General features: G+C 38.1%; 3 protein-coding genes and 1 long non-coding RNA gene across 9 annotated transcripts in view; all 4 read right to left on the bottom strand.

The window, feature by feature from the left end:
• Nucleotides 1–10,053, bottom strand: part of LOC111573158 (solute carrier family 45 member 4-like) — a 19,876-nt gene extending 9,823 nt beyond the window's left edge. For both annotated transcript variants that reach the window (XM_023277175.3, XM_035951399.2), the window contains exons 1-5: nucleotides 9,910–10,053; nucleotides 7,673–8,184; nucleotides 7,310–7,594; nucleotides 948–1,136; nucleotides 688–867 (exon numbers count right to left, since the gene is read on the bottom strand). In XM_023277175.3, coding sequence (XP_023132943.1) covers nucleotides 688–867; nucleotides 948–1,136; nucleotides 7,310–7,532 — 592 coding nt within the window. In that variant the 5' untranslated portion in view covers nucleotides 7,533–7,594; nucleotides 7,673–8,184; nucleotides 9,910–10,053. The remainder of the gene's footprint in view (nucleotides 1–687; nucleotides 868–947; nucleotides 1,137–7,309; nucleotides 7,595–7,672; nucleotides 8,185–9,909) is intronic.
• Nucleotides 10,054–11,741: 1,688 nt separating this feature from the next.
• gpr20 (G protein-coupled receptor 20) lies at nucleotides 11,742–24,812 on the bottom strand. Of its 5 annotated transcripts, none has more exons than XM_023277159.3 (8): nucleotides 22,739–24,812; nucleotides 22,139–22,210; nucleotides 15,863–16,097; nucleotides 15,483–15,749; nucleotides 15,138–15,382; nucleotides 14,910–14,994; nucleotides 13,358–13,483; nucleotides 11,742–13,190 (listed from the first exon to the last, which is right to left on the bottom strand). In XM_023277159.3, the coding sequence occupies exons 1-8, from the start codon at nucleotides 22,753–22,755 to the stop codon at nucleotides 13,029–13,031; spliced, it is 1,209 nt and encodes a 402-aa protein (XP_023132927.2). In that variant the 5' UTR covers nucleotides 22,756–24,812; the 3' UTR covers nucleotides 11,742–13,028. The 5 variants fall into 5 exon arrangements, with proteins under 5 accessions (XP_023132927.2, XP_035807288.2, XP_035807289.2 ...); XM_035951395.2 differs by having other exon boundaries at nucleotides 22,139–22,182; XM_035951396.2 differs by having other exon boundaries at nucleotides 15,863–15,993; nucleotides 22,139–22,182.
• A 138-nt stretch (nucleotides 24,813–24,950) lies between these two features.
• On the bottom strand, nucleotides 24,951–47,529 carry LOC111573142 (diacylglycerol O-acyltransferase 1-like). The gene is made up of 17 exons (XM_023277158.3): nucleotides 47,142–47,529; nucleotides 45,628–45,715; nucleotides 43,562–43,602; nucleotides 42,738–42,823; nucleotides 36,759–36,811; nucleotides 36,131–36,236; nucleotides 32,600–32,728; nucleotides 31,717–31,785; nucleotides 31,502–31,605; nucleotides 30,547–30,585; nucleotides 30,322–30,363; nucleotides 30,175–30,219; nucleotides 29,790–29,902; nucleotides 29,297–29,362; nucleotides 28,439–28,526; nucleotides 28,259–28,321; nucleotides 24,951–27,107 (listed from the first exon to the last, which is right to left on the bottom strand). The coding sequence occupies exons 1-17, from the start codon at nucleotides 47,387–47,389 to the stop codon at nucleotides 26,958–26,960; spliced, it is 1,530 nt and encodes a 509-aa protein (XP_023132926.2). The 5' UTR covers nucleotides 47,390–47,529; the 3' UTR covers nucleotides 24,951–26,957.
• Nucleotides 47,530–60,816: 13,287 nt separating this feature from the next.
• On the bottom strand, nucleotides 60,817–64,953 carry LOC129349697 (uncharacterized). Its single transcript, XR_008602811.1, has 3 exons — nucleotides 64,821–64,953; nucleotides 64,450–64,608; nucleotides 60,817–61,463 (listed from the first exon to the last, which is right to left on the bottom strand). It is a non-coding gene; the product is annotated as an uncharacterized LOC129349697 (long non-coding RNA).
• Nucleotides 64,954–72,089: the final 7,136 nt, after the last annotated feature.

Here is a 72,089-nt window from a genome sequence, read left to right as displayed (position 1 = left end):
GGAGATGACATTTATAAATGGAACCATGAACGTCTGTGCATACGCCAAAATGCTTGCTGACGAAATGACTCCCAGTCTGCAGGAGAACCACCAAAAGCAGTAAAATCACACAAGATTTTCTAAACGTAAATAAACATATAAAAGATAAGAATCTAAATTCTTACTTTTGCTGCTTTGAGTCTCAACTCTGGGACCAGCATTTTTACTATAGTACATCTGAACTGCTCCATTTAAATTTTACATGAGAGCAAACACCTACCGTTCAACTTAAAAATAATGTTACTACTGAAGTGTGGTACAATTTCAAATCATTTGACATTTAAAAGATATTGCACATGGGTGTACTTGTGACTTATTTCTGATGTGTCTGTTCATATGCACATTTAAAGATTCTTTTAAATATTAATATATGCATACTTTCCACATACATTTGTAGTTTATATTGCTACAATAATGATGCCATAGACAGACACAGATACGCATCATTATTTTACTAAGAAATAAAGACAACCAGAAGGAGGAACACAAATTTCTTACACCGTACTGTCTACATGTTAGAAACATTCTTCAAGTTCACATTCTGAGAAAAACACTATGGGTTTTGAAGCCCTGTGCACCACTTACTTGTGCTTTCATGAATAGCTTAAATTTCTATGAGGACAGTCTGCATGTGGGTGCTTGTCTTACCTGCAGAGAAGGCATGAATGTTCAAGGCCATATCCTGCTCCTCAGTGTCAGCAACATCCAGTAGGTAAGCCCTGATTGGTCCCTCAGAGGCGTCAGCACAGAAGTCCAGCACCACCACACCCACTACAGTAAGAATGATGCCTATTGGCTGCCTGTTGGGGCTGTCGCCGATGGAAAGGCCTGAAAGAACACCACATACACAGATTGGAATAAACTATAAAATTATGATGTGCAAGTGGTAATCTCCTTTGAAACCTCACCTATTAATGATCCGTTTAAAAACAGCGCCACACCCAGCAGCACGCCTACACAAAGAGCCAGAATGAACGGTCGTCTTCGGCCCCATCTCAGAGTGCAGCGATCGCTGGCTGAGCCAATCAGAGGCGTGAAGAGGAGACCCAGGATGGGACTGAGGAACCAAGTTAAACTGTAATACTGCTCAGGAAGACCTAGAAAAGACACGAGATTTACTCAAACACACTGTATCAGACCAGAAACCTCATTTATAAATTGTATTTTTATGAAACACTCAGTTTTCCTGTTGACCACATTGTCAGATAATATTCTACATCATTACATCAAGTTCTCTTGTGCTATTGTTTAATTGTCTGTGTTTTCACAACGGTGCGCCCTTGTTAGCATTTATTCAACAGTTACAGTTACATGAAATAAAAGAGTAACAGGAAATATGACTGAAAGTGTTTTGTTTGCTCCTCTAAAGAATTTTATTTTTAAAGCCTTTATTTAACCAGGTCGGTCCCGTTGAGATACAAGGACCACTTTTTCAAGGGAAGCCTGGCCAAGACAGCAGCCTGAGAAACATTAAAACTGTAACAATTAAAAACAGACAACACCAACTCGCTCAACACAATAAATAAAATGCATGCTAGATTAAAGCACAGGATTAATAATTTACGTTAAAACAAGAAGTGTGAAAAGTAGCTGCTGCAAGATCTTTCATATGGTTTTCTAAAGTTCCAATGGTGATGAATTCCTTCAGATTCAGTGTCTTCTGCAGTGAGTTCCAGGCAACAGGTGCAGAGTACTTAAAACAGTGTTTCCCAAATTCAGAATGAACCTTTGGGACGTTTAATAAGTACAAGCCATTGGAACATAAACAGTAATTGCTGTGGGTTCTAGAAATGTAGTCATGTAAATAATGTGCAAGTAGACCTAGGATTGCTTTGTGAATCAAGTGCAAAAATGGGAAACAGAATGCTCCACTATTAGTTTTTTGCTCAGGTAGTCAAATAGCTAGGTTTTTACAGTTCTGCATCTTAACAAACTTGCATTTTAAACTCTACACTTCACAGCAACTCTGGAGATATGTGTCACCATCCAACAACTTGCTCCTCTGTTTACTGTTTATGAGCCATGCTACATTTACTTTACTGATGAAGCATATTTTACTTTGCTTTCAATCTCTTTTAGTCTGCGGTTCATCTGGAAAGCCCCTTCATTTTTGTCACATGTATGATTTTTTTTTTCTACTTTTACAATATCTTGCTCTGAAAAATGGCCTAATTTTGGCAACTTTGTAAACAGAAAACGTGCCTTTTAAAACTGTCAGTGGATTTTGGGGTTCAGAGGGTTAACTCGGACTGCAAAACGTATGAGCTTCAACATTTTCTGTAACAAATTACTCATCATCCAGGCTCTGCTTTGAGTTCAGCCACCCATTTTTTACACGTTTGTCAAGCAGGAACTTGCCAGGATCACTACACTGCTGTACATAAATGCAGAGAAGCAGTTTTTACTTTCTCACTACATAAAAATGTCCCACTGTTTACAGAAGCATAGCAGATGACAGCTCATGCATATCAATGCACAGCTAAGGACCCACTGGTGCATTTCCTGAAGCGATGACTCTACAAAATATTTCAGATAAATACGGTGGCCGGTTACAACAACAAAGACAAAAATATGCACCAACCAGGCAGGAAAGTGGTGAAATCGCCTCTAGTTGCTCCTGTTACAAGCTTTAAAGGCATTTCAGAAACAGTGGTGTGGCAATTTAGGCAGTAAATCAGTTGCCTCCTGCTGGAAGATAATCTCTGATTTTTCTACCCCTGAGGAAGAAGTGAACTTGTAGTTTTAATTGAAAAATTTCTGCCAGTTAGTCTGTTCTCATGGGAACAACATGTTACTGCATAGCTCTGCTCCTGCCTTCCTGCTCCCTTAAGTCAACAGAAGAGAACATGACTTTCTCACAGCAGGAAAATATCTCACTCTCTGTCTGTCACTCATTCTTTCTAGCAGTGAGGCTTAAAGGGTTTTCTTTTTATCAGTGGGTTTGCCTGGAGCACGTGCAGTAAGGAAGGAAGTGCATTCAGCTTGTTTGTTTGAGCTAAAGAACACACACAGCGCGTTCTGATTAGTAGTAACGTACGTAAACATCCAAACGAGTCCATAAGGTAGCCTTAAGCTCAAGTAGGGCCCAGTCATGAGGGTGGTTCGTGTTGCAAGAAGGAAAAGCTGGTCAAACTTTCTCCTTCAGTTTAATGTTGTCAAGCGTCAGTGCTTAGTCACGCTTCTAGCTGTTGGTTGTTTAAACATGAGTCAAACATTTCTCCTCAGACAGTCACATTTGATTTCATGTTGCTGAGCCGCTCTCCAAGATGAGTAAAAAGGGCGTTGTTTTATTGCAAGTTTTCAAAAAGTTGGGCATTCCACAGAGCAGGAATTACAAAAACCAGTGCTGTCCTGTGCCTGGCTGACAATTTAGGAAGTGATTGACTAAATATGCAGCAGAGTTTTCTATGAGCAGACAATCTTAAACGTTAATATCATAGTCAATCGGATTCAAAAACTGAAAGAAATGTCAGAATTTCAACTTTCCGATGGTTCGTCAACTGATCCTGTGTGACGTGTCGTTTTGTCAAGAAAATGAACCAAATAAAAGCTTAAAACTATGATATTTAATTGAAATCACTTTATTTTCATGGAAAAATTCGCCAAAAACATACCATTTGCACCAGATTCTGTGAAAAAATTTAAATTCTGTGCTTCTCAAAACTACTGAGAGCCATTAGTGACTTCAACAGTCACGTGACAAAAATTCAGAGATGTTTCAGTTGAACTACAGCAAGTGCTTACACAGAGCGGAAAAGAGACAAGTATGGACATAACAATTATACAAAACACAATTAAAAATCAAAGCAATATATGAAGCCACCATTTTTGGTAAGTATTGGTAACATTTATGTGTGACCCCAAGTTTTTTTATATTTTTGTAAAATAAATTATTGGAGAAATTCAACTTTTATTCAGTCTTTTTAAAATTATTTTTGGCCTAACTTGCAGAAAGGACATTTTCTGAATATTCTCTATGATTGTGCTATTTCCATAGAGGTGCAAGACTTTATACCACAGTAGAAAAAAAAGAAGAAAAAAGATACCATAATGGGGGAAACAAACATAAATTGATTGTTTGACCCAAAAAACACGATCGAGATTCATCTTTGAGTAATTGTGTGACAATACTCATAACAAACAAAAAATTAACTCTAATCTCCTGTCTTGCATAGCTTTGACTCCCTTATAATCTCAATTTTCACTGAATTTACCGGCCTAAAAGGGCTTCAGGTCAGTGTCCAGAAGTGTAAATATGTTTGTGTCCCTCTAACACCATCTTAAAATTACATCTACCTGTTTACAGAAGATCCAAATAAGATAATAAATGTCAGGTCAAGCTGGAGGAGCTCTGGACAACTCAACAAACTATATAAAGATTTATTTGGCAATAAGAAAGGTGAATACAAGACTACTGCCCTGTCCTGACCTACAGATGAACTGTGTTGCATGTATTGCGTTTTTCAAAAGCATTGGCAGCAGCAAAAGAAAACACCGAGCTAATGTGTCAACTGTTCACACTCTATAAGTAACTGATTTCATTCAGGCTCAACATGTTAATGTTTCTGAAAGTGGTGGTGTCACACAGTTTATCAACACTGAATCTAGGAAATGTACAACATATGGATATCTATATGATTTATCCGAAACAAAAAATTGTCACAGCTTCTGTTCAACTATTTTAGACAAATAACTCTGCGTAAAAAGTCATATGCTGACGATATTCATTATTATATGGGAGATAATTTACCCTCTGTTTCTCTTGCCCTGGACAATAGGCATGTGATGAATGAGTTGATGAATATTCTGAACTTTCAATTCCCTTGTGAAAAAGCTATATTTTTACATATACTAGAATATATGCCACATAGATATCTTTCTATTTACATAAAATCTGTGCAATACAGATAATAATCTGAGTAATATTTATACTTATGTCATCATTTCCATTCATGAAAGAATCAGTGCAATACCACTGGCATGTGCAATACTGTTATTTCTATAGTTAGTACTTATGTCTATCTTGGTTTATTTTGGTTTATTTCTTATTTTTGAACTACTCTCCTTAAGTGTTTCCACTATCTTTGCTGCTGTAACACTGCAAATTTCCCCACTTTGGGATTATCAGCTTATCTTATTTTATCTTGTGAAAATAAGACAACTCATTCTGCTTTGAGACATACAGCTATTGATAAATTAAATCACAAATTTAACAAACTGAGACTACTGGTGGGATAACAAAACACAGTCAGGTGCTTAGGAAATCTTTAGAAAACACCCTGAATAGTTGAAAGTTTTTAAAACATGATCTTTGTTAACAGGGACAGTGAGACTGAAATGTGCTGTGTTGGACATTCTTGTCATACCTAGCTGGGAAAAATGCCTTTGTTCCATTTCTGCTATGATGGCAAACTTGACATTTGACTGCATAGCTCCCTGGTGGCTACATGGCACAGAGGTGCAGGATGGGAAATCAGTGGGTGTTGCTTAGTTCATGCAAATGGTTACCTGAGTACTGCTGCTACTGTACTTTAGACCGGTGTTCTTTGGGTAACTATTCCAATATAGAAAGTTAATCAACAACAACATACTCTTAGGTGAATCTGGGTAATGTGGGTCTTCCAATTTCTTCATGCTAACCAGGTGCCACAAATGACTCTCCATACATTCACATGTGTATACAGTGACTTTTTACTCGCTCTACCTTTCTGTAGGTATCTTTGAGTACAGAGCTGCATCATGTATTGTTTTGTTACTCCTCAGTGCTCATCTAGTCAAGTTCTGCCAGGGATTTCTTCATGTTAAAAGGGAGTTTTTCATCCCCATTTTTTGTCACATGCTGCTCAGACAGCAACTGTTGGATTTCTTTCAGTAATATTGTAAGTACATAGGCCTGGGCTGTAAAACAACAGTGATATGTACCAGTGGTCGACCTTCTATCAGTAGCAATAAGAATATTGTTCGATGGAACGTTTGATAGTTTCACAAAAACGTGCCAAAAAAATGCAAAGTCCGGTTCACTTATGCCCTGTCATCCTCTCTGGTTTCCTTGTGGCTTCCATGTAGGTCTCCTGAGGTGGACTAGGCCACCTGACACATTTCTGTGCTTTTCATTGTTGCAAAAACATCAAAACTGCTACCTGTGTAGGTTGAAAAATCGGCTAAAGTGCTAAATTCAAAGTAAGGTGGTTAAACTATAATAATTATCCATATTGACTGAAATGAAACAGTCCCAGTTGTAAAGCCATGACCTCTGAGATGACTCACTGTATGTTATGATTTGACGCTATACCAAGAAAACTAAAATGAACTGCATTGAAAAGATAGCATTAAGATACCTGACAGAAAACACAGAAACAGGTTACACATTACAGCCAGTGTCAACATGAGCTTGGAAACATGGATAAATAAAAGCTGTGTAAGAATTTTTGTCAAAGTTTTTGTCCTCCCAAACCAGATTTTAAACACGTCTGATAGGATTTATTTTTCAGTATTGCTTTATGAGATATGCAGAGCCGTACAGTCTAGTGGGCATCATGCATCAACAGTTTACTTTTATGGTAAGTATTTTGTTTATAAACTAACTTTATCATAAATAGAATTTAGTCAAAGAAGATATATAATTGATTTCAATTACTCTTAAAAATGAATAAAATATTGAGAAAACAAGGTATGAATACAACAGACAGCTTAATAAAAGTACAATTCAGAGGTCATTGATGGTCAAAGATCAATGTTATATTGGTCTTATGTCAGTGTTGTGAATGTAATATGACAGGACTGCATTGGTGATAATTCTTTTTGGCACAAACAATATTTTGGCCTCAACACTGATCCGATTCTACATATTTGTACCTTTATGATTCTTGTTAAATAAAAGTTTTTAACAGATATTCCACAGACGACACCATCCATCCACTATTTGAGGATTTTCATGCAATATTTCAGGGAAACAAATATTAATTATGACAATAATTGTACAGCAGTACATAGAAGCTATGGGAGATCAGCCAATGAAAGGGTTAAGTGGCAGGGGTCTATCTCTAAACAAACCAGGGAATGTATATTTAGTCTGGTATGTCTGCTCAGCAGTGGCACTTACTCATTTTAACTGTTTGTACAGGTTAGTGTAGCACATGTTTTGATCACATCTTTGTCCCAAACGCTTCACAAAGTCATTTTTACAGGTTACACAGGGTTTACTAGTAACAGAGAGTGATATGACTTGAACAGCTCTTTAAGAGAGCAGGAGTTTGTGCGAATGTCTTACCTATCTGCAGCAGCACAGGCGTCACCAGGGCCGTTTCCATGGCGTAGCAAAACTCTCGTCCAAACATCACGGCTCCGTGCATCACCCAGCGATGCAGAGGGATCCTAACTCCTCTGCCATCCACCTCCGCCTCCTTCTCACTCTCACTGTCCTCTGCTTCTTCTACTGGTTTCCTGCTCTCTAAAAGGCCAGAAGCCTCTTTCTCCTCTGCTTCACCTCCCATTTCAGTCTGAATCAGAGGTTGCGGTCGTATAGTAGCGTGTATGACTTATTGCCACTATTTTCCTACAAATGCAAGCAAAGATTGACTAGAATAAGCTAATATAACATCTAAAGTGAATGATTTTCATCTTGATTACTTACTGCATAAGAAGATATCCTGGAAGGCTACTTGGCAAGCAGGAGTTTGATGGAGGAAGAGGCAGAAATCACTATGATTGTGAGATAAATACCTCCAAAAAATAGAATATTTAATCTCGTGGCCATCATGCTGATGTGTGACCAGCCAGCGTGGTTCAGGAGCTCAGCTGGAGAGGGGCGGTACTCCACACTGCTGCCCTCCTCAAGTTCAAAAAACTCAAGAAGAGCTGAAAACCTCTGCACAGCTCCGTAGGTATGTAAAGGGGAGGAGCGTGGAAGAGCAGAGGAGGTGGAAGGAGGGCGTGATAAAAGTGCTATGAGGTCCAGTGGCTGCAGAAAGAACTTGGATACGTCTGTGAATATGTTTGCTGCAGTGTGAGTTGGAGGATGTGTCCATGTATTTGCACAGTCAGGGTCAAAAGAGCTCCATGCACCCGAGTACACTTGAAGCAAGACCTGGTCCAAACATCTGAAAATTCCTCAGCAAAGACCCACTGTCGCTGTCACACAGCAACCTGCAGAAAGAACAGACAATGAGAGCTGTACAAGACTATAAAAGGCGATAAAACATGGCCTGCCTCAGCTTATTTTCCTGCCTTTGTGTTGTGTACAGATGTAGATAGATATGACTCATAAACTGATTTTTTTTTTGTAAAGATGGGGGCATGGGTCAAATACTAGAAGGTTCCCATGTGTAACAGTATTTTAGTGCTGTTGGCTCCCATGATCAGAGACAAAAATTCTTTTGGCTTCGGAAAACTGCTGCCCCGCCCCCAAACAAGTCTACTGATAACAGATTTAAGCTCAATATAAATCTTATGCTATCACACATAGCATTTTATAGAGAGGACAGATATGATATGAAAGAATAAAGACAAAGAAAAAGACTGAGCAATAAGGAGATACATAAAACTCTCTGAGGTCGCTCTGTGACATCACCTCTAACATAACCTTCGAACCATAAAACCGACATCAGAGGCACGAACAAAAGCCTCATTGAGAAATAAAACATTATTACAACACCACAGCTGTTGCGTAAGAGTTAACAGTTAAAACGTGCAGAACTGAACTTCTGAACCACCTCTGGGATAAGACGCATCTGATGCTAAAGAGACAGGACTTGATTTGGGGGATATAAACAGTTAAATGTTGAATAGAACTGAGCTAACAAATTGTAGTAATAAGCACATTGGTTAAATATTCCAAAGAAAAATAAAACTTCATCCTAGAGGACTGGCTTTGACCTTAAATTTGTAAAGACATTGATATCTCTTTTACCTACAATGTCTCACCGCTTCTTTGAGTGTGAAATATCCCAAAATTTTTGGACTGAGCTTGCTTTTTTATAAGCTGCTTAATCTTTAAACTCCTATAAATTTAAAGATATGTTCTCTTATTATGACAACCCAAATGCCACTCCTAAATATTTGATTGATTTGATTAATTATATATGCAATTTTATTTTAATTCAGGAACCGAAATTTGCTGAATTATTCCCTCAGTTTTCATCTCTTCCTCTACTGAAATCACTCAGTTTACTAAACAACAAAATAATTCTTAATCTGTTTACGAAAGCTACGCTGAATATGACTGAAAATATTATGTTTACCTTTTTTTTTCCAATTTATGTTCTCCTATCTGATTTAGATCCTGCATAGATAATCTATATGTGCTGCTGGATGTTTGTATATTACTATCTTGATAATTAAAGTGAATATAGTTAACAGAAAGTCCATTTCTGTCGAGATTTTTTACATTTACTTTCTTCTTGTCTTCCCTGAAGTGAATACAGGAGACTAATCCTAAAAGGTCAGGTCACATATAAGTTAATATTTAAACTCTTGTGATGTGAAACAGAGTTGTGCAGTTTTCTGCTGTTTTGACAAAGTGACACATTAACCTGTATGTAATCATAATACACACACACATAAATATAGCACTTTTAGCCTCCTGGAAGTGGAGTAGTTGTGTTTTTCACAGGAATGTACAGTACGTGAGGGTCTTGTACCAGTTATAACATGTTTAAGTTAAGCTCAGGTGTTCAGTTACCTGAGCTACACACAGACCTACAGCACAGAAACAAGGTGTTATTGAGAATTTTAGGAGGAGGAGGAAGCTACAATACGGGATAAACATAAGTGTCTTTATGTATGAACACACCTGACTTGTCTTAGCAAGCTAGCTCGGCTAATATATCAAGCAGCTGAGGTTAGCGAGTTAAATAAAAAGACGGAACTTACCTGAGGTTTTATTTAGCCGTGGTTAAAAACAAACAAAGTTTACGACCACTTCCGCGTTGTGTCAGCGGAATAAAAAGTGTGAATTTTGGGCTGGAAGAGAAGCTAACGTCCACCAGCTAACTTAGTGACCATCTGCTTCACTACACTCATCAATGTCACCGGTTTCCACAGTAACAAAGCGGGGCGGGGCCACAGGAGGACGCCGTGACGTCAGCAGCGTACAGTAAAACTACCTTTGTCATTACGTAGCAATTAATAAGCTAATATCTGTGGTAATAACATTTAATATTGTAATGTAATGAAATATATTAGCATTAATGAAGGGAACAAATAATATGCCGAAATTATTAACATATTATATATATAATTATTAATATAGTGATTTTTTTATTGAATCAATACGTTTCTTCTGCCTGGAAATTATATAAACAAGTCACAAAACACAGTAAAACTTGATTTTTAACTATTTCTGTGTTTTGTTGCCACATTTTTATGAAAAATGCCATGTCCAGAATTATTCATTCCCCTTGAAATGGTGATAAATTGCTACGAAAATTTGAGCTTCTATACTACTCTAAATGTTAATGGTAATTTCTACCATGTTTGGAGTGTTCAAATATACTTTAAACTAAGAACAGCTGATGTAATAGTTCTCTAGTCAGTTAAAATCCAAGGTCAATGTTGATATACAACAACTTCTGCTACATAATTGGAGTTTTTATACAGCACCGTGACAATTTCTGTACCCTCTGAGTGAAACGTACACAGGTAGTCCAAAATTATCCATATAAATACCAAATTTTGATTCATACTATTTATTTATTTGACCAATAGGTTTCTTCTGACTGGAAATGACACTGAATATTGTAATGTAATAAAAGATACTAGAATTAGGAAAGCTAAGCCCAAAATTGTTAATGCGTTGTGGTGAATTTTTATTTAACCTGCAGGTTTATTCTGGCTGTAAATGTCATAAACAAGCAACAAATCACAGTAAGCCTTTGTGTTAGAGATGTTAATGATGATTTTTCATCTATATCTATGCATTTTTTCAGATTTTTACCAAAAGTTTCTGGACTACTCTAAATGTTCCTGGTAATTTCTACTATGTCCTATAGTGTTATATCACACTACAAATTGATACACACCAAATTCTGTTACATAATTGGAGTTTTTATACAGCACTGTGACAGTTTCTGTATCCTGTTCTGTGGAACTCACACAGTGTAACCCAACATTACTCATTCAAATGCCAAATTTTGATTTATATTCTGTTTCTTCTGGCTGGAAATGACATAAACAAGTGATTAAAGATGATAAAACACTGTGTTGTGCTGCACACTGTGGTTGGTGACAAGATAATCAAAGGCTATAAAGTCATACGAAGTGTTTTCAAGGTCCACAGTACAAAACATCATTAAATAGTACAAGGAGTTCCACTCTTCTTTTCTAGAGTGTCCATCTACACGACAAGACAAAGGAAATCATTCTTTTTTACAGCTCTCACTCTCTCTTTTATTTTTCACAAAAATATCACCGATATACATTTAAGGTGACAGCTTTTTTTCCTACAAAGGTGCAAAAACAGGTTCTGAGAATTGCAGATGAAACAAAAAGCTACCATTTTCTCAATTAACAAAACAAGTCACCTTGTGCCAGTAGAAAATATTCTAACCCCTTTCCTAACATTCACATAGCAGCAGCTTTCACTCATCAAAGGAGCTAGTCAGCTTCCTGGTGAGCAACTTATCACTGGGTGTTTCAATGCGATGACCTTTAAAATGAAGTGCAATGTTGCCCTCTGCTGCAAAAAAGTGGTCATGATTCAAACACATTGTATTACATACTTTATTTTTAGTTGCAGTTCAGACAATAAAAAATCACTTTTTCCTTCAGTTTGGACTGTTTCCTCCTATTCACACTCAACCAGATATTACAGTAAGATGGTTGGTGGTAAGTTACAAGGATGCAAGTTAATCTTATGTCAAAACATTCAGTGTTCCTAGGATGGTTCTCATGTTGGAATATTCCTCTTCTTCCAGCTTCTGCAGACTGGCAGTCACTTTGTCAGGCAGTATTCTGGTTTATCCAGAGATTTTCTATGGAGGCCAGGTCAGTGCTTGGGGTTCTTCATCATGTTCCCTGAACCATTCCTGAGTAGTTTTTGCAGTTTGGCATGGTGTATTGTCCTGCTGATGCACTCATGCAGCCCCATATCATCACACTCCTACTTCCGTGCCTCACTGCCAGGACTATGCATTCACTGTGGTAGTCCTGGTCAGGTTCACACCAAACATGCTGGACTCAACAAATGTATCTTGATCTCATCTGACTCCCAATATTCATCAGGCTTCTTTTTATGTTCTTTGGCAAGGTTTAGCTGACTAGTTTTGTGGCAAAGGGCAAGCAAGAGTTTGTTTTCTTGGGCACTATCGGCTGACGAAATGCACTGTCCTTCACGCTGTATGAGCTGTCACATAAGCTCTGATTTCCACTAATAACAGCTGTGCCAAACTGAAGGCACTTTTCAAAGCTAGACTGTGAAAATAGCTCACTGTCTGTGGTGTCATTTTAGGAAGACGACCACTGTAGCCCTGATTAGTGGTGCTATGGCTCCTTCTATACCTCCTGATTACTGCTGACACTGTTTCCACTGATTTTTAGCTGGTTACTGATCTTCTTGTGTCCTTTTACATCTTTGTGAAGTCTCACAATCAGTTTTTTCTGGAAATAATTTTCCATGTGGAGCCATGATGTAGATATGCAGATAGACACAGCCAATACAGTCCTAAACTGAAAAAGTTCTGGTGCTAATTGGAATTACAGGCCTATTCAGTTTTATTTTGAAAAATGAAAAATCACAGGTACTGGCCATGTTTCTTGCTATCAATAGGAAATTTGGTTGCACACAAAGTGTGTCTCTTGTCAATGTTGTGGTTTATTCAAGTAGTTTGTAAAAGTTACTTGTTGTGAGTTGGTTGGTGCTCATTATTTAAAAAATGGCAGCACTGAGTGTCAACCCTGAGCCATTACACAATGATGCTGTTGTCACTGGTCAGCATGTTGCAGAGTCAGGAATCTGTAACTTTTAGTTCCATGCAGCTCTCGTAAAACCGGGTTTACAGTGAGTGATTGTCTCTCTGCAGCGCACTGGGAATCTTGGTCATCATGATCACATTATTAGCCATCCCTCCCGAGGCCTTGGAGCTGTGCTGCATGCTAACGATGTCTCCGCTGGTCTGCTCAGGCTCTGCTCGACGGAAAAGATGCCTCATGGTGGCCTGAGGGCAGCAAGGGCAGCGAATAATTTAGTGAATCGATGAGTAAAAATAAAGTTGGATGAATGAGTGATGGATGGACAAATTATGGCTAGAGGGAAGGATGGATAGGTGGCAGAGAGGAATGAGGTTGGGACGGATGAGGATGAAGGAAATAACTTTAGTCTGACCTGGAAATTATTTGTGACGAAGCAGTAGACGACAGGATCCATGCAGCTGTTCAAACTGCTGAGGGTGACGGTTAAGTGGTAAACGATCACATGATGAGGCATTTCAGGGTAGAAGTACACAACCACCTGTAGCACAGAAACACAAGGCCAGCACTGATATGCAGTCACACTCAATAATTTTAACATTACAGTGAATAAAAAGTTTTAAATATATAAAAGCACAATGGGTCTTTTTGCCTTGTGACTCCTTAAAGCAAAGCAATACTTGTTGTTACAGATTATCATTTGAGTGTTGACATGTCAAAAATTTAATTTAGTTAAAAAGTGGTTTTCTGTCACAGATTGTTAAATTTGAAGCATTTTTGAAGAAAGTTGAAAGCATCCTAAGATTAATAAAAGAGAAAAGCATAATTTAAAGAAAACAAACAGAATCTTGGGTAAAAGATATATAGCATCCTCTACAAGTTTGTTAATAAGAGAATGAAACTGATATTTTTGATACTTTAGGTATCTGAATTTGAGATCCCAACAGAAGGACATTTTATGTGTTGCTATTTATATACAAATTGTATATATACAGACTTGAAGTGTCACAACTCTTGAAGTGTAAAATACTGATCATCTTCTTACAATGCAATGTTGGGAATATACAAATTTCATCTACTGGGAAAAAATGTTGTGATATTTATGTGGATGTAAATTTGACATGTACGACCTCTGTTCCTTACCAAACACACCCCCAACCTATGCATTGGTGCGATGGACAGATCCTTTTTGCATCACAGCCAATTGCTTTTAAGGTATTTTGTTAACTGCACAGGAGTTTTCTAATCATCAGTTAACCTTTCAACACCATTAGCTAACACAATGTAGCATTAGAACACAGCAGTGATGGTTGCTGGAAATGTTCCTCTGTACCCCTATGTAGATATTCCATTAAAAATCAACTGCTTCCAGCTAGAATAGTCATTTACCACTTTCACAATGTCCAGACTGTATTTCTGTTATCTTCATTGAAAAAATGTTTTTCTTTCAAAAATAAAGATATTTCTTAGTGACCTCAAACTTTTGAATGGTAGCGTATGTATTGGTGCAATCGATGGATCCTTTTTGCATCACAGCCAGTTGCTTATAAGGTGTTTTGTTCATGTGAACATCCAACTGCGTGCTTAAAAATTGCAGGGTTGTTACTGCATTAGCCTTAGCGAGAGTTGCGCTTTCTGAGTGGCCTTCTAGTGACTTTAAAAGTTACTTTAAAAAAGGTTAATCCGTGGATCTCAGATCAACCATGTTCGTTCATGTTATGCACTTGGCAGCAGCTTCTTCCAGCAGGACAATATGCCATGCCAAAAAAAAAACAAAAAAAAATCACTCAAGGAAAACAAGAAAGCCTAAAACTTTGGAGGGGCCTCCAAAGTCCCTAGATGCCAGTCTGATCAAGCATCTAAAGGAAGCCCCATCCACAGATGCCTCATAACACACAGGACCAAAAGGACCTGCTACTAAAGGACTTTACACATAAAACAAATCCTAATACTTGTTGCTCACTTACCTGTCTGACGTGGAAAGGTGTGAAGCAGACGGTGAAGATGATCAGTACAGTGGTCAGCAGCTGTACAGCCCTTCTTCTCCTCTCCCTGAGAAAATACAGATACAACCACCAGTATTACACTGCATTAGCTGTGTGCCTTCAGGGATTTTACTCATTCATTTTTATCAGCATTCTTGAACAGCACATTCTTATTTCAAATACTGTTTCAGTTTTGGGTTCTAAACACACCTGCTCTGCTGCATCAGTCGCCGGTCGGCCAAAGCCCACATGATGCGCAACGTAAAGACCACAATGATGACAAGTGGTAGAAAGAACTCAGTGATGGTGAGAAAGAGGAGCTTGGAGAGGCAGCAGCCTGTATGCTGGAAGGCAGTGGAGAGAAACGAGTAGGTGACCACGATGGCAAACAGCCAGACAGAGATGCAAACACATTTGGCCACACTGGAGTTCCTCCAACGCCGGGAGGCTTCAACCTGCGAGAACAAAAGAACACTCAGATTCCCTCTGCCTTTGAAGTGAGGATCTATCCAACATGTTCCAAAGGGAGAGTCTGGCTTCTCAGACGAAACTCACCTGCACTATGGCGAGGTAGCGGTCGACGCATATGCAGGTTAGAAACAAAATGCTGCAGTACATGTTGACGAAGTAGCTGAAGATGTGCAGGTAGGAGCAGGTGAGACAAGTTCCTCCGCTGTAGTAGAGCAGGATGCGAGTCGGCAGCGACAGACTGACCAGGAGGTCCGTCACCGCCAGGTTGATGGTGTAGATCACAGAGGTGGTCTTTTGCTTGGTGCGGAAACAGAAAACATAAAGTGCTACTATATTAAGCACCATGCCCACCTGGAAAACAGTAAGAGGGAAATTAGATAAGCATGGGTGATATTGCAAAAGAGCAGTGTTACGTCCCCGAGAACTAGGGGATGACACCAAACGGGCTCGTAAAAACTACTTACCAGGAAAATGAGAGAGTTTATGACCATGAGAGCCATCCACAGGCCATAGAAGTCGTTGTAGAGACCCTCGTCTAAATGTGCCAGCCTCTGGAGATATGCTTCCATCCCACTTGTGTTAGCTGGACTGGATACTACAGGCAGGAGGGGGAAGGACGTGTTGATGAAGAGCCACGACTCAGTGCTGTTGAAGTTCATCATAGTAGTGATGTTACACTGAAGAGCCGCGATAATGATGCTGATGAGGATTGAGAGGATGATGTTGAATCAGTGATGAAGTAGAATTTGTTGGACAAAATAACATAAAGGTTTCATTTGAATTAAAAAAAAAAATTCTGCTTTGCTTTCTCTTACTGTTTGAATACTACTTTAACCCATAGGTGTCAATTTAAAAAGGTTGCACAGAAGAACAAAGATGTTAGTCAAAAAACTGACATAAACAATTCTCTATATTAATATTATTGTCCACTTTTGCTAAGTAAAATTCTTAACCAACAGCAGCCCTGAGCATAGCTACCAAGTATTCATTAATTATCAGGTTTTTACCCTGTAAATGCCAATCTGTTTACATGATGAAACTGTCTTTTATGGAAAAAACATCAAAAAATGATATATTTTCCAAAGAGGAAAACTTTGACTATCACAGTCAATAATAAAATAATCAATAATTAGCAACAACATTAATTCTGATTATTATTTTTGTGCAGATTAAAAAAAATAAAACTTGCAATCAGGCACTTTAAGGCAAAAATATCCATATTATATATCAATGTTATTTTCCACTCTCACTGAGAAATTTTCATGACAAATATCAGCGATAATCTGATCAAAACTACAAAATATGATTTCATTATAAGGATTTTACAGCATTAAATGCTGCTTTGTTTGCAAAGTGCCACTGTTATTTAAATACACATATTAAAATATTTTAAGGAATATTAAAGCACTAAGGAGATTTATTTATTTATTTGTTTATTCAAAAACTGAATCAAAAAAATTGCCATATAAATTCTGTAAGTTAATATTAATTAAAATTTACTAACCAACTAATACCAGTACTAACCAATATCAGTCCTGATCATAATTAACTATCATAGCTTTATATTTATTATTTCCTATACAATAAATGCTGTTACATTTTTGTTTCTTTATTTGTGGGGATTATCAAAGTTTGTGCTATTAACAACAACATTGATTCTGCATTATTAATTCTTTATTTACAACTTGTTCAATACTTTTCTGGGTAATTAGGCTGTTTTCTATATTTGCACTGAGTATCTTTCCTCTTCACTCCTCTGACATCTACTCAGTCTGTCTGACCTCAGACTGATTGTTGCTGTTGGCACAGACACACTGACAAAACCACTTTAAACCAATATCTTATCTGTTTAGTCCAGCTATTTAAAACCTAACTGTATTTATTTATTGCTACAAAAATGCTCTCTGAGGGGGCAAAATTCCAACTGTAATTGGAAATAAGAAATGGCATATATTTAACCCTCTCACAAGGCACAACATGTACTTTATTGGGACCAATATGTGGCAAAAAAAACTGCATAAAGTGTGGTTTTGTCTGTCTTAAATAGCTCAGATCCCTTTTGTGCCTGGTTGAATCCGTCCTGATCTCAGAGCTGGATTGTTTATTTATCTCTAAGATGGTGTATTCTTCTAGTAATTGCAATAAACAGAGAGCAACTGGGAAAACTAGATGAAGTATGCTGGTGTGTGGAAAGAATTTTAGAGTGAAGTCAAGTCTTAAGAAGTGGAAACGTCCACTGATCATCCTAAATGCTACTTACACATGCAGATGACAACTGAAAATGTACTTTTTTTTTTTTTACTTTAAAGGAACCGAAAATACAGCATTTCATCTTTGGAGCTTTTTTCATATGTCAAACTTTTGTCCTTTGGTGATAATGTCCTACAATATGCAAACAAAATCCTGCAGTTGTGAGACTTTATAAAAATCAGTCACTCGAGTTAACTATGTGACCCTTTCCATATGGTGTTTTCAGCTGTGCAGAGGAAATTATGCAAACATGCAACAGAATCTACCAGGTGGGAGCATTAGACAGCAGAGAGCAGCCGCTGACAGTTAATATAAAGTATATTACTGCACGGCTTAATTGCAAAATGTAGAGAAACCTGAGAGATTAGATTAGAGAGTTAGATTGATTTGACTAGACTGAATAATTTAATTACAGATCTGAGAATTTATGTCGGAAAGCAACAGTAGAGTATGAAACACTCACAAGGGATCCACTGGCATTTAAAACAAACAGCCAAGTCACACGAGGTTAAATGTGGCATTTAATGTTTGTGGCTTCTCATTGAGCGTGAAACCAGAATTGTCTGGAGACTAACATGCTTCCGTATCCTTCCATGACAAATGCAGTTTAATTGCTCGTGTGAGCCCCAGACTGGAAAAGTTTAAGGAGCCTGGCATGTTGTGTTGCTCATCGCTCACAACTAATCTCTCAGCAAAATAATCAACCGGCTGATGAAAAAATACTCCAGCTAATGAGAATAACATGCTCAGCTGAGGGTGAGCCATGAAAAATGTGATTCATCTATATGAACAAGACCAGTCCGGCCGCAGAACATTAAGACCACAGAAGGAAATAAATGGGTGTTTTCACAGTAGCATCCCCCGATATTAGTCAGCTTATTGAAGCTAGTTCATCATCATTAACACCGCTAACGAGCGCTGTGAGCGTCGCTCTGAGGGAATAAACTATTTACTTCTTCTGTTATGAAAAAAAGTGCCAGTAACAAGTAATGGACTCCAGCGGTTGTCAGTGATGGTTTGTTGAGTTGAGGGAAAGTGAGACCCAACGTATCCTGAGCTAGCTGGTTGTGAGCTTTGCAAGGCTCTAGTGATGATCTGTCAGTGCAACCTGTTTGGCCCTGAGTATCTCAACAACTACTGGACGAATTAAGATGGATTTAATCGCGGTCCCCCCATAGGATTAACCCTAATGTCTTTGGTAATTTCCTCCACTGTCAAAACTCAGGTGACATTTGTGGTTTTAAGCAAAATGACTTGATAATAATTGGATTAAGTACCATGAAATTTCATTCATGCCTCCATCAGTGAATTATGTTGCCATTCATCCTCCAAAGTATTCAGTATACTCATTCCTGTGACATTCCAAATTGCATTCAGGTGCATCTTTATTGTTTTAACCAACCCTTGAGATGTGTCTAGAACTTCATTAGAATCCACCTGAGGAAAACTGAATTGACTAGTTACAGTTTAGAAATGGTGACACCTGTGTATACAAGGTGAACATTGAATATTAGAACAAAAATCAAGCCATAAAGTCTAAAAATTTTCCATTACAACACTGTGGCAAGGCACAGATCAGGGCAAGGGTACTAATTTCTTAAATGTTTCTAAGGAGCACTGCTGCCTGCAAAATTGAAGAGGTTTGGAACCACCAGGACTCTTTAGGAAGGTAACCAGGGGCCCAATAGTCTCTCACAGAGCTTCAGAACTCCTCTGCTGAGATGAAGAACCTACCAACAAGATGACCATCTCACTAGAACTCCATTAGTCAGGCCTTCATGGTAAAGCTATTAAACAAATGCCACTTTGAGTCAAAGACACACAACAGTACATGTATTGCAATTAAAGGACTAGAAGAGCATGAGGCATAAGCTTATCTTGAATGATCACACAAAATTTTAACCTTTTGGGGGAACCTTGAAGAATTATGTCTAACAAACAAATCATCTGGCTAACACCATCACTACAATGAAGCATGGTGGTGGCAGCATCATGCTATGGGGCGTTTTTCAGCAGCAGGAACTGGGAGACTTATCTAAACTGTAGATAAGTGAGCCAAAACATACAACCAAGTCAGCACTGGAGTAGCAGAAGGACTTCATTCTCCTTGAATGGGAAAGACCTTATAGAATCTTTGTAGAGAGGAATGAACTTGGAAGCTCACCAGTGCTTCAAATCCAATATGTTCTAGCTTGAGATGATCAGAGATAACAGGGGACTCCAGATGTCCCTTTCACAGTGATGTTTTCCAGTTCCTCCTGAGGGATCCCAAGATGTTTCCAGGATAGATGAGATATGTAATTGCTCCAGTCAGTTATGGGTGTCCTCCAGAAAATCTCCATAGGAAGGCACCCGGAAAGCATCCTAAACAGATACATGAGCCACCTCAGCTGGCTCCTTTTGACCCGAAGGAGCAGCAACTTCACTCCAAGCTCCTCTGGATGTCCGAGCTCCTCATCCTAGCTCTTAGACTGAGCCTCTATCCAGAGCTTATGAGCACAGACGAGGGTTGGGAGACAGATGAACTTTGCCTTCCAGTTCACCATGACAGTCAGACACAATGCCCAAATTACTGTTGATATTGTAGCAATCCATCTGTTTACCTCATGCATCATTTTTCCATTTTTGGTAACCAAGATCCCAAGATATCCTAAGTCCTTTACTTGAGACAGCAACCCAACCCCAAACTAGACCGATCATCCATTGGTTTTCAGCAGAGGATCATAGCCTCAGTCTTGGAGGTGCTGACTCTCACCATTGCAGTGGACCATAAAGGTCACATTTTATTAATTAAAGATCGCATTTATTATGAAGTGCTACAAACTATATACATCCAAAAGTACCGGAACCCAAGTTTGTGAAGCCTCTAATTTGAATCAACGCAGCTTTAATCTCATGCATCGCATTTTCTATCCTACTGTTGCTCTTCTGCCTCCAACATCAAAGACAGCAGTGATGCAACAGCTGTAAAGTGATACTGAGAGGAGACCAGAGGGCCCAGAGGCAGATCACAAATAACATTGTCCAAATAAATTCCAGCAGCGTGGGAGGACTGTCTGAAAGACAGAAATATACAGAAAGGGAGAGAGACAGGGTGGGATAGTGGTATACAGATCTCACGCTGTCCTGCATCGAATTATAGCTTCACAGAGGAGCCCTGGAGGCAAATGGAACATTTTGTGGCGGCTGTAGCTGTAATTTTAGAGATAGTTGTATTTGTACTTGCAACAAAAGTTACCCCGACTGGCCAACATATCACAAACGCATGTAAATATTTTACTTTGCCTGCCCGTAATGGTAAATTTTTGGAAATAAATACATAACAGCATAAAACACCAGTTTATCTAAAAATAATATGTTGTGATAGAGACTAATTATTACCCTGTTTTGAAGGTATTTGCCTTGAATTTTCACTTGTATGTTGTGATTAGCCTGATCTCCTACATGATACATAACTGTGAAACCAGATGGATGTCAGCTTACCCTATTGAGAAGACGTTGACCAGTCAAACAAGCAACTCTGGACTCAACAAATCTGCATCCTCAAGTCTTATTCCAAAGATCCTTCATCACTGTCCAAAGATGCTTCAGCTTTTCTTGACCTTTGCACGCTTTCATCCACTTTTCTGTCTTGATAGTTTAGCTTTTCAGATAGAATTTCATCTCTCTCTTCAGTGTGTCAGTCATTTTCTCTCCTCCTTGAATCTCCAGTCATGTCAGGCGCCGGCAACAATGAAAACACTCTTCTTCAAAACTGTTCATTAACAGATATCTTTGTCATTTCTGCCACTTTGTCAGGGGGTCCTCGGTTACTCAGGTTGTTGATTTCTCTCCAGATTTTTCAAACATCCTCAGATCTTTCTGTCTCCGTCAGTGTATCTGTCCTTTCCTTCTCTTGTCCTCTTTCTCCTCCTTTTAGCATCATTTTCAGTCTTAGACTCTTTTCCACTTCCCTCTCTCACACTAAATCTCCCCTCAGTCTGGTCCTCAGAGAGGAAGTCTTAGTGTGTGTTTACATTCAGCAGTGACACACACATGTGCAACACTGTGCACACACACACCAGTGTTAGAGCACGCATGCACAAATACACGCACACATGCAACATTTCAACCAGTAAATATGTAATAAAGTGCATGGGTCTAAAGAGTTCTTTTAGAAACCGTTAAATTTTGCCAGTAAAGTCGGGACTAAAAGGACGACTGTAAAACACAAATGATGAAGCGTCTGCGTGTTCCCTCACATACAATTTAGATGCGACTTCTTGACAGTGTGTCAGTTTTTTGTTGATGTTTCTTTTAATAATTTGTTTCATTAGTGTTTCAGCTTAGACAGACCTTTGAAAAATACTGCAAAAAACTGAAGTCAAGTAATTTCTAAGAAATATTACGTTAGATTTTACCTCCTTTAAGGCTCTAATTTCTTCTGTGGAGCATAGCAGGAAATGAGACAGGTACATACAGGTACTTTCAGAATAACACAGTAAAAGTACCTGAGGACGATGCTCTTGTGGCGCCATGAGAAAATCACGTCTTCCTTCAAAAGGGGACAGATTTCATCAATTCTACAAAGCACAGAAAAATGTAGTTTTTTTCATCCTGATACTTGGGGAAAAATGGGTAAAATTATCTTAATGGGAGGTAATTGCTTCTGTCAAGATGATTAAAGATGTAGTAGCCTATTCCAGTAAAAAACATGTATGATGGGAAATCAGAGACTAGATAGATAGTAAGACACTGAAAACAAAGGTAAGTTCAGGTACAATGAAACTACATAGACAAATGATTAAACAGAAGAAAAATTAATGTACAAAGTTTAACAATGTGTGAAAATGATACCCAACAAGTGTGTGTGTGTTGCATATATTACATTAAACCAAAGTGTTTGTGTTAGTGCTGCAAGATGTTCTTATGTGTTTGTGTTTTTGTCAAACATGAGAAATAAATGACAAGCAAAACATGCACACCCCATACAAAATGGATAAAAATCAGTGGCTGTAGAATATAGACATACATGTTTCTTTTCAACCATGAATTAGGAGCTATTGTATGCTTTGCTTGTGTTTAACCCATGAATCTAAATACACACATACCTGACTAAAAGTGGCATTCAAGCGTGCAGCTCTTTATAACTAGTCTCTGGTCCAGGCCTCCATCCATCTCGCAGAATGAGGCAGGTTTGTGTCTACTGGTTTCCTGTCTGGAGGATCATCATCACTCACGGCGTGTCAGCGTTCCTCGGAAAGATCCGGCATAACGGATGTCAGGAGAAGACTCATGGCTCAAGCTGTTACTGAGGACCAGCTCGGAGAGAAGGTGCAGGACGGGAACAGAAAAGGAAAGAAAAACAATGAGGGGGGAGGAGAAAAACTTAAAGACAGAGACAAAGATGGAGTGACTGCATTATATTTGCCTGGTATAAAATTGACAAATGGACAATTACACGACATGTATTTGCGAGCGTTCAGGTACAGAGACAGCGTATTGATTCAGTCCAAGCAGGGAATCTGGTCGGCTTTGCTGATGCCAGTGTGAATATTGATGACAGATGAGAAATGACTTGAGGTTTCTGCACTTTTTTACTCATTCTCTCTGTTCTCGGATGGTTTATTTGTCAGGAATGAGCAGGATGGATGGAGGATTATGGCTGTTCTGAAGAATGAGCTCACTTTTTTGGTGCTGCTGGTTGGTTTCCCTCAGTTTGATGGGAATTATAAGGAGGGGATGTGCCAAATTTGATTACTTGTGCAAATAAATATGTGTATTCCTGTAAAGATGCAAGTGGAAAATGTGACTGAATTGTTCACAATACTCTTGTAAGTACACAATAAAAATTATGCTGAGAATGCTGTCAGTAGATCAGCAAACTGTTAAAAAAAAAAAAAAAAAACTAGCTTTGCTTTTACTTTGGATCAAGTCCTTTTTTCCAGATAAATGAGACTGATGGAGAACATCTAGCTTTCACAGTGAGCTGATTGTCTGTATAGCCTCGCATATCTTCCAAAGTCATGTCTCCTGTCACCTCTAATCCCCAGTGATGATTGTTTAACCAGATGTCACCTTCACAGAGCACTGTACTGTACACACCGGCCTCCAGAAACTCTGTGATTTGCCCCAGACTTGCTGTTTAATTCACTGTCAACTTGACAAAATGCAGGTTCACAGGCCTGTACTCACACCTCTGGATGACACTTCTATAAGCACACACTCACAATGTGACATAGTTTTGTGGCCTTGGATAAGATCCCCTTTAATATAGTGGTAAAATGATTTTTTTTTTTTGTCATTGTCTTAGGTTTAGTATTTTGCTGGTAGATATCACTGACAAAACACAAGACAATAATTTGAAGTGACTATATGTAGCCAGTACAGAGATGTAATTTTCAAACACTTTTTTAGGCTTTGATGGTGATATTCTTTTTTTTTTTTTTTTTTTTTTTTTTACTGGGGAGGGTTGTAGATTAATGTATTATTGATATTAACCCTAATTGTATGCTTTTTAAAAAGTTATTTGTGTAACAAGCCTACTGTTTAATACTGCAGTTGTGTGGTTGGCAACCAGAAAGCATTGAAAGGGGGGGCACCATGACAAAGACTTCTGTTGTGCTTAATGACCACAAGCCAGAGCACATTTATGAAATTGAACTGTTATTAGCTACAACAACAACCCTAAACTGTAATGACATTCGTTATCATTCAAAAGTTTGGGGTCACCCAGTCAATTCCATGTTTTCCATGAAAACTCACACTTTTATTCATGTGCTAACATAACTGCACAAGGGTTTTCTAATCATCAGTTAGCCTTTCAACACCATTAGCTAACACAATGTAGCATTAGAACACAGGAGTGATGGTTGCTGGAAATGTTCCTCTGTACCTCTATGTAGATATTCCATTAAAAATCAGCTGTTTCCAGTTAGAATAGTCATTTACCACATCAACAATGTCTATACTGGATTTATGATTAGTTTAATGTTATCTTCATTGAAAAAAACTGCTTTTATTTAAAAAATAAGGACATTTCTAAGTGATCCCAAACTTTTGAATGGTAGAGTATGTGCCAGCTGCATTTGTGATCAATATAAGGTGCCCATTTTGTATGTAAACAAAGGATTGTGCTTATGTTAGTGTAGGTAACAATCAGTGAAAATTTCCCTTGATCAACCCAGTTACTAGGGATGTACTGTCTGTCTTTCATTGGTGTGATCTTTTGCTTTAAGTTCTAATTTGCTGTGATCAAAACAGAATTACAACGATCATATTCACTTCAATGAAAAAAGATTCTAAAAATTGATCACACTTAAATTGAATCAAAATAACTTTTTAATCTTCATTTTTAGACAAATATTGTATTCGCATACATCATTACACACACTTGTACTTGGCACTAGTCCAATGAGAAAGCAACACACTAATTTCTTGATTTTGCATAGTATTTGTTGAATGCACAAACCGTATTGAAGCGACTGGATATGAGCTGCATTGTAGTGGCACTTCAGGTCACAAACAAAAAAAAACCATACACAAACAGTAACTCTGGCCTTTTTATAACTGATAAGAGTAAAAAAAAAAAAAATCCTATCAGCATACATTCATTTCTTCTAGTGACGCTCCACATCTACAACAGTAAAAAACGGACAGATTAAGGCCCCTTTGGCTCACAAAAACAAAAGGACGGAACACGGCGGATCCCGAATCTCTATCCAAATTTCAACTTGTACCATGTTGTCAAATTAAAAAGTGATAAAACTCGGTGATTATACTGTTTAAGCACAAGTGTACGAAAGGTAACAAAACCCTGCATGCTGTCGTTCTTGTAGATAGATTATTATTATTATCAATTCAACTAAAATGGCCGCCCAAACTGAAGTTTTAACATGACATTGGAATACAAATCACCTGAGTAAAACACTGCATTTAAACACCCATCAGCCACAACGTTAAAACAACCTTCCTAATATTTAGTAGGTTGCCAAACATTTTTTTCCAGAACATCCCTCTGATTTAGATCTGGAGAAGCTGAATGCCAAGTCAACATCCTGAACTCTATCATGTTTACCAAACCATTCCTGAATATGTTTTGCAGCATGGCAGGAAGCAAAACTGCTGCCACATTTACCATGACATAGTTTGCCCTTTAAATAGGATTGTATTTATTGAAACACAGTGCTTTACAATAAAACTAAAGAACTAATTCAGGTCATAAAACAACAAAATCTTTTCTGAAGCAACCTCAAAGGGAAAAGTAAGTTGTAGATAAAGTCTATCGATTATGTTGTCGACTGATCAAGTGGTATGAGGTTGGGTTCACGTGAATTCCTGAACTCAAGTCGGTATACATTGTTTTTTTATTGTTATATATATATAAAACAATATATTCTTTCAGCATTGATATTGCAATGAGCGCAAAAGTCAGATCGCAGGAAGCGTGATGTAAAATACAGGAAGTGAACTCAAACACATCAGCTTGCATAATTCCCATTTTTCAAGACTAATCTCTAATAGAAGTCTGTCTGATAGAACATTATTTACTCCGATTTTGGGGTTTTTGGACACACTGAGTGCTTTAGCTTTCAACATTAATAACAAAGTTTGGTAACATGCAGGGTCTAAAAAGAGCTAGAAAAAGGTGAGCAACACTGCAAAGGAAAAATAGAATTAAGTAAAATATCACAGTGACATAAAGGACGACGTTGAGCAAAAACACGTCCTCTGTCCACAGTGCCTTGCAGTTGTTGCCACCACACGATACTCATCTGTTCGACCATTTAAATCAGCAGCACAAAGCTTTGTGTGACGAGTGAAAGAGTTGACTTCACCACCATGGTTCCGTTTTCACTGTCACGCTGCCCACTTTTCCACATTTAAAGGCATTAACTGGATACTTTCCTCTTTCTGTTTGTTCCTTTGTAAGGAATCCCAGCAGGAAGACACAACAGAGCCGCTTAATATATCAAACTCCTTAACAGCTGCCATGGCGACAAAGACAATCAATATTTCTCACTTTACCCTTAATGTTGTAGCTGATCAGAGTTTATCACCTCCTCCCTAAGTTACAGTAGTGTTTCAAGGTTGATATTTTCCTACTTCTGTTTTCTTCTTTGGAAAGAATCCCAGCAGAAAGACGCAACAATCAAGATTTTAAATGTAAACTTGCTGTTCGAATCATGCAGCCGATGCGATCAGCTCATCCTGAATTGTAGAGGACATTATCTGGTACCTGTGGAGGATTAATGTGTTTGTTTGTGCAAAAAAGACGAAAGAAAAGTGAGACAAAGTCAGAAAACCATGCTGTGAGCTGTGTGGATGTGTCTACTGGGCCTCCTCTCTGTAGTGCAGGACGTAGTAATCGTGGACGTACATCAGCACCGCGAACGGTTGACCGATGATGAGGGACATCCACACCGCAGCGTTGCCGTAGTTACCACGCAGGAAGTTGCCAACGAACCAGGCTAATGGAAGCTGATGAGTCGGGGGGAAAAATGTAATTACATAAACGCAGTGGGTGATTGTGTCTGTAATGACTAATTGCACTGTTTCTAAGTGTTTTTAAACACAGTGGGCTCATTTTTCACTTCTGGATAAAGTCCTGCACCTCTATGGAAACAGTACAATCATGGAAAGAAGTAGAGAGAACAGAGAAATTACTTCTGTGCAGTTTAATGGCATAAATCACAACAAAAGAAACTGCAAAAGTTGAATTCTTTGAGTATGTATTTTACAAAAAAATGCAAATTCAAATGCCCACAGATGTTACTAACACTGGAAAAAAGCGGGCTCTACATACTATATATCTTTTAATACTTAGAATTTACAACCTCCACTAGCTAAACTTGAGTGTTTTTCACTTCTCTGTCTCGTCACCTCTAGAAAGATACTTCATCATGCAGAATGTATCTTCCAACAAATTACAAAGCGCTTGCTCATCCGACTACCTTTTTAAGCTATGCATTAATGTAAGTGATCCAGTATGTTTTATTTTACTCTAAATGTAGCTTGTCTGCATTCTCTTCTGTGTAAACAAAGCCTGCAGTTCAACCTAAAAGTCTCTTCAGTTTTGACACGACTTTTGATCACAACTGAGAGAATCGTGGCTTCTCAGTTGCAGAATTGTGTGCAGAATTAGAAAAGATCTGGCGGAAATAGCTTATTTTGTCAAACTTGATGAGACATGTAGATTAAAGTGATTTTGATCAAACAATTTTGAGCTCATTTTTGGTTATTTTTGCTTGATAGGTTCCAGAATCGGAAAGCTGAAAATCCAACAACTCTTTACAGGTTTTTTTTTTTTTTTTTTTATAGTTTCTGGCTCTGATGAATGCAATTTACTATAATGTATTGCAATTCAAACAATTTTTAATAAGAAAACGAGATTTTAGGGTTCAGAGGCTGAAAAACTCTTCTTTAGTTTGACTTTTTGCATGACTGAGTCACACAAATTAGCAAATAGTTCTTTCTTTCCTACATGTATCCATTATTCAAACACTATTAAGGAATTTGTACTCACATGACATTGTAAATTATACAGTTTACAATGAAGATGTATCAATTTAAAATATAAGTACAGTGCACTGTTTGTAAGTTTATTATAAGTGACGTGTGTTGGGTCTTACCTGTGCCATCATTCCTGTAAAAGCCCAAAGTCTGAACATCCTGAGAGGAACGCTTACTAAGTACTGATACAGAAACAGACAAGAAGACAGAAATTGTTAATATAATCTGACCAAACCTAACAAAGGTACAGTTTATTCTATCTGCAGTGTCAACATATGCAGAAAAAAAGCTGCTCTTACCTCATGAAAGAAAGCGGACAAGAAGAAGACGGCTGATTGGCTGATGATTTTACTGAATCCTCTCCTCAGCAGCGGCTTGTAAAAGTGGCTGCAAAGACGGACAGAAGGACAAACGTTAAAGTCGGTGAAGATGTAGATTAAAAACATGCATGAACAGATGATGGAATAAACATTCAAGACTCAAGGTTGTTTTATTTGTCCATGTGTGTACTGACACTAGGAATGTTTAATGGCCTCAGACATCTTAAAGAACACTCTCATATACAACAGAAATAGAAGACTGAAACAAAACTGTACAATTTAAATAAAAAATATGTAAAACTGACATGTATAAACTGAAAAACCTGTACACGGCCATATTTATATATAATAAATAATGCATAGTTGGCCAAAGGTGTGCACCAATACAAGGAGCTTGACTAGTTTTTTAAAGTTTCTCAAGTTATTTTGGATAATTCTCTATCCCAAATAGGCCAGTGTCCCATGTTCAACCCTCTGAACTGTAAAACCCACCAGCAGGTTTAAAAGGCATGTTATCTTTAAAAAAAAAATGCCAAAATTACCCAATTTAACAGAGCCAGAACTTGTAAAAACAGAATGAATCAGAACATTTCTGATGATGCATGTGTGATTCAGCCTGAAAATTAACCAAATCTAAGCTTACAATCTTGATAGTTCTGTTTCCACAGGGATGTTCTACTTCATCTTGCAGTAAAAAATGAACCCACAGTGAGAAAAAAAACACCCAGAAACTGCTTGGGGGGTTCAGAGGGTTAAGTTTGTCTCCCTACATCGAATCCATTGTTGTGCTGAGTCTTATAAATTCCTGTTTAATGTCTCAGTGTGTGAATAACTCACCGTAGGCACCACTTGTGAACAGGGATGTTCCAGTTCTGCCAGAAATATGTCACCGTCTCTGAATTCCTGAAAGAAAAGCCAGTGAATAAAAGCACTGAAACATTACTCTGAATAATTGATTTAATGCAGTTTGATCAATATTGGTGAACAGAAAAAGGTCTAAAATCTTGATTGTCATACAGAAAAAGAGAGAATATTAATTATCCCACAGTACACTGAGTGAAACTGATTCACTAATATCAGAAAAGGTAAAATAAACATGTTAGCACATTTGCAAAGTTTTTCAACTTTTAGAATAAGCAAACTAGTTTCCAAACTCTTCTTCTCATGAAAACAATATATTTACCTTTCAATATAGCAAAAATACTGAAATTATCCTCCACATTTACTGATATAACATTTAAACTTTAGTTCATGCAGCTTCTCTGAGCTGTACAAATGTATATATACAGATATATAAACAATGCAGACACCAGAAGACATTCAAACTTACCACCAGTCCTTGTAAAACTGTCTGTCTCCAAAGCGCAGCAGCTCAGCGGTGAAGTTCATAGATGAGTGGAAGAACCAGTAGAAAAATATCAACCACAGCAAGTGATTGGGAACCTGCAGAGACCAACATGAACAAGAATAAAACACAAACCGGTGAGCCAAAACTGAAGATCAATGCTGCTTTATACGCTGCAGAAAAACTCCAAAATGTCTCCATAGCTTCAGAATGGTTATATATTCACATATACAACTGTATAGGGCAAAAACATTGGTTTTATCAATGCATGTATTTTTTGTAATAGTAACTGTGTAGCACCGAACAATTTAAATTCAAATATTTGACAAGCATAAAACGTTTTGTTGTCAGTGATTGTGTTTTTACTCACAGCTAATCGAAGGAGTCTCTCAGTCATCCTTGACAGATCCATGTCCTGGTGAAGAGAAGAGATTACAGACTCATGAATTTACAAATACATAATAAACAGCACTTAAAATCTACAATATGAGCTTCACTGTCATTCTGTCCTTCTTACTTCTAGCGGTTTCATGGAACTTTGAATGACAGGAATCATCCACTGATGAGCAAAAAGAAGAAAAAAAATGTGTTAAAATGCTTGACATGAACTATAACATGTAAATTTGACATGTTTGTGTCCCATAATAGTCACTGAAGCAAGTTTTCAAGTTTTAATCACAACCATTTTTGTTAAGAAATGTCACACAAGCCCCTTATAGCAGTTTCTATTATCAGATTGTACCTGTTGAGTGAGACCAACCAACAGCTGGATGAAGAACAACTGAGGAGAAAGACACAAATTGACACTGTGAGTGATGTGATTTCAAGGTAATGAACTGTCACTATTAAAGATCGCCAGAAAATATGGAAACTACACTATTTAAAGACATTGTCTAATGTTCCTTGCCATGTTGGACTTTGTCATGAGGTGCCAGGCCCCAATAATTTTGTAAAAGTGGTGGACAAATATTGAAATTACTATGAATGATGGTCAAAACTAAAATATAATACAAAGCACTTTCACTTAACTCTGAATTCCAAGCAGCTGTCTCATTCTTTTGAGTAATGCTGCATTTATTATACTGACCACTGTTTCATGAATCTCTAAATTTCTCTAATTCATTTCTATTCTTGTCTTTTACTCTGCTCAGTGTGAACACAGCCTATTGCTGTGTTTTGCTTAGTTTTTTTAAATCAAATATGGCGCAAATTGTTAATTTTTGACAAACTGTATAATGAGACGCACAGAATAATTTAATCTTGATTTCAAGGTAAGATTTAGCACATTTTCCAAACATGATTAGTTCAAATTGAAAATCTCATGATACTTTGCATTTTTAAAGTTTCTTGCTCTTATAACTAGGGTAATTTTTTCAACTTTTTAAAAGATAACACATCTTTCAAACCTACGGTTTGGATTTGAAGGGTTAAATAAGCTAAATAATTTTTTTTTAAGAAACAACCTACAACCATTATCACAATAACTTGAGACAAATGTTAAACTATTAGCAGCAAAGTCAGTAGTTCTTTGGGAGGTGTTTGTAAAAATGTGAACATATTCAATGAACTGCATTTAGAAAACGCTTCTAAGCACGTCAGTATCAGAGAGACAAGTCCTTTTTCTGCCATGTCTTGAACAAGCAGCTACAGTATATGTTACTGTTAGTGGCGGATGCAGACATGAGATATTTCCTTACCATCTCAAACAGTCTCCTCAGCAGGAAACTCATGCGGATTGTAGAAGAGCGTGGGAAGTTGAGCTCGTAGCACAGAGTCGGAGCAAAGACAAAGTAGTACATGTCTGTAGACATGAAGTGGAGGTTGGTAAGGTAGTTACTGAAAATATGTGACTAAACAAAGGAACATGATCAACTCAGTGTCAAGCAAACAACAGTAAGATGCATTCAGGTACCTCTGATGGTGAGGTTTCCAGGATAGCACACCTTGCGGTCGCCTCCGTTTAGTGTCTGTGCTGACGGACCTGCAGCAGACATTCATGGTTTATATACAAACACATATGTTCAATACTGTAACATTGCAATGTACAGTATGTGTCGTGGAATATTTAACTTTAAGCCATTGGTTAACAATGCGAAGAAAAAAAATCAAGTCAGAATGTTGATATACAACAATTTCTGTTACATAACTGTAATTTCCATACATCACTGTGAGAATTTATGTGTCCTGCTCTGTAAAATGTGCAGAGCATAACCCAGAATTACTCACATTGATGCCAAATTTTGATCTATACTGAATTTTTATTTGGTAAGTTTTGTCTGTCTGGAAATGACATAAAGACTGAGTCTGAGACTGAGTTAGAGACGTCAATAATACATTTTTACTAATTTCTACGTGTTTTTAACACTTACATTAAACATGCCATGCACAAAATCATGCGTACCCTTGAAATGTTTGCAAATTGTTGAGAAAATGCAGTTTTCTATACATTAGAAAGGAACTGATGTGGTGGCAAATAACATTCACACTCCATTTTTAGTAAGAACAACATAGAAATAGTTCAAACTCAACAATAACATCTCTAACACCATGTCTCTGTCGTTTTTTTAAGATGTTTATGTCATTTCTCAGACATTTAATCAAATATAAATTGAGTGGTATAGTTAATATATTTTGTTCTTCTCTCTGAGAGCTGCAGTGTCACATATCTGCCAGTAGATGTCACTGTAATAGCATGGACACACAGACTAAACAGAATTTCCCAATAATACATGATGTGAGTGCAGTTACAGTTAAGTGATAAAATTAGTCTATATACTGTATAGAACTGAACTCACATGACAGTGACCGGGACAGTTTCTTGGCCTTGACGGTGCTCAGCTCTCTGCACCACAAGTTGACGTCCTTATAGGAGTAGAGCTTCAGGAAGAGAATAGTGTAAGAGCCAAGTACGAAAGCACCTCCAACTGATGGGGAAGAGACGGAAAAGAGGTGATGGTTAATTATGTGATGTGGATGAAGCTGCATGACAGTAAAATCTAAGCAGGGACGAGAGGAGGGAAAAAGTGAAAGCCATTAGAGGGTGGAAAAAAGTGAAGAATCGCAGAGGAGATGATGCAAAAAGGAGGAGAAAGAGGACAAAAGTGAGAAGGAGGATGAACGGAGGCAGAAAGACAGGGACAAAATGAAAGCAAAAGAAAAACAGACAGAGAAAAGAGAAAAACAAAAGGAAAAGAGGACATAAAGCCGTCATTTGATCTTGAACAAACAGCAAAACAATCCCAGCAAAATAAATCATCTCAGCTCTAACTATGCCAAGGACAGTATTACATGGTCATCAATTTGTGTTGCTGTGTACTTGCACCAGTGTTTGTGTTTCCCAGCCAATATATTAAAACTGATTTCAAGGGAGATTAATAAACACATTTTTTAAAATTGTACAAAGTTGTGCACACACACCACTGAGCAGTTTGTCCACCAGGATTTTATCAATCGTCACCATATGCTTCATGGAAAGGGGTCACGTTCATATATGAACCAAACACATGAATATAAAGTGTCTGTTGTGCCAACAGGGTGAGGAGGAGGTCAGCACACCTGGCATCAAACCACAGCAGATCTTATCCATTAACCATCTGCCTCTCTGGCTCAGTGTGGCTCCCAAACAGCTCGATTGTCTCCAAGATGGCCACCGCAGATAGCGATTATAGAAACACACTAAGAGGCGGAGCTCGAGTGGAAAAACAAGCCAGACAAACAAATTCTTCACAAGTTCCCCTTGTCACCTATCCTATTTTCTTCTGACAGAAGACTCTGGAATGAAGTGAGTCACAGGTTACATGTAGATAGAGCAATGTTGTATTGAGAAGAGCTCAAGAACAAAAAAAAAAAACCAAAACTTCAAACTGGTTCCACAGCAAGTAATGCCTATTTTGGCTGATTCAGGTAACAACAATAAGCTGAAGTTAAAAAAACATATTGACATCATTGCATTTTTAGTGTCAACAGCATTAATTATGCTCTAATCAGGAGGCACAGCATCAATTTCAGTCACTATGCTGATGACAACAAACTTTACATCGCTGTGTTTCCTAATGATTCCAGGCCAATCAATTCCCCCTTTGACTGTACTTTACACATGAAATTATGGATTGCAGAGAATTTTCTACAGATCAACCAAGACAAAACTATAGTCTCAGTTACTGGTACTGAAATTCCATTTGAACCCACAAACACTTGGCATGAAACCAAGTCAACAATTAGAAACAAACCGAAGCCATCTTTCACTCACACTGGAATCAAAACCAAGAATGCATTTTATCATCTAAAGGACTTTGCCGGAGCGCCATAATTTCTCATTTAAGCCAATACAGAGACACTACTGCCTGCTTTAAGAGAGAATTTTGATGCCCCCATATAAAACAGCTGAAAACATTTTGCCTCCTTTCTTACAGTTGCAAAACCTGTCTGTAAGAGTGCTGTCACTTTGTACTGCACTACATTAAGCAATAGCTGCCTTCATATACACTCCCACACACATAGTAGGACTTTACAATGACTGCAATCATTTCCTGAAGTCTTACCATAACCACAACCTTGAGTAATCCTCACCCTTCCACTAACTATGACCTCTCCTTAAAATTCGAGTCTTTTCTAAACACCCATGATGTCCCCACAACATGAGTAATACCGGTTCAAACTCAAACATGCTGTATTTCTGCACAAACACACACCTGCCCTCTGTCATCGCCCTTCCTGTGTGAACAGCAGTGCAGAGACGACAACAGACAGACAGATGGACGAATCCTTTACTTCTTTGCCTCCCAGAGAGACAACAGATGAGAGAGGAGAGGAGAGCAGAAGAAACCAAAATGGGGAGGAAGCAAGATCTAAACCACGATTTCTCTCAGTTTCAGTAAACACAAGCTTCCACAGAATACTCCCTTTCTATCTGTCTCTGCATCAAGGTAAAGTTAAAGGTTCATCAACTAAACCTTGACGAGCAAAGTACTGATGCTGCACCAACAATCTGAGCTAAATATATCATATTAATGACATGATCTACTCCCACTGAGGAAAAAATTGTGGGTTAAGTGACAAATGTGACCTTGGCGGTGAAATACTTTCAAGTTCATTACATGTGTTGGTTAAAAATATATAATGCTGGCAGAGGTTTAAGATCTGTTAGTGTTAACTGTGCTCCCATCAAAGCTAGCAGGTCGGGGATATCATGTCTGCGTTGGCGGTTCCAAAGCTTTGGACCAGTCTTCTTCTTTTAATCAAATATTACTTTTTCATTGATATTTTTAAGAAAAATCTCAAGATTTTTCAATGATATTTGATTGTAGAGGTCTTAATATTGAGATTATTCTATTTAAAATTAGATTTATTTAAGAAGCTGATCTCAGAAATTGTAACATTTGTGGTATTCTTTTTTTTACAAGTTTTACCCTATTTTCTGTCTTGCATTTTTGTGCATATGTTGTAGCTGCGCATCTTACAGCATGTAAAGCACAGAAACAAACATATTGCTCCTGATATGGTTTTCATGATGAACATTTAAAGCTAATTAGCCCAGATGGTATTCTAATTATTTTTCTTGGGAGCAATTGTGTCTAAATATTGAGCTACAAGTCAACTTTGCGAGGAGAGATCATGGCCAGCTCAGTGCAAACTGAATTTCCTGTTAATGTGATGTAATGTGCATTTGTGCTACTAAAGGAAAAGAACCCATTTTCACAACTATAATACAGCCTTTCTAGTAAAACTGAGACTTCTGTGCATGCAACTTTAATATTTTGAGTGACAATCTTCTAGTATTTTTCTAAGGGATATTGTGTACTTGTGTACCATGTACAGTATTCCCAGTTCATCATGGGTGAGCTGTGTGGTTTGTGGACGGCAGCCATGGTTTCTGTCAGGCAGCCTGATAAAGACAGAAGAAAGTGACCCTTGGATGACCCTGGACTGCAAACCACACCTCCTCTGGCACCCTTCCTCTCCCCTCCACTCCGGTCTTGTCCTTTCCTTTCCTTTCATTTCCTTTCCTCTGTCCTCTCTTCTCCTCTCCTCAGAGCCAGCTGGAACCGATCCAGTCATGACCAACTGGTCCATTACCACTAACCGACTCCAATTATGACTCGGTATAAGAGCTGTCTTTTACTGTGCTATCGAACCAATCTGCTGTTTCTCTGAAGGGCAAGGACATGAATGTCCTCTTAATCTTTATTACACTTACATTATTTTCTGTTTCACGCACACATTGTAAACTAGCGATCAATGGATAATAGATACTACAGTTTTAGTCGTCTATTTGTCTTAGTTATGCAGAGTTGTTAGGAGCAGAGCTGCAGAGAGAAATGTTTTACCTGGGGTCACGGAGGGAACCAACAGGACCACTGCAGCAGGGAATGTTAGCATTAATGCAAAGTTGATGCAATGGACCAGAAATCCCACAAGTTCACTGAATGAACCCTGAGTGGAGAGAAACAGAGAGGGACAGCAGGAGTTTTGACGTCAAATCTTAAGAACAGTGTGTCGTCCCATTTTCAGCCAACGTTGCCAGAAAAACTGCCTTTTATTTCAGTCACAGATTTTCACTTTAAGTCATTTGTTTTTGACCTATTTCTAAAACACTGACAAGAATACAGAGAAATTTTGAGCATTTGTTTTGTCTGCTTTTGAAGAGAAACACATTTTAAGCAATGGTGGCCTAGTTAAGTTTTGAAAAAGCTCATGATGTTCCATATTCATGCCAAACAGACAAGAGCATAACTGAATATGCCCTAAATGCGGATGGTGAAACTAATTCCTCATTTTTACCATTTAACATTTGCAGATGTGACTGGGGAGGGTCAGCTAGTCAGTCAGTTTTAGAGAGCAGTTTTAGAAAAATAATCCCTCTGGAGAATTGCCAAAAGTGCTCTGAATTCAACAGTCCGGTTAAAATCCACAGCAGCTCTGAGTTTAAAGTGCAAACAGGGTGTTTACACTCACCTTCGATAGCTGCCTTTCTGTGTAGAGGGCCACCACAATGAACACATTGGACACTGTGAAACACAAGAACAGCATGATGTCACTTTATGTAAATTGGCCTCTTTCCTGCAGCATTTTCACTTGGAAGAACAAGAACTAAAGGCATTTTGCATCGACTGCATTGATGTACACAAGACTGGGACTCAATTATAGCACTTTTCAGACATAATATATGTAGCACTGCTGTTTTATCAATCTGTTTAAGTGACAGTATTCAGGCATAATTTACTTTTACATTAATATTCCTCATGGCTTCCTTCACAGTGATGAAGCGAGTCACAGTCTGATAGTTAACAGTACACTTAGTGATGTATAATACATAATAATACACTAGTAAACAAATAACTAAATCTAAACTAAAATTAATCTAGCAAATGTTCAAATATCTTGTAAGCGCCATTTTGCAGTCTTATTATAATTTAGGAAATAATCATTTTTGTGGTTGAAATGCAGACAATTGATATGTGATTGGAAAGTGAAAGGGTTAAATTGTTCAACTTAATCGTTATCCTGTGAGGCTTCCGTAGGCTTGTAAATGCAGCAACGAAGAAGAATGTTGCCGGAAGTGTTGTCTGCTGTCACAATAAACGAGCAGGCAACGGAGCAGTATTGACTAACATCATCACTGTTGTGATGATGTTAGTCAATAAATGTGTAAAACAATCTCCTGTCCCACCTTTATAAGGTGGTTATGGCAATAAGAAACTCAAAAGAATTGAGTCAAGACTACAGAACTCGAAATAGCTACAGAAATAGAGACAACCACTACATAACATTTCTGAAAATTCTGTCCATCAGTGATGACATTCTAGTTACTGCTTTACATGCAACTGATAAACTTTGACTCTTTGTGACAGCTCATCTGTCTAAGCTAAAGTAAAGTTGACAATGTGACTTGCCTACAGATCTTGATCCATCCTGTCTCCATGCTGGGAATAATTTGTAGTAAAATTAATTCATATAGTTATTTCTGTTGTTCAAAGTGCTTAAATGCACTCAGCTCGCTCTTTAGAAACACTCATATGGATCAAGCTGCTGTCTGATGCTGCAGATATTTAATAAACTCAGAGGAAATAGTCCTAAACAACTGGAAGCAACAAAGTCAACTTCAGCTCCAGCTTACTGAGATTACATTCATTATTAGTGAGCCTCATTAATTTCAGATTTCAGACTTGATACAGATTCTGTCTTCATCACAGTAAAGTTTATTGTTTAAGGACATTTCAATTTTTTAACAGATATAAAGTTGTAGAAGAATATTAAACCAGAAAGGTGTATCATTCGGTGTCATTTTTGGGACCAATACATTGAATAAGATAACATAACCACTTATTAATCCCACAGTGGGGAAATTTAAAGATAATTTTAAGGAATGAAGTAGTAATACTCAACACAACGGAAATTACTCTTGCTTGTGCATTGTTGGTTTCAAGTTTTGGCCCTGCGTATTCAGCTAAATCCTGCTCTCTCACACACCAACACTCTCACATGATTAAACAGCAACATCTGATGGAAGAAATGAGCCAGCAATAACAGAGCATATGTGTTTCACAGCACACACCAACTGCTAGACAGATGACTGACTGGGCAGCTATGTGGGTGTGCATGTGCTTCCACCCACATACACAACAACACACACAATCACGTAGGAATCTGAATTCTATCACAATTTTCCTGCATGTTTATTGTCTACCTGCTCTTCTAGTGAATTCAGTTCTGCAATATGGATGTTGCTTAACCCTGTGAACTGTAAAAATCATGTTTTACTTTTTTTAAATGCCAAAATTACACCAATTATATAGGCCAGAAAATGTAAAAACAGAAAGAGTTGAATAGAACAAGAACTGCTTGAGGTTCCGAAGATTAAAAAGCCATTTGTCGTTAAATCTGAAAGATGGACTGTCCAAAATCAAAGAGGTTATGGAGTAACTGGCTGTAAAATATACACGCTAATTGTCATCTAATAGGTCCTCTCTTTAATATACTGCTTTATTTAATGCAGGTACATCTTTACAAAATGAAATTAAAGACAAGTTGCTTACATTTACAATATAGTGCACACATATTTCAAAAGATACCCAGTTTTTGGACCTATCTGGGCCAAAAAAATAGTCTTTAATGTGTATTATTATTATGATGCTTTTATATTTTGGATTCTGTATGGATCAAATTTTATGTAGATTTTTTCCTTTTCATCTTGTACAAGTGACAGTCAATGTGATGCTGAATTAAGTTACAGAAAACACTGGTATGTTGACTCCTCATTACCCTCAGAAGACTAGACTGAGCAACACTGATGATGCATAATTGCAGCACTTGTTCCATTTTAAGCCTCTAATCATCCATTAGCACGTCTATCTATCTAATCCAGAGCGAGAAGATGAGTAAAGTGTCAGACATCTTGATGACTGCAGTTTCAATCGATCAGTTTAGTGTTTCAGTCACACGGTTGTTTTTCATTTTATGGTTTATACGCTACTCTGAAGAGACAAGACGGTTCTATAAAGAAACAAATGAGCTGCAGGTAAAACTCTTGTTCATGTGTCAATAAGCATATTTATGTTCCTAAAGCAAGCTTATCATGCTCAAGTCGAAACTATTTCATTCAACCTGTCATAATTTGTAATTAAAGTAAACATCACTTCACCAGGATTCAGTAAAAATGCTCATTATAGTTACATGAGATTCTGTATTTAGGCAAATTTCACATTTTATCTCACCCTTATATTCGCCTAAAAAAAAAGCAAGCAAAATTACATAGAGCCAGGACACTAAACTATCTGCAATTTTCTCAGTAATTACTTTAACTAAGTGGCTTTTAACTCATGTTTAAGTCATGTTGTCAGGGAAAATGCAAAGTATATTATCAAGAAACATTATGCAGGCGTTATTTCTAAACATTCTGCCACTCAGTTTCAACATAACCTGTTTCAACATAACCTGAGGGAAACTTGAAATATTCGCCCATATTTCTACAACGGGGCTTTATTTCCCATTGAACCAAGTATTTTACATCAAGCATAGTACAAGAGCAACTGGATCTAAGAACAATTAGGGCTGAACAATTTGAAGAAAACATTTAATTGTGATTATTTGAAAATTATTGTGATTTGATTTGCAATATTATTTTTAAAAAGTAAACTCCAGTTCATCAATCAGTGAATAATGGATTTAAAACATGTCATGTAGAATTATAAAATAAGATACCAAAGGCTAAACAATTATTCAATCTCAAATCAAAATTTTAAACCCTGCAGTTGTCAAAGACTGCAGTTTAGGACAGATGTTACGTAGCGCGTCTGGGCCAGGATTTAAACCGCTGTGTCAGTGGTTGTACAAATTCATGCCGCTCTCCTTGTGTGACAGTCGCGTTATTTCATTTGGTCATGCTTCATCACGTTTTACATCTATTTCACAGTGAATATTGAGCTGAAGCTTGACTTAAAAACAAATATGTTGCAAATCAAATTGCAATATCTGTGATGAAAATTGCAGTTTTTCTCTTAATCATTCAACCCTGCCACAAAAGGAGGACAGTATGGTTATGTAAAACCACTGACACAACGGTTTAAACTTGAAGTGCTGCAAAAAGTATGAAGTGTGGCTGTAAATTAATAAGACGTGGCTCATGTGAGTTGAACCACATTGTTCATGTCTGGGCCACGGCTTTAATAACACGCCACAGACTCTATGGCACAACACAATGATGCAGTAATTAATGGTATTGAAACCCCAATCAAGTATTGAGTGTATAAATGAAGACAATTTTTATAAGTTGGATTGACATTAAGAACTATTCTAATAATCTGAGATACTGGAGTTCTGATTTTCATGAACCTTAATTATCAAAGTGAAAAGATAAAGGCTTGAAATATTTCAGTTTACATATGTTAAATTTTCATTTTCTTAAGAAAGTGACGTAAAATATTCAACTTTTGATTTGAAATTGATTTGTTCAGTCCTAGACAGCAGTGCCTATCTTAATGCCACACATACAGATGCAACAAACCGCAGAGACGTCAGGAAAGCACACACCCTGCTACTGCTAATGTCGTTTTTATCTCTTCTGGAAAAAGGCCTGTTGAGCATCTTTGACAAGCAGCGTCTAAACTGCACCAAACTGGAACAAACAGCTCCTTTAAACAAATGTTACACACTCATAAACCTTTCAGGAGGTATCAGGTGTCTTCTGGGAGATATTTTGGTGGCAGTAAAAGACACCGGTCACTTTCCTAAATGTAAAAGTTTCCCGACTGGCCTCTCAAAACTTTACCCACTTTGCTTGTAGGCTTCGTGAAGTGTAGACCACTGGTTTATTTGGTTTATTCAGCGTTTGTGTGTGAGCTGCTGCCGTGACTCTCTGAATGCCCTCTGGGAATGAGCTGCTTTACTGTTCATGCTACTGTAAACAGACTCCCATTCTCACCTGTCTCTTACCCATCGCCTGTGCAGTCGTTTACCTTAACTCCATCTACCTCCCCCTCTTCTCTCACCCTGTGTCAATGCACCACTTTACTTTCAGGTATGCATTTTTGCCTCCTTACCAGCCCTCCATCTACACATTCGCTCACTTAATTTTCCCTTCCATTAAATGCTTCCCCTGCACTTCCCTCTTGTTCATCTTGTTCTGTTGCTCCCCTTCCCTCTCCAGTAGAGTACTAGTGTGCAGTATATAGGGCAGGTGATTGTCCCTCTAGAGACACTGCAAGCTGCACCACTGCAGACTTTGACTGCAATATACCATAAAAATAAATACAGAAAAAACTGGAGTACAGCATGCACCTGTGTGTGTCTTAAAGCAAGCATTATTGTAAATGAGACAGATCACACGAGCTACAGTATTAAAGGGAAAAAAGAAACTTGCTCACTGTTTTAAAAGCAACTCAGCTATTGTACCTGATAAATTAAATGTTTTTGTGTATTTTCAGTAGCAATTGTGTTGCAATACTCAATTTTTAATGACCACATGTGTCCCTAAAGTGAAGCTAAGTTGACATTAGATCCACTTTGAGACACTTATTTGCTTTAATCTAATGGCATCAGAACTGTCGCCTTCATGTCTGAACGAACAGGCTGGAAATATTTCCTTAGATTCAATGTACATACAATCACATTAATTGATAGATATACACAAATGATGTATTTCAAATGGTGTAAAGGGATTTAAGGAACATTTTTTCAACATTTTACCACCAATGTTGGTCCGAAAAAAGTCACAAACTGTGCAAAAGATAAAGTTTGGTAGTTAAATTTGAAAAAAAAAAAAAAAAAAACTTTCATATTCACTTTACTCTACAATTTTACATCTATAGCAGACTGAAATGTCCATAAAAGTAAAACTTTGCAGAGTCTTCAACAGGTCAGATGAACAAGGCTCATCAATAATAAATCTAATCCAAGCTTTGACAAAGCTGAAGTTTAGTTTGTTGCCTCCAGATGTTTGTAGCAGTTTTTCCTCTGAGTTTATTAAATAACTGTAGCATCAAACAGCAGCAGGATCCATATATGAATGTGGGGCAACAGAATTAACTCCATTAATTACTAATCAATATAAAATTAATCAGACAAAAACACAGTTTAACATCCAAAGGTAAAACTATTTGTTGCACAGTGGATTAGATTTTAGTCTTTTGTTAACAATTTAATGTATTGTTCAGTCTTGAAAAGGTCATTTGAAATACTTCAATGGAAGTGTTTACAGACAGCACCAGTTTAATGTTTATTGTAAAACAAACTGGTAGTTGGATCTCACACTTCCCCATATCATTCAATGAAACTGTTCTGGATGTTTTACTGGTTTAAGTTCAGGAGCAAGATGCACTACTTTTTGTTTACCAGAGGACATTCTAAAGTGGTTTTCGAAATGAATGTTCAAAAAGACAAAATTATTAATCTAGTTGCTTCTCTCAGATGTTTCTTTCTTCTATGAAGGTTACCTACCAATCACCAGGCATGCTGCTGGCCAGCTGTAGGGATCATTCAGAAACAAGGAAATCACCTGAACAGGGTCCACCAGAACACCGTACCTGACAAGGAAAGAAACACCGTGAAATGGCAGATAAAAAAGAACAACTCTAATTAATAGGCATGTGTACATGCATGAATGAATTGCAGCAGGGGAATGAAAGCTATTGGTGCCCCGAGTTTATCCAAAGTTCGCCCCAAAAAACAGTCCGACAAGGTTCAGGCTGCCTTAATATGGGCTATACTTTCCAGTGAAAAACAGCCTGATGGCATGCTGTAATATTGGAGTAATTCAGACCCCCATGTCCAAACCTAGAAATCGATTCTCAAGAAAAGGATGCAGGAAGCTCCACCCTGCAAGTTGACATGATTGGTTCCTTGGGTTTGTTACATATGAAACCCCAAAGGTCTGAATCTAGGTTTTTAAGAGAGAAAATGTAGGCTTTGATGGCTTATTGTACTCATTATACGCCTTTCAGTATATGAAAAACACATTATCAACTTGTCAGCAAGGTAAAGTAACAGAATTTCCACCAGAAGAAGTCATTAAATGGAGCATTTTTCAGAAACTGGTTCACTTTATATCAAAATGCCTGACATAAAGAAGCTCTACTGTCAAAACAGAGCAACAAAAAAACATTTGAAGGTTACTAAAACCTTTCTGTTAGAGCACAAGAAAGCTGAGTGACTTTTAAATCCACGTATTTCTGTTAGACGTCAAACATCACTCTGATTTCTGTTGAAGAATGACACCCTGGGAACAAGGAAATACCTGGTAGTAATAATATATCTCCACTCACCTTAAGAGGTTTTCTAAGAAGAGGCGAGCATTACTCAGCACCTGTAACAAAAAGCACAATGTAAAGATAAAACCTGTTCGTTGCACAAAAACACTCCCTATTCCTTCGCCCTTACTCGTGTTTCCTTCGTCATTTCTTCTGTTATAATTGAATTAACTTCCATATCCCCGGTTCTCTCTCTCCTTCTGTTGCTCCTCTCTTTCCTTCTCTTCCCTCTATCCCATCTTCTTCCTCCCCTCATCCCATTTCCCCCCCCCCCACCATCTTTCTTCTTATCTCCCCTGCTCACCCTTGCTCTCTCTAAATGGATTGTAATATCTCATTACCAAACACAAAGGCTCTGGGCCTGGGAATGGGACAGAAGTTCAGCCAGAATGAAGGAAAACCTTGTATGAGGAACACAGCGATTTGTGTTCAAAGAGTGGATTAACAGGAGCCTTTCGAAGCCTCATCCTCTCCCCTCTTCTCTCGTATTCTGTCGCTTCTTCCAAACCCAGATGGGGAAGAGAGGTGCTGAGCTCAACATAAACATGCAAAATATATTATTTTACTGCACGTGAACATTCATTTTGATTAGGGATCCACCCAGCCCTTTTTCTGGTTGATTTTTAAGCTGATTCCTGATAAAAATAAATGGATTTTTAAAAAGACACTACTCTAGATCTGATGCAGCAGACTCTCTCCATCTGTAGTCACAACTCTGGTCTAAGGCAACTTTCCATCTACAATTAGAAATGTAATTGGACATGTTTTTACACCAAAATATTTCAGTATGAGCTTTCGGTTTGGGACATAGCCGGGTGCAACAAAGAAAGCCAGATATTATTGGTGTGGTAAAGCAATTTATTGCTTAGTGCTGAAATTAGTGCAAAAGAAACAGCGATAATACAAAGAAAACAGGGCTAGCGGATGTTGCTAAATGAGAGAACCAAACAAAATCAAATGACGGCTAACATAACTAACTCCTTAGCCAAACAAACAAACAAATACAGTCACTGTAATCCAATTTGAAACTCCACATTTCCCCTCTAGTAGCTTTAAAGGAGGACCACATGTTGTTGCTGTTTGTTTGGAGTAGTTATGGCGAATGCAGACCAACCAGAGCTTATAGACCCTCCACTATCTTTAAAGTCTACTGTTTTGGAACACTACAGTTTCCTAGTTAACTAGAACAATGATGGACAAAGACGGGTGGACCGGATGGAAGCTGTATTTCTGAATTGTTAAACTGCGACATCAGTGGTGAAAAATAGTGACACCCAGTTCTTCGTGGCATTAAAGCAGCATCTTGCTAATAGTTCTGACAATAGCAAAGGCCACAGGTGTTTTTAAAGCGGCGGATATGCAGCTGTTGTTGAGAAGACAGGTTTTTAATACGTGCTGAAAGTAATCAAACCCTGCTATGAAGTTCCCTCTCGAATGCATTTAAACCAGCAAGTCAGAACAAGCTTTAAGGCACTTTTTAATAAACAAATACAAGCTGTGGCAGCTGCAATTAAATACAAATACATTAAATATAAAATTTTCTAAATGATGCACCTCAAGAGATTTTAATATTTTTTTTTTGAGAGAGAGAATATTTACTTTTGTACTTTTACTTTTTTATTAGTAGCCACTTGCAACACTATTGAAAGATGCTTGTAAGGACACACCACAATCTGTCAATCAATAACTGTATGTTTATTTTTTTGAAAGGGAAAAAAATTAAGCACATAAATGTTTTCTATTTGTTGTTTTTGAAACATATTCTAAAAACATATCAATCCACAACAAAAAACGAGGTACATAGCACATCAACACCGAAGAATAAATCCTGAAGAGTTCTCTTTCAATTAAACAAATGTAAAACACAAATAAAGAAATTTCTGTTAAGTTTTGTGTTGGAGTCTGTGTTATTCAAAAATTTTGACACCAAGATTTTCAATTCTGCTGCAAATATACACTACATCAGTTTCAAATATCTCTTATTGGCCTCCTTGATTCCTAATAAAAATCTGGAGCAGGGCTGAAAAAAAAAAATCTTCCAGCCTTTAATGTGTGCATGTCTCTTTGTGTGTGTTTCTTACCAGCATCACCACACACCAGTTGAGAACCCCTCTGTAGTTATTGAAACCGCTGGTAGAAGTCAGAAGAGACTCCTGGGTTTTGTGACAACTGTGGATATAAAGCAGATCCATAAACCACTGAAACAATGTAGTACATCACAAGCATTAAGATGCATGTATTTTTCATTTTCCACAGCGAAAATTTCAGGCTTTTATCTTAAATAGTTGCCCTGGTATTGTAATTTCAACCATTTTTGATTTGCTTGAAACTCCAGATATTTAAAATGGTGTGTGTATAATTTTAGTTTTTTTATATATATATATATATATATATATATATATATATATATATATATATATATATATATATATATATATATATATATATATATATATAGTTAGATATATCAAGAATTATTAAAGTAAACTCTGAAACTAGACCAGTTCAAAGTAACATTTTTGTCACTGAATGCCACAGTAATTAAAAATAAATTAAAGTAACGTTACTTCGGTCATTAAATACCACAATGAACAAACTAGTTTAAAGTAACGTTACTTCGGACACTAAATATCGTGGTAATTAAACTAGCTTAAAGTAACGTTAGCCGTTAACATCCCACTGATTGACGTACCACGGTAACGAAATATCACAGTAACTAAACTAGCGTAAAGCAACGTTCTTCTGTCACTGAATACCACAGTAACTAAACTAGCTTAAAGTAACGTTACTTCTGTGACTAAATACTGCAGTAAATAAAGTAGTTAGTAGCCGGAGTAGTGTTAGCCGTTAGCATCCCACTGATAACAGTTACCTAATGTTTCTTCTGTCACAGTAATTAAACTAGCCTAAAGTAACGTTATTTCTGTCATCAAATACCACAGTACCTAAGTTAGGCTAAGACAACGGTACTTCAGTAACTGAACGCCGCAGTAACTACACTAGCTTAAAGTAACGTTACTTCTGTCACTGAACGCCGCAGTAACTATACTAACTTAAAGTAACGTTACTTCTGTCACTGAACGCCGCAGTAACTACACCAGCTTAAAGTAACGTTACTTCTGTCACTGAACGCCACAGTAACTATACCTGCATAAAGTAACGTTACTTCTGTCACTGAACGCCACAGTAACTACAGTAGCTCAAGGTAAGGGTAATTTTGTCACTGAATACCACAGCAAATAAACTACGGTAAAGTAACTTTAGCTGCTAACATCCCCTTGTTTGGCATTAGCTAACTAACTTTACTTCTGCCACTGAATACCACAGTAACTAGATTAGTTAAAAGTAACGGTACTTACGTAACTGAATATCACAGTAACTAAACTAGCTTAATGTAACGTTAGCCGTTAGCATCCCACTGATTGACATCAGCTAGCTAACGTTACTTCCGTAACTACATATCACAGTAAATAAAGTAGCTTAAAGTAACGTTACGTCTGTCACTGAATACCACAGTAACTAAACTAGCTTATAGTAACGTTAGCCGTTAGCATCCCCGTGTATGACATTGGCTACCTAACTTTAGCTAACTCACCTCATCCTGTCTCCTAAGTCGTTCCTTCGTTGTTTCTTCTTCTCGCTCCTGGTTTTGGGCCGGACCGTCTCCACCGAGCGGTCCCGTCTTCTCTGCCCATCGTTCGCGCAAACGTCGGCGGTCACTGAGCTGTCACACGCCGCCGGAGATCTCCCGTTCACCGGCTGCAGACTGGCTGTTCTCCCCGCTGTGAGAGTCGCTCTCCTCCGGCGTGTCGCGGCTGCTCCGGCCGGGTCCCAGTCACCCATGACGGCAGGAGAATAAAACTAAAGTGAAAACTCAACTAGAACTGTTAACTGTGGTTAAAAACATCTCTGTAGCTGCTGACACACGCAGACGGGGTGGTGTAAAGAGGGAAGAGAACAATCCGCCCAAAAGCTCACATTTCAGTCAAAAGTAGGAGTGTATTCATGACGACACATAAAGTGACTTTTGTACCTGACAGGTGAGTCACTGATTCTGCTCAAAGAAAAGGTATCAAGTGGGCTTAAGCCTATATGGACACAGACATAATACTCAGACAATAATGCAGAAATGCAGTTTTAAGCACCTGTCAGGACCCAAACTACTCATTCCCACACTCAGTTTTTATTTATAATGATTTTTTATTTGCTTCTTCTGGATGGAAATTATATTAAGAAGTGACACAATGCAGTAAAACACCATGTGTTGTGATAAAAGTCAACCATTTCAGTGTTTTTTGTTTTGTTTTGTTTTGTATTTTTACTAAAAATGCAAATCAATTATCCCCACACAGTTTTGATTTATAGTGAACTTTTGTTTGTTGACTAGTGAGTTGCTTATGAATGGAAATGATGTGAACAAGTGACATAATGCATTAAAACATTGTGTGTAATGATAAAATAAAGTTTAAAAAAAATTACTGCAAATGTCAGACCTGAAATCTTTCATCCCCACACCCGATTTGTAGTAATTAGGGTCCGAGCACCGAATGGTGCGAAGACCCTATTGGAATGCAAGGAATTATTTATTATTATTATTATTATTATTATTATTATTATTATTATTATTATTATTATTATTATTATTATTATTATTATTATTATTCTTTTCCGGACTTTTGAATTGCCTTTTTGGCGACCTTATCATACCCCAAAACGCATCAAACGTGGCATGCTCATCAGGCCTCGCGAAAAATTTGATATTTTATGGGAGTTGCGCATGTGTGTGGCAAAATGGCTCCATAGCGCCCCCTGGAAAATTGAAAATTTGGTCATTAGGCCAACTTGCACGATGTTTCATGTACAGCTACAAAATTTTGTATGCATATTCAGCACATCAGGAAACCCAAAAAAGTCAATCATGACCACGCCCTAACACCAACAGGAAGTCGGCCATCTTGAATTAGCTGTAAATTTTTCAAAATTAATAACTCATCGGGGATAAGTCCGACAGACGTCAAATTTGGCCAATATATGCAAACACGCGACCTGATGAAAAATTATCAAAATGTTCATTTCATTTCAAAGGGCGTGGCCATGGCGACTCCCAAAAAAATGGATCCTTCGCCATGAAACAGGAAGTGGTGTCTAACTCAGCTGTACATGCTCCAATCTGCCTGAAATTTGACATGTGTGATCAATGTCCAGCCCTGACAATATCCATGTGGTTATATACATTCACAGTCATAGCGCCACCTTGTGGTAGCAGGAAATTGACATTTTTCACACTTTGATGTACTATTCTTAGCACGTTGATCAGATTCACCTCAAATGTGGTAACATAAGCCTGAACACATTGATGATGATTCCCAAAGAAAATGGTGACTCGTCGTCAAGGGGCGTGTCTGTGGCGGTGCGGCGAATTTCGATTTCTCGCCATAAAAATTGAATTATTAATATCTCGGCTGGAAATGATCCAATCCGGACCAAACTTGATGTGATGGACACCAGTCCGGTTCTGAACACATCCACATTCATAAATTTAAAAATACTCATAGCGCCACCTATTGGCAACAGGAAGAAATTGTCATTACATTTGCACGTGCCATTGCCTGATACTTTGTCATATGATTCTGAAAATTGGTCAGGTGAGTGACCACACATTGACGATGGCACAGTGTGAAGATTTTGACGATTCATAAAACGCTGTTGCCGTGGCAACGTATCGTTGCCGGAATAAACAAAGTACTTTTTGACAGGTTAAAAATGCTCAAATGCTCGCCAAAATTACCACACATATCTGGACCGGCAACCCATTTCAGATTTTAGGGAAACTGCACATGTGTTTGGCAAAATGGCTCCATAGCGCCACCTGGAAAATTTCAAACATTTACTACGGCCAGTACGTGTCACCTAGAATTATGAAACTTGGTAGGCATATGTAACTCGTCAAGACACACCTAAAATGTAATTGACAGCCATGCCCAAAACCCAACAGGAAGTCGGCCATTTTGAATTATATGTCATACGTTTTGACGATTTTGGGTCATTTTTGTACATTTTCAAAAGCTATAAACTCACATAGGGTAACACCGAGAGAGCTGAAATTCGGCCAGGATGTAGTCCAGGCATGGGTGATCAAAAGTTATCAAAATGCTCACCTTAAGTCTGAGGGCGTGGCCATGGCGGCCTCGTGAATTTTGATGCTTCGCCATGAAACATCAACTGCTGTGTAACTGCCCTAAACATGCTCCAATCTGCCTCAAACTTTACAGGTGTGATCAGAGTCCAGTCCTGATCACATCCATAGGCCGACATAAACTCTCGGTCGCAGCGCCACCTGGTGGTTGGAAGGAAATGCTCTATAACTAGCCTGGACATGGTCCGATCTGCCTGAAATTTTACGTGTGATCAGAGTCTGACCCTGATCACATCCATAGGCCAATATACACTCTCGGTCGCAGCGCCACCTGGTGGATGGACAGGAAAAGCTCTAGAAGTAGCCTGAATATGCTCCAATCTGCCTGAAATTTTGCACGTGTGATCAGAGTCCAGCCCTCATCGCATCCATAGGCCGACATGCACTCTCGGTCGCAGCGCCACCTGGTGGATGTGCGTGGATTCGCCGACCAGCAAGGATGCGAGGACCCGTCCAACGCTGCTTGCAGCTTTAGTTTACTTTTTGATCGCAACAACTTGTCAAGATATGGAAATGATTTTAATTTGATATTCATTTCCACGTGTAGTAATCCTGACACCACAGCATACAAACTAAACAGGAACTATTAAGGAAGAAGTTTCGGTTATCTCCCTGCCTTGTAAATGGAGAAAATTTATTTTTAAAAAATGCATAAAAGTTTTCTTGGTGCATGAACTGAGGCTGCTGACTGACCTTATATTGCACAATGTTCAATGTCTTTAAATATTTTCACAGTAAGGATTCATCTGTCGATCTATCTATACCTGAAACCTGATCCTCTGTATATAGTCTTCTACATGTTTGTTGTTTTTTTTTTTTTTAAGAATAAAGTCATCTGTATATAATGCTATGGGCAATTTTTGCACCGTTTTTTTCTTATTTATTCTTGCACTGCCTTTATACTCTTATACTTTCTCCTTTCCTAAGGAAGAAGTTTCGGTTATTTCCCCAGTTATGTTTGAAATGTAACATTACTTCTTCAGCTCAGTGCATCAGTGATCATATTGGTTTAGTGGTTGGAAGTCAATAAAACATTAGCGTCAGTCAAATTGAATGCGTCAGTGGATGGAAGTGGTGGTTGCCTTGTGCTGCTCTTCACTTCACTGCAGCTCCATGGCTCCATCTGCTGGACGGACAGAAGTGCAGCAGCTGATGGCAGCTTCTTTGACCTCACGCTGCTGTCAGACCCACAGATTAGGGTTTATTTCAGATATATATAATAGAAAATAGTAATTAAAAAATAAGCTGATGTTGTATTTTTGCAGCAGTGAGTTTTACAGGGTTAAGAGCAACCAGTCAAAGGTTATTACTGAGGATTTTAAACAAAAACATTCAGGCAAACAGTTAACATCATAGGGTGCCTGACATGTTTGTTTTTTTTCCGGGTCGATACAGATTTTTTTTGTAATCAAGGAGATCAATAACCAAGATTTGGAATCACTACACATTTGCAGAAAAAATAAAGTTTTTGAACAGCACATAAAGTTAAGTTAAAATTAAAATAATCACGAGTTGCAGCCTTTGCTTATTTATGTTTTACATGCTGAAGTTGTCCTTCAGTGTTTCACTGATCAGATTGTGCTGTGGGCAGGAACAAGATCAGAGGGAGGCAGCTGCAGCAGACCCAAAGTAGTTTCACATTCATTTATCTGATCAGATTTCAGGGGGCTTTTTTTTTTTTTTTTTTTTTAAGAAATGGGACCAATAATTGAAAACATGCTAAATATCAGATGGGATCATTGGTGTCACAGGACATCTGCAGACACAGGTCAAAGATTACAAGGAGTTTATTTAACGAATGAAACTAAAACCAACACAGAAAGGATAACTAAACCAAGGTGAAAACAAAAAGGGGAAACCAGACTAATTGTAGGAGAAAGGTTCTGGTTTCAAAGTCTGTGGTCTGGCAGAGAGCGGAAGAATGAAGAACCGGGCCTTCGTGGATTAAGGTGATTGAGAACAGGTGAATCAACCCCCACACCTGTGAGAGAGATGGATGGATGGATGGATGGATGGATGGATGGATGGATGGATGGATGGATGGATGGATGGATGGATAGATAGGTAGGGAGGTAGATGGACCATAGATAGATGGATGGATAGGTAGATCCTGCAGTGGGGAAATTTTCAGTGTGGCAGTAGCAGATAGGAAAAAAAGTTAAAAAAAAAAAAAAAAAGCAGCACTCAGTGCACAGATATAAATAGATGCTTTCTCCTTAGAGAAGAAATAGAAATGCTTGTAAAAAAAAAAACCCTGTGAAATTGCACATATTGACTTATTTACATTTTATTGCAGTTACTTCATGGGTGATCTGAACTACTGGGAGCAGGCTTGATTGAACACAGTCTGACTGCTGCAGGAAGGAAGGACCTCCTTCAAACATCGTGGGTGAAGCAGTCTGTCCCTGAAGGAGCTGCCGGTGATGGTCCTGTTTCCTGCAGGGGGTGGGAGATGTCCTCCATGATAGACAACAGCTTTGTCATCATCCTCCTGTCTACCACCAGCCCAGGACAGAGCTTGCTTTCTTAACCAGTTTCTTTAGTCTCTTCCTGTCTGCAGCCGTGATGCTGCTGCTCCAGCAGACCAGTCCATACAGGATGGCTGATACCACCACACAACCATAAAAGGTCCTCAGAATTGCTCCCTGCACCCCGAAGGACCTCAGTTTCCTGAGCAGGTGAAGTCTGTTCTGACCTTTCTTACACCGTGCGTTGGTGTTCTATCTCTAGACATGTTTGAATGTCTTTATCAATAAATGCTCAAACATATGTTGAGTGTCAGCTCAGCTCTTTGTTCCATACATGTAAATGTTCCTATGTGATTGGTGTCTTGCAGTCAGAGTGTAAAGAATTGAAGCTGTCAGAGGCTTTCTGTGGTGAAGAGGCTGCAGGACATCAGCTGCTCCAACAGGTGAAGCCTTTGTTCTTTGGCTCCAACCAGAAGCAGCAATAAATCAGCATGAGCTGCAGCTTATCCACCTCATAGAGTGTATAATAAAGAAACCAAGAGGTTTTAGTTGATAGCTGTCGCTAGCAGTGTGTTGTTCAGGTTGTGAGGAGAAGTAAAAAGCTTACAGCACCTGGTATTCCCAGGTAGTCTCCCATCCAAATACTAACCAGGCCCAACCCTGCTTAGCTTTGCAGATCAGATGAGATCAGGTGTATTCAGTCTCAGAAACAAACCTCACATGATTCAGATCTCCACTCACACCTTTTATTTGTCGTTTGGTTGCGCCAGTACTAATTGATAGCATCATTTAAGCAAAGTTAGAGCAACATCTTGTAGGACAGGTGGTGTAGAGGTAAGTTTTTTGCCTCCCCGGTACCTTAGTACCTTTATTATCTTCACTTCCTTAATACTTTTGTGTACCATCATTTACGAAAACTAACAGCTACACCCAGTAGGAAGGATAGTGCAGTGGTAAGTTATCTGCCTCTCATCCAGGAGGTCCTTGGTTGGAATCCAGCTCAAGGCTCTTTTTACACTTTGGCTGCATGACAACCTCTTGCAACCATCATTACAACAAACTCCACCAGGGACCTTGTGTGACAGATAGCTCACACAGAGGGTGTGTGTCTGTCATGTGGATGGTCATGGTTCGAATCCCCGCTGGGAACCTTGTGGAAAGGTTGTGGTCTGTGGTGTGGAGTGTCACTGGACTGGATTGGACTGGACCAGTATCCTGGAAAAAGGGAAAACAAGGAGATTTACCCATAAGCAAGGCACGAAGGCACGAAGGCACGAAGGCACGAAGGCACGAAGGCACGAAGGCACGAAGGCACGAAGGCACGAAGGCACGAAGGCACGAAGGCACGAAGGCACGAAGGCACGAAGGCACGAAGGCACGAAGGCACGAAGGCACGAAGGCACGAAGGCACGAAGGCACGAAGGCACGAAGGCACGAAGGCACGAAGGCACGAAGGCACGAAGGCACGAAGGCACGAAGGCACGAAGGCACGAAGGCACGAAGGCACGAAGGCACGAAGGCACGAAGGCACGAAGGCACGAAGGCACGAAGGCACGAAGGCACGAAGGCACGAAGGCACGAAGGCACGAAGGCACGAAGGCACGAAGGCACGAAGGCACGAAGGCACGAAGGCACGAAGGCACGAAGGCACGAAGGCACGAAGGCACGAAGGCACGAAGGCACGAAGGCACGAAGGCACGAAGGCACGAAGGCAGATTTTTGGCAAATTTTGCCCTTTTCTTCTATTCGTCAAGGCGGTGACATCAACACTGAAAGAAAAAAAAACAATCCACAAAATCAAAAAAAGAAGATAATCTACCTACAACTTTTAAAGAACACGCTAAAAAACACAATACTAAAAAGTCACACTCTTCTCCTCATCACTCATTTTTACATTTTAACACAATTTCAAAGCCACACAAATCACATTCTTCATGTCAAATCACTTCTCTTCACTACAAATGGGAGAGAACAGCAAACAAATAAAATACAACTTATGGCTTAAATATCTTCAAAATCTCTTTGCTATTCCTCTACATTCAAATTCCTCAACACCACTCAACAATCACCTGCAGGATCTCTTACTTCTTTCTTAGCTCTGACAAAACATCTTCAAGACTCTGAGAAGACAACTCATTTTCAACACATTTGCTGCTTCGTCTAAGTGTCCACACACATCTCCAGTCATCCACAGGCCTCACCACTGATCAGCTGCACAAACTTACATGTTAAACTTCTCCAAAGATAAAATACAGGCCCTTCTGTCTGATCACAACTTTTACTGGTGGCTCATATTTCAAGTTCATTTCCTTGCAAAGTCTTTATTTTGGATTAAAGTGGGATCTGTGACCAGGCAGATCACTTGTTTATTCTTAGCATTTGGATTTCACTGACATTCCTGTCATGTAGAAAAATAGAAATATCTTTGCATTGATTCAGCTAAACTAACTGCAGACACTGAGAGGCGTAAAGTTCAACAAATGCTGTTTTTATTTACTTCACTGGTGACATCAGTAGATGCTTGCAGTGAAACCACCACTGCAAATATTTATGCATTTAAGTATTACAACTGAAAACTCCCTACAAACGTCCACTTCTAACACCACAAACATTGTCCAGAGGAAATGATATTAGCTGAACATAAAAACATGTAAAACAGCTCTGATGCTTTCATCCTGAGCTCCACTCAAACATTTCACTGTGCAGCAGCTCAGCAGTTTGTTTAAGAAAAGCATTTAGGTTCAATCTGTGAAGCCCAAAACCCACCAGCTTTGAAAAATGACACCATTTACCAGAGTCACAAACTGTAAAAACAGAAGGAATTGTTGGATTTTCTATGTGAATGTGTCGCCTCTCTAGTTAACTCACCCGGTTACGTCTCCATCCTGACGCTGCTCTGCTGGACCGGAGCTTCTGGACCAGCCGGGTGGACCTTCCTTCACAGATCTTCCCGGTGGGAGTGATTCTGAGTCGGCCTTGGTTGACTGCAAACTCCTTAAAATGGACACATGAGAGGAAATCGTGGACAAATCGATACAACAGCTTGTTCGGTTTGTCCTGTTCTTAAATGGGTAGAAAACTGCTGAGAGCTCTCAGTTCAATTCAATTTTCAATTCAATTTTATTTATATAGCGCCAATTACAGTCAAATTGTCTCGAGACGCTTTACAGAACCCATATGCCTGACCCCCAGAGCAAGCCAAAAGGCGACAGTGGCAAGGAAAACACCCTTTTAACAGGGAAAAAAACCTCGAGCAGAACCCGGCTCTAATGTGGGGGGAACCATCTGCCTGCTGGCCGGGCGGGTTGAGAGGGACAGAAGAGGTAGAAAGGTAGAGATAGAGGGGTAGAGGTAGAGATAGAGGGGTAGAGATAGAGAGGTGGGGGGTGGGACACAAGGACCATAAAACACAGCCACACATCTGAAGCATCCAGCATCCAGCTCTGGGACCAGGGACACTCGGAGAAAGGACACAGAAAGAAACAGAGTGAATGTAATGCAATAATGGTATATGTAGTAAATACATAGGTAGTTAGAGAAGGGCTCAGTGCATCAAGAGAGGTTCCCCAGCAGTCTAGGCCTATAGCAGCATAACTAGGGGCAGAACTAAGGGACGTCAAGAGGGGAAGTCAGTTGTGCAAATGAAAACACAAGCATACCCCGTCAGGGTCCCCCAGTCAGCCCTAACTATAAGCTTTGTCGAAAAGGAAGGTTTTAAGCCTGGTCTTAAAAATAGAGAGGGTGTCCGCCTCCCGAACCCAAACTGGGAGCTGGTTCCACAGGAGAGGCGCCTGATAACTGAAGGCTCTGCCTCCCATTCTACTTTTAGAGATTCTAGGAACAACAAGTAAGCCTGCAGTCTGAGAGCGAAGAGTTCTGCTAGGATAATATGGTACTATCAGGTCTTTAAGATATGATGGAGATTGGTTGTTAAGAGCTTTATATGTCAGAAGAAGGATTTTGAATTCTATTCTAGATTTAACAGGAAGCCAATGAAGAGAATCCAATATAGGAGAAATATGATCTCTCTTGCTAACTCCCGTCAGTACTCTGGCTGCAGCATTTTGGATCAGCTGTAGATGTTTCAGAGAGCTATTGGGACAACCTGATAATAAGGAATTACAGTAGTCAAGCCTAGAAGTAACAAATGCATGGACTAGTTTTTCTGCATCACTCTGAGACAGGATGTTCCTGATTTTCACAATATTTCTCAGGTGGAAAAAGGAAGTCCTACAGATTTGTTTTATGTGCGAGTTAAAGGACATGTCCTGGTCAAAGATAACACCGAGGTTCCTCACAGTAGTACTGGAGGCCAATGTAATGCCATCCAGAGTAGCTATATGCTTTGAAAGCAATTCTCTAAGATGTTTGGGGCCAAATACAATGACTTCAGTCTTGTCTGAATTTAGTAGTAAGAAATTATAGGTCATCCAGGTCTTTATGTCCTTAAGACAATCTTGCAGTCTAGCTAGCTGATTAGTTTCATTTGGCTTCATAGATAAATACAATTGAGTGTCGTCAGCATAACAATGGAAATTAATACAGTGCTTCCTAATAATGTTGCCTAAGGGAAGCATGTATAATGTGAACAGTATTGGTCCTAAGACAGAACCCTGAGGAACTCCATGATTAACCCTAGTATGCTCAGAAGAGTCATTGTTGACATGCACAAACTGGAACCTGTCTGATAAGTAGGATTTAAACCAGTCCAGTGCTGTCCCTTTAATGCCAATAGAATGTTCTAGTCGCTGTAATAAAAGTTTGTGGTCGATTGTATCGAATGCTGCACTAAGGTCCAATAAAATAAGTATAGAGACCAGTCCATTATCTGACGCTATGAGAAGGTCATTAGTAACTTTCACCAGAGCTGTTTCTGTGCTATGATGCACTCTGAAGCCTGACTGAAACTCTTCAAACAAGCTATTCCTTTGTAAATGTTCACATAATTGATTTGCAACTGTTCTTTCCAGAATTTTGGAGAGAAATGGGAGGTTGGAAACTGGTCTATAGTTGGCTAAAACATCTGGATCTAGAGTGGGCTTTTTAAGTAAAGGTTTGATTACAGCAACCTTAAAAGCCTGTGGTACATAACCTGTTACTAGAGAGAGATTAATCAGATCTAACATTGAGGAATCAGCTCTGACAGAGTGTTGCTCTGACTCCATGTGTGACTGAGGCTGGAGTGAACAGAGCTGCTGCTGCTCAGATGCAGCTTCTTATTAGCACAACAACAGACGCTGCGTTCACTACGTCTGTGGGTGTGGAGCTGATAAAGAGGATCTTCACCACTGACCTGAGCTGCTGCCACACGGTGAGACGTCCAACAGAGTCACTGAGCAGCTGATGATGAAGAAGATGAAGGCTTCAGGAGGAGGTGGAGGAGGAGAAGCTGCAGGGCCACATGAGACACTGAAGAGACAAACCAGAAATGATTCACACACTAGACATGAAGAAAAGAAAACATCAGAGAGTGTAAAATACAAGAATGAGTCCTGAACATCACAGGCGTAACCCGTAGAGCTACATGACCACACATGTTCTGGTCTTGAAAACGTGTATTAATCCAATAGAAAGTCTAGGGGTAGGGTTAGGGTTGGAGAGGAAGGTCCTTACAGTTGTAATGAAAAAAATAGGGTAATTAATATTACACATAAATATTTTTAATGTTAATACTAAGCAGCCGAATATTCTGAGAAATTAATCCGTGGTTTTTCCTTCAGCCGTTGTAGATCTAGATAACCTAAAGGTACAGTGCAACCACAACGGCTGAAGGAAAAACCCCAACTTTATTCTAAGAATTTTTTGGCTAGTGTGACTTAATATTAAATTATGAAAAAATGTATAATTTTATATCCATGTTTTTGGTACATTGCTACTGTCAGGACCTTCCTCTGTAACCCGAACCCTACCCCTAGACTTTCTATTGGATTGATACACCTTTGCTGACAGCCAACATGTGTGATCATATAGCTCTGCGGGTTAAGCCACTGACGCATGTAGTTGGTCCTCAATGCTGAGGCCCTGGTTCGATTCCCGCTCGCAACCCTGTGCTATATTAGTTGTTCTCATTCTTATTTCTACCCCATTGTCTGGCTGTCTCTCACTACGCCTATCCATCAATTAACTGCAAAAGACTACAACACTTATTTACAAATTTCCTGTTTATTTATTAAATACAATTCTTTAATTTCTTACATCTTTTTTCCCCCCATACTTTATAAAAGTTTAATTGTCTTAACTTTTTCCCATTTATTTAATTGCTTCTTTTTTATGTATTTTCTTTCTTTAATCTTCTTCTTCTTTCTAGAATTTAACACCAACCTTCAATTTTGGGTCATTTTTAGACATTTTGAAAAGCTATCAACTCAAACAGGGTAACACCGACAGATATGAAATTCAGCCAGGATGTACTCCAGGCATGGGTGATCAAAAGTTATCAAAATGCTCCACAAAAGTCTGAGGGCGTGGCCATGGCAGGCTCCCAAACTTTGATGCTTCGACATGACACATCAACTGCTGTGTAACTGCCCTAAACATGCTCTAATCTGCCTCAAACTTTACATGTATGATCAGAGTCCCGCCCTGATGACATTCACATGCTGAAATACAGCCACAGTCATAACGCCACCTGGTGGATAGAAGGAAAAGCTCTATAACTAGCCTGGACATGGTCCGATCTGCCTGAAATGTTATATGTGTCATCAGAGTGCGGACGTGATCACATCCATAGGCCAATATACACTCTCGGTCGCAGCGCCACCTGGTGGACGTGCGTGGATTCGACGACGAGCATGGATGCGAGGACCCGTCCAACGCTGCTTGCAGCTTTAATTTTAATTGCATTTTTAATTTCTGGATGGAAATGACATCAACAGGTGACGAATATTTATTTGCTTACTTATTTTTTAATATTTTACTATTTTGTCAGGGCCAGAAAAAAAAAACAGTGTCCTGTCACATTTCCATGTCTGTGTTGTTAACAGCTCCACCAAATAATGACTTTTTAACCTCTAAAATGATCCATAGTCTCACCAAAAATCAACAAAACCATATATACAGTTCTGTCAAACTGTCCTCTATCAACAGATCTAGCTTGGACTACTTGCAACCAATGTTCCCTGTAATTTTTTCTGAGTCTGAGCAAACACACAAACTCCCTGAGCGTCCCTTGGACCACTGTGAACAACATCAGACGTGTGCACTGTGGTCACACCAGCATCACATCCATTCAAGTTACATGGTTCATTAAAAGAATCAGATTACAGCATTTACATTACTGTTAAAACACTTTGTCAACAGGAGCCAGTTGAAGGCTGCAGTGATTTTAGTGACACTACAATGTATAAGAGTGAAGTTATTGAATATTTGTCTCTCTTTACTGTTGCAGCGGTTTTGCAAATTGCAGACGGACCCTGTTCACTCCATAGACACCAATATTATTCCTGTAGCTTGAAAGACAGCTACTTTTGATAAAACTGGGCTTGTAGCACATTGTCTCCCTTGCAACAATGGAAAAGAGGCACCGTTTATGTTTTGACAACCTATATCTAATGAGTTATTGATGCTGGAAGTCCGAATCTGTGAATATCTTTCCAACTTTACTGAACTTGGGGCCACTACCACCTAAGGAGTGATATATTTAATTTTGAAAAAAGCATTTAGCCATACTTAAAGCTTTAAGTGCTTTATTAACATGGAACTAAAATTTTTGTATTGTTTTATTATCACAGGTTCTGTCTGAAAAGAGGTGGCATCATTTTAAACAGTGAAATCAAACTAATAAAATGTAATGACCAACCAGTGAGCAATACTGGATTCTGCAAAAACATAAACAACTTTTTAAAAAAAATCTAAATCTTATCTTAACACAGTTAATGTATTAACTTATTTTTGTGTGTATGCATGTATTCATTGATTTATTTAGTACTGTTAACATATCAGAGTTCTGAGTGAATTTTTCTTAAGATAGGCAAAGGCCATTTATTGATTACATATAGGCTGTTAAATGTTTATTAAAAACTAAAAGCATTAAAAAAAAAAAAAAACAACTTAGGCATTTATTGAGTCACTAAAATACTGTAGAGTACAGACCACATCAGCATGATTATAAGCATCCTCTGGTAAATTAACAACCAGATACTGATGTCTCTCACCATATGGACTTCAGGAGATGATTAGATGATGATAAACTGTGACCTACTGGTTGGGTTCTCTCTGTTCTCATGTTTCTTACATGTTTGTCCCCTGACAGCCGGGTCCTAATGTTTTTTGAGCAACACACCATACTATGACGTTTTTACAATGAGGGTTCTACTATGGAACCAGTTTGACATGTTCAGGTGTTCTTTGTGTGAAAACTCAGAGATTTCAGGGATCAGAAGGTGGTTTTCAACTTTCTTTGTTAACTTTCTGCCTCAACTTTAAATTAAATTTCCTTCACTAAGCCAGCCCTCTGGACTTCCAGTAAGCTGTGTTCCTATTGGCTGTCCAGGTGGCTGCTTGGTGTTATCAGGAACACCTGAGCAGCTCAGTGTCTTCCTGCTTTATTTAGCTGCAGACAAACATTTCCTCTGTTTCTCTTCACCAGTGAACCTGGTTTGGCCCCGTTGCTTGAGTTTGTTCTTTAGGCGTTAGCTTGCAGCTTCCAGCAGTAAAATAGACTTTAATGTGTTTCTTGGTGTGTTTTAGGGCTTTGTACTGGATAGTTGTCTTGGTAAATGTGGTTCTTTAGCCACAGTTAGCACATGGTGCTAGTGTGTGCAGTGATTAGTGGATTTGGTGCAGCTGAGTTGTGTCTTTATCTTGGCTGTAGTGAGTCTTCAGAGGTTTTTGGTCAGACACATTCTGTATTCTTGTTTGTGAACCAGTGTTGGTTGTCCAGAAGGTAAGAGTTCCTGTCCTGATTCTCTGTTCTCAGAGGTTCTCTGGTAGGCTGCAGGAGACTTTAGCGTTTGGGTTGTGCTAGTTTGGTTTTTGTATGGTTTCATTTGGACGACTATCTTGAGGCCCCTCCATGTGGTTTAGTGAGGTTTTCTGGAACAGTTCTACAAAGCAACCTGCAGCAGAAGAGACTTTGAGAGTTTTTAGGAAGTTCTGGAGACCAGACTTTAGAGCAGCAGAAACATTTGTCAGCAGTTTGAGCAGGAGAAGGTGAGCTTCAGAGTAGAAATGAGACGGAAACCTTCTTGACCCGTGTGGTGAGGTCCTGTACCAAGAGTTTGAGCAGGTTGTGAAGAGTCTGTAGTTCTTTGGTCTGAAAGCACAAGAAGAGTCGACTCATTAAAGGAGAAAACAGGAGACATTGTTGGTTCTTCTGTCGCTCTGCAGTTTCTTTAGACTGAATATCAAGTTTATATTTTAAATGATTTCCCATGTGAGCCCAAGAAGACTTCAATAAACTCCCTCCATCCCCTGGACACAATATATTTTATTACCATGTTAAATGTTTTTTAATGTTTTTGAGTTTTAATCATAGTTTTAGCATAGTTTTTTTTCTCTTTGCTTGTTTAGTTTTGTCATCTGTGTAAAAGGTGCTAAACAAATAAAGTTGAATAGATAAACTGAATAATTGACTAACTCATGATTGTGACAACAGAAGTATTTTCATTGTGATTTAAGGGTTTATTTCATTTTTAAGGTTGGGGTTAAAATCTTGACAGAAAAAGAAGATTACAGAAATAAACTACATAACAAAAAGCAATTAAATCAAAGGGAAAAAAATTTAATACAATAAAACTTTTAAAAAGGTTTATTATTAAAAAGTATTTTTTGAATGTTTAATTATCGAAAATATTTTATCTGTAATTTTTAATATTTGTATTTGAAAAATTTTGTTTAATTTTATAATTACGTGTATTGTATCTTGTTTAATTATCTAATTCAATATTTTGTATGTTTAATATAGTTAAACATTAAATACAATTAAATTCTATTAAACATACAAAATATTGAATTAGATAATTAAACAAGATACAATACATGTAATTATGAAATTAAACAAAATAGAATTTTTTTTCTTTCCCAATATTTAATTTTTCGATTAAATCTTGAAGGTTTTTCTTTTTAAATGTTTTACCACCTTTTAATGTTTAATTTTTTTAAGTACTTCATTGTATTTTCTGTTTAATTCCTATTTGAAGTTTTATTGTCTTTAAGATGTAATTTTCTAATTAAACATTTAATTTTTTAATTAAATCTTTTGTCTTTTTAAAGGTTCAATAATCTAATTAAATGTTTTGTGTTTTTTTAAATGTTTAATGTTCTCCTTGTTGAATTGTATTTTTTGAATGTTTAATTGTCGAAAATATTTTATCTGTAATTTTGAATATTTGTGTTTGAAAAATTCTGTTTAATTTCATAGTTACATGTATTGTATCGTGTTGAATTATCTCATTCAATATTTTGTCTGTTTAATATAATGTAATGTAATTTAATGTTTAACTATATTAAACAGACAAAATATGGAATGAGATCATTCAACATGATACAATACATGTCGTTATGAAATTAAACAAAATTTTTAAAATACAAATATTAGAAATTAGAGATAAAGTATTTTCCATCATTAAACATTTAAAAAATACAATTAAACAAGAAGAATGTTAAACATTTTTAAAAATGCAAAACATTTAATCAGATCATTAAACCCTTAAAAAGACAAAACATTTAATTAAAAAATTAAATGTTTAATTAGAAAATTACATCATAAAGACAATAAAACTTCAAATAGGAATTAAACAGAAAATACGATGAAGCACTTAAAAAGAAAATTAAACATTAAAAGGTGGTAAAACATTTAAAAAGAAAAACCTTCAAGATTTAATCGAAAAATTAAATATTGGGAAAGAAAATTTTTTTTCAAACAAGCCGATAAAACATTTGAAAAAACAATTAAACATTAAAAAGACAAAATATTTCTAAATCAAATCAGACATTAGAAAAGAATAAAAGGTGAGAAAAGAGCAAAACTAAACATTTAAGAAGAATCAAACTAAAGACAAAACATTTGAAAAGACATCAGTTAGACTTTAGAAGATCAAATTAAACAGAAGAGACAATAAAACGATCAAAAAGAGCAAAAACAGATAAAGGTTTTAAAGCGTTTTCTAGTCTGAAATGAAAACATCAAGTTGTTTCTTCAAACATTTCCTCTTTCTATGTTCTTGGTTTGATTGTAGATAGATTTCCTAAGAACTCTTTTCAGAAAACTGCTTTCCAGATAAAGTCTACTAGTAGTTGAAGGCATCGATCAAACTAATGTTACCTTCTGATCTCCACAAACTTTACTGTTCAGTGAAGAGAATCAAAGTTTGTTGAGGATTTCTAAAAAACCCACAGGTGAAGGTCTGAGAAGAACTCAGATGGATGGTCTAAATGTGAAATCAAGACTCATGGTCACAAGTTTTAAGGCTTCTATTAACCAGAAAGTTCAAACTAACAGAGACGTACTAAGAAACTTTTAAAATTTCAGTCCTCAGACTGTCTGAAGGTTCAAACTAACAGAGAACTACTCAGGAACTTAGAAGATATCAGTCCTTGGACTGTCTGAAAGTTCAATCTAACAGAGAACTACTGTGGGACTTAGAAAATTTCAGCCCTTAGACTGTGTGAAAGCTCAGGTCCTGAGGACTTGGGAGGTGTGGAGGCTTTGGAAAGTCTTGGAATTGAGGGTTCCACCCTCCAGCACAAAGGCTGAAGTCCCACCTCCTGAGAAAAACGGTCGAGTCGAGACTCGAGTCAAAAAAAACCTCAAAAACGACAAAAAATAGATGATAAATGCGCAAAAAAAAAAAGAAGATTTGGTATCTGAGTGAGTAGCTCAGGGTGTAGGGAGAGAGACTACCAAGTGGAAGGTTGCAGGTTCAAGGCCCACCACTGGCCTTTCTTTCTTTTTGTCAGGATTTTGAGAAAACTTTAAGAAGGATCTAGTCTTGAACCAGCAACCTGCAGCTCCACAGGCATATCCTTAACTCACTGAGCTACAGATCAGATGAGAAAAAATAAATCCGTCATCCCTTTGGCGACAACATGCCAACATGCTGTACTATGAACTCCAGGCCATACTATGTTATTCTTGAGTAAAGCATACTATACTTTGACATTTTCTGAACTACATCCTATACTATGGCGTTATACACAGAACGCTTTGGTTACATGTTGATTTATAATCCAGATTTTTTTCTGTTTTGTTTTTTGACAGGATTACCACAGACCTGACTGTGAACACCGTCGACACCCACCTCAGGGAGACGCTGTCTAAGATCTCAAGGCTGCTTGGTCGTGGTCTTTCTGGCACGTACTCTTCCAAGATGAGCCGGGAAGTTTAACACTGATGGAATGACACCAGGTCTAAGCCGACAAACTTCCAATTCCTCCTCAACCCATAGTCTCTGGGAAACCTACATGGAGTAAGAAAAGTAGACAGAAATGTAATTAAGTCTGTACACAACATATTAAAAAGAAATCATGCTAATAAATTAAGTACAAAGAACCGAATTCGCCAATATACTGGAGACCAGAGCTATTTAATTTGATAAGTATAACCTTGTTTAGTAACATTTCAATTATTTGAGAGCAGTCCTAAAGAACTGCCTGTAATCCCAATCATCACCTATGAAAAGTCATTCCAAGTTTCCTTGTCTCAATCGTACGACGTAGTGTGTAACTGTATGCAGCACAATGAGCCGGCATACTTCTTGTTTCCGTTTTCACGCCGTCTACATCAACGGAATGCACTGAAACTATTCCCCCACTAGCTTAGCCTCGCTGTAGCACGCAGCTCAAAGGGGCGTGTCCTATCTACTCATTCATATCTATGAGAACAACGATGGCTGCACGTAAGGACGTCTGACGTTGATTAGCTGCGTAAATACCATTATATACAGTCTATGGTAAATACGTATGTGAATCGCATCATTGGCTGCAGCAGCCAGTCACCAGTCACTCACTAACTCACACTGAAAAATAGCACAGAATGAATTGTTACGTATTTATTTTATCTACAATTTAGGTTGGATTTTTTTTTTGTGCGCAGCGCAGATTTTCTGTGCGCGGAGACCGTGTCAGCAGTGCGCAATTGCGCACTCGCGCAGCTTAGAGGGAACAGTGCTTGCAACTGCATAGAAATTACATTTAAATAGTTTTTGACAATCAAAATGTGCATTTGCCAAAAGCAAAAATGGTTTACATGTTACAGATAGCAGACTGCTAAGTGTAAGGCCTGTTGTGGGGCAGCAACTGGTAGCTTTGCAGTTGTGTTAAATCATCATATAAAAATATAAAGATAGGTAAAAAGAAATAAAACTTTATTCAAGGCAGCACTATAGCTGTCACAGAATTCTTTTCAGGTGTTCTCCTGGGCTCCAGTGGCTGCTGTATGTTATGAGATGCACAATAAACTGCTTCACAACTTTTAGGCGCAATGATGACAAGTTTAAGAGTAAAAATGTTACAATCCTGCATTTTTTGGCCAGATTCAGTGGTTTGTTTTCACTGTGGTGAGGGACTGAGTCACCTGGATGACAATGGTCTTCCATATTTAAATCACAGGGAGGGTTCTGATATCCAAACTAGCATCATTATAGCATGCCAGAAAGAGATTTACTATGTCCCAATACCTATTGTATCAAATGTAATATGCCAAAAATACCAGGATGCTCTAATTCATCTGCTTGCATTTTGCTAGTCACATGCTATCTTTGTCTCCATTCTTGCCCACAGTCCTCTGCATAAATGATTTTCTTTTTTTACACTGCAGATTGCAATGGACATATGTGCTTAAGGAGCAATACAACAACGCAGCGGTATGTTCCAGTTGTATGAATACTGCATGAAACAATCTGTACTTTATAGTATATACTGAAAGGGAAGGAAAAGGGTATGTGACATGCAATGCAGAGTCATTGTGGTGGCTCCAGCCATTGAAGTCTTGGCACTTCCTGATTGCAAATTCCTGTCTAATCCTAAAACGAACAAATAGATGGAGCGTGAATGGAGTTGAGGCCAACCATGCAAACACTTCAGGCCCTTTGACTGTCCATCACTGGTGCCAACCTCTTATTCAGAACCGCCACCCCTTTAGTTATGCATAGCTTTAACGGTAAAATAACTTTATTTATATAGCACTGTTTTAAAAAAGAGATTACAAAGTGTTTTACAGAGAGAAATGGTGAAACACTGAAAAAGATTCACAAAATTAATCAACACAACACCAGATAAAACCATAAAAGCACCAAAAGAATTAAACCTTAATATAATTTAAATGATTGAGCTGTATAACATATCAACACTTGTACTGTTGCAATGAACATGGAAATGAGCTATAGAGATCAAAATAGTTTGTTGTACCAGGCTGTAAACATGCCAATTTCTGCTGTAAATTTAGACATTTTAACATTTGCCTCTAGGGATACTGACTTGGTTTTCGAGACAGCCTCAAGTCATTTGAAGAACCGCAGTTGTTGGCACTTCATGTTTGCTTGGACTTTACCACTTGGTATAAAATTGAATTTAAACTAGTTCAAAGCAGCTCCACCCGCAGCTACAACAGTAACATACTGCTAACACAATAACAGTGTTTCCTCTGCATTCAATCCTAGCCGTCGCTCCTTCAAATTTATTTATTTATTTTTTTTAATCGTCGCAAACACACCACCGCCGCATGTCTCCACCTTCACAGCAGTCTTGCACTGTGTCAGTTACTCGCGAGTACTAAGGTAAGCTACAGATAACTATCCTGCTCAGTATTTACTCTTTGATACGTCGGGTTAATAAGACGTTGATGTCGCGTGAGCGCGGCCTTGAAAGTGACGTCACATTACCACACAGCTGGTGAGAGAGGCAGAGGAGTGTCTCTTGGAAAATAGGACAGCGACTTACCGGAGAAAAGTTAGAAGATTAAGATAACTCATAATAGATTTTACAAGTTAAACAGACATTCACAAAATAATGATGACCAGCTAACGTTACGTAGCATCTCGGAGCTTCAGTTAATTGGACCCGGTGTCAACTCAGCGTCGCTCACGTGAGTAAACTGTTGATGGCGTCTACACACCATGATGTAACTGCTGACTACATTTTCAGACGCGCTTGTTCAAATATTTATTTATTTATTTATTTATTTATTTATTTAACATTCAGCCTTTAAAAGGTCATTTTCAACTGGCCATTCAATAAATAGGTTTGTACTAGTAAAATCTGGCGCCACTGCTGAACAAAATCCTAGAGGAAACACTGCAATAATGTTTCACTCTTAATAATCTAACAATGTCACGTAGAGCAATATTGAAAACAATACTTTTACTTTACTACTTCATTTTGCTGCTATGCAACTTTACTTAGTAGGATTTTCTAATGCAAGAATTTTACTTGTAATTTCAAGAGCTTTACTGGCAGATTGAGCTTACTCAGTTACATGTATATTTTTTTTGCTTCCATGTTAGCTTTAAAATATGCAATTAAAGCTATAGTGTTTTACTGATCCTCTGGGGAGACCAAACTTTTGCAGCAATTTACAAATCAAATATACACAACTTACATTGAGCTGACACGGAATGGCTAAAACTATATTGTATTACTGATTACCATTATTGTATTGTATTATTATATATTAAAAATATACACGTGCATTGCATTACTGTACTAGTTTAGTTGTTTTTTATTTTTTAAACTGAATACAATAAAATAGGACTTAAGTGCCAATTAAAGTTATATGTGCAAAAAATAAACTGCAAATGTGGCTCTTCAAATGGCTTCTTGACATAAATGAAACCATCAGAAGCAGCATAAAGACTGCTGAGGATGAGTATTTGCAGCTGAAGGTGATGTTGAGCCACTTTAGGAGGATAAAGTCGAAGCTGAATAACCTCTTATGATTAAAGAAACAGGACTTCTTTCTAGTTCCACATTTAAACAAGGCAAACTTCACATTTTTACCTTGTTAATGGTGATGATTAAAAAAAACAGCATTTTTGTTTTTCTTCTGTTCACGGTTTTGTGGCGTTTAATGAGCATTAAAGCCTCACACTGTATAAACTGTTCTTAAAGAGATGATCTCCTTCAACTGTGCGGCCAAAGTACTTAAACAGTTCAACTTTAGGGACCATTAATTCACTATAACTTTGTTAACTGACTGACTGAAGAAAACAGAATAATTACATCCCACCCTGTAAGTTGCTTCGCTGTTGGTGTGAGAGACTACTTGAAAGCTTTAATGAGAATGCCCTTTCTGTCTGTTCTAGTTCTGTGTCTGTATCCATACTAAGGTGAGAACTGATCAGTAGCATTGATCCGGCTTTATCAGTCCTTACTGTCCATAAGGTTGTCTTTTAGAGTAATGAGGCTGTCTGCAGCTGTTGGGATAAGACACCTTGGGGAGGAATCAATGGGAAACTTACGACCAGTTGTTTTTAACTCTCAAACTTGTAGCTAAACTATGTTTTTTCTGTATTTTCCTTAACAAAAAACATTAGGATGTGTTTTCTGTGCATTAATTGGAAGGGTTTAAACTTAAGAACCCCCCCAAATCCCATGACCAGACTTGGAAAGCAGCTTGTATTAAGAGAAAGAAGCAAAAATTAAATCATCATCATGGCAAGAAGCTAATGGGTCGTGAACTTCAACTAAGTTTGAGGTTGAAGTCATGATAGTTCATCAAAATCAATTTGGTATCACTTAAAAAGCTACCTAAAAGTAAACCAGTGTAATCAAAAAGCCATGATTGCCAAAGCTGCAACAAATATGTCACATGACCAAAAAATAGAAGTTTTTGTTTAAATTTAGACAAATCTAGAAAACAAATTAGAGGGAAAATATAACATATTTAAGCAATAAAATAATTGTGGCAAGGCTCAAAAACTGCATGCAGAGGAGCAAGTTGTTGAAAGATGCATTCAGCATGGTGAAACATCAGTTTATGTGCAGATTAGCTTGTAGAGGCTGTAAATATGTAAATAGGTGGATATGTAAAGCATGTAGAGTCACCATTTTCTTCCATTTTTGTTGTACATATTGATTCCAGGTTTTTTTATTTTTTGTAAATTAATAATTCAAGAACTACAACTTTTATTTGGCATTTTTGTGTGATTTATGCCATTATTGCTTTGGTTTATTGCACAAAGCACATTTTTCAACAGTTTATCCTTTAAGCCGTAATTGTTCTGTTTCCATAGAAGTGCAGGAATTTATATTGCAGAGAAAAATGAGCCACCAGTAGGTAAAATCTGAAAAATGCCTACAAACTGCTTGGAGTTCAGAGCTGACATGTTTATTCTAAGGGCAAAATCCACATTGCTCCTCCAGATACAGTTTTTTTTTGTGTGTGTTTTTTGGCTGAATTCTCTTTTCTAACAACTTTTAATAATCTTCTACAGGGAGGCAAAGCTTTCTGATCCCACTGAGATGTTCAGTCTGCAGCCACATGAACCAGCAGAGGGAGTCCAAGACTTAAATCCTGTTTCTACCTTTTGGTGAGTCAGGCTGTTGTTTTGTGTCTTATCTGAGGTTCCAGTTAAAGTCTGTGATCTGTGAAAAACCAATCACTAAACCATCTCTTTTACTGAGGCGTCAGAACATTTACTTTTATAAAATCCTTGAATGAAAATGTGCCTATAAGATGTCTGAGTAGTTTTTTTTCTCTTGATAAGTCGTGAAGCGTAAACAAGAAAGTTGGAAATCTGCTGACTTTCCTGTAGCACCCAGAAGCCACTCTGTTGCGTGCGAGTCGACTAATGCTACACAGATCAAGTTATTTTTGACAACAGCTAGCCATTTAAAATTTAGAGAATAAGAGGTTTTAGCCATGTATTATTCATGCTTTCTGTAGGGCCTCAAAAACCGAGGCTTTCTACCAGCTCTCTGTCTGAGCTGAGAGGCAGGTAGCAACAAATTTCTCTTTCATGTGCTTCAATCTCTCTGCCTTTCTGTCCTCCTATGCTATGGAGATGTGACCTTTTCCCTACGCGATGTGTTTCCTGCCTTGCATGTCTTCATTTATGTTACATCTATATGTGAACACCTGAACATTACACCCATGTGTAATGTTTTCTTCCAAAAATAAGGCCGTTAATCTGCAGCTACATCAGCCCACGCTGTGCTGGGGGCTGAGGCATCGCTATCTGCAGGCCAGCGGAGTTCTTCTTCAACGTGCACCTCAGAAAATCATACCTTACTGTACTTTACACTAGAAACTGAGAAAGACCTTTCAGAAACTGTTGCTAGCAAAAGTTGGAGGCACAAAATGATCCATAATAGGATTTTTCTTGCTTCATTTCTGGTGTATGCTTTGATAAAACCTTGAAAAATGCCTCAAACAAAAACCATCTGGACAAGGAAGTATCTGTCTGTGTATTTGTCCTGCGTGATACAGTGTTTCAGCATCAAAACTGCATTGTGCTCATGTGAACAGTTAAAAACTCGCAGGGTTCTTATTGTCTATCATTAGTTTGTCAGAGAAGTGTCTGATGGAACAGTATTTAATCCCACTTAAGGGTTCTTGGGTGCACATTTTTAAAAATTATTTAGAAGACATAGAGGTTGTTGTTGTTGGAGCAGGTTGAAAAACAGTAAATGAAGAAATGAAAAATCAGTTGTATGGCTGCACAATCAATGATCATGATTTTATTTCACCAAATTAAGTGAATATAATGTTAAAATGCACAGTTCATCAAAAGCAGCTCACACAGATAAAATCACTTGGTTTCATTTTGGGTTAATCTGGCATTAAAATGCCTTATTTCACTTTTTTGAAGCATTTTCTGGTCACACACTTGAGTGGAGACTAGAGGCTTCTCTGTGCACAGCTACCTAGCTAGCATCTATTATAACCACCATGTGAGGTGTTTAGGGAACATCGGAAAACTGTAGTGTTTTATCAATAGAATGTTGAGCGGGTGAGGTGTCCAGAGTACAATTTTGTTCATATTTTACCTCTAGTAGATTATTTTAAGCCTCATGTTGATGCAGAGTTACACATTAGCAGGAAAGTAGCACAAATGGACAGTGAGCTTTGTTCATTTAAATGTGAAAGTACAGCAATTGTTTAAAATGTATTTATTTTGGGTAGTAATGCAAGATTTAAAAAAAAAAAAAGATTAATCCTGACACAAATTTTTGTTCCAGATGTTTCTCCGAATAACAAAATGCCATCAGAAATGCAGTGCCTGATGAGTAGAAAAGTAATAAGATACAATAAGTCCGATGCATTACTGAAATAAAGTATGAAAAAACTATTGCTGGCATATACAGAAGTAATAATTGATATGAAGCATGATAATGAGACGTTGGATGAGAGAGTTTTGCACATTGCACTGACAAAGTTGGACATGAAACTGAAATATTTCACATTTAATCTAAATATTGCTCATGAAAATAAAATGTAATGCTTGATAATGAACCAATCTCAGTATTCGTTAAAATCCTCATGATTATAGTTTTATTTTTTTTTTAAGTGATTGTTTTTGCCTTTTTTGGCTTTATTGATAGATGCAGTGGAGACAGACAGGAAAGGAGGGAGAAGAGTGGGGGGAAGACATGCAGCAAAGGAATCGAACCCGGGCCTCTGCGTCGGGGAGGCCGTTGAGCTATACAGGTGCCCCTCATGATTATAGTTTTGGCCATAACCATGTTGTGTCAGTCAGTTATATGGAAATATTTTGGCTACAGAACAAAATGATGTTGACCAAAAACGGTCATCTCTGTATGACAAGTGCAAAGTCAGATCTGAATGCAATTTAAAGTGCAAAAAAACCCCAAACTTTAGATGCTTTTACCAGTGTTAAACTATATGAACAAGGTTCAAAATTAGATTTTTTTTTTCTACTTTAGATGTACTTGCCTACAAAATCACTCCCATCATCTAAAATGATTAATTTTTTTGCAAATT

This window comes from Amphiprion ocellaris, chromosome 9 (assembly GCF_022539595.1).
Source record: "Amphiprion ocellaris isolate individual 3 ecotype Okinawa chromosome 9, ASM2253959v1, whole genome shotgun sequence".
Lineage (NCBI taxonomy): Eukaryota > Metazoa > Chordata > Actinopteri > Pomacentridae > Amphiprion > Amphiprion ocellaris.
Note: the sequence above shows the minus strand (reverse complement) of the source record. Positions and strands in the feature narration are given on the sequence as shown.

What these genes read in the sequence shown, in the direction of transcription:
- gpr20 (XM_023277159.3), bottom strand. An exon ending in CGACTGATGCAGCAGAGCAG is followed by an intron (nt 14,995 to 15,137) that starts GTGTGTTTAGAA and finishes GTATTTTCTCAG; the next exon opens with GGAGAGGAGAAGAAGGGCTG. An exon ending in TCGTCACAAATAATTTCCAG is followed by an intron (nt 13,191 to 13,357) that starts GTCAGACTAAAG and finishes TGCTGCCCTCAG; the next exon opens with GCCACCATGAGGCATCTTTT.
- LOC111573142 (XM_023277158.3), bottom strand. Translation starts at nt 47,389, where the DNA reads ATGGGTGACTGGGACCCGGCCGGAGCAGCCGCGACACGCCGGAGGAGA. An exon ending in ACTGGTGTGTGGTGATGCTG is followed by an intron (nt 43,603 to 45,627) that starts GTAAGAAACACA and finishes TTTTTGTTACAG; the next exon opens with GTGCTGAGTAATGCTCGCCT. An exon ending in GTTCCATGAAACCGCTAGAA is followed by an intron (nt 30,220 to 30,321) that starts GTAAGAAGGACA and finishes TCTCTTCACCAG; the next exon opens with GACATGGATCTGTCAAGGAT.